Below are 72,089 nucleotides of genomic sequence, written 5' to 3'. Positions count from 1 at the left end.
GATGAGGATGTTACTCACTGAATTGGAGCGGTTTGGATGACATGGAGGCTAGATTCGAGGGTTTTATGCTATAAGAATATGCCGCCTAGACTTAAGGGTAAATCCTACAGGGTGGTGGTTAGACTGGTTATGTTGTACGGAGTTGAGTGTTGGCCTGTCAAGAAGTTCCATGTTCAGAAGATGATCGTAGCTGAAATGAGGATGTTGAGATAGATGTGTGGACATACCAGGAAAGACAAGATTAGGAATGAAGTTATTAGGGACAAGGTGGGAGTGGCATCCGTGGAAGACAAGTTGCAGGAATCGAGGCTGTAATGGTTTAGGCATGTGTGTAGGAGATACATAGATGACCCGAGGACATGACTAGCGATAGGAAGGTGTAAAGGTCGAGGATTAAGGTTGTGGGTTGATCAGTAATTGTGACTTTCTCCTAGGTTTACCAGTAGTACTAGTAATAATCTCATTGTTGTTTGAAAGATACTTTCTTCTAGTTTGTTAGTATATCTGGTACTTAGCTACCATGTCCATTATGCTTGAAATTTGCTACTAGAATTGTTGCTCCCTGATTGTTACTATTTGATGCTACTTTTTCTCCCCTTTTTCCTTATTGTCTTTTGTCTCCCACGTCTTTCAGTCTTCCCCCTCTTTCTTCTTCTTCTTCTTCTTCTTCTTCTTCTTCTTCTTCTTCTTCTTCTTCTTCTTCTTCTTCTTCTTCTTTTTCCTCTTCTTCTTCTTCTTCTTCCCTTTTCTTCATTTTCACCTTTTCTTGAGTCGAGGGTCTATTGAAAAATGCCTCTCTACCTCTTCAGGTAGGGGTAAGGTCTTCGTACTCACTACCCACCCCAAACCCCACCTATGGGATTATAGATGGTTTATTGTTGTTGGTGGTGGTGGTGGATCTTGCGAACTATCTGAAGCCGTTTGCATCAGAAAAAGATTGGAGAAAAATGTGCTCCATTTTGGGAGAGTGCTTGTTAAACAATGCCATGCACAACACGTCACAGTTACCGTACTTGTTTTCTTATAACTTCTTTTCTATTTACCTGCTGCAATGGAAATCCCAATTTTGACATTCTCTTTTAAAGGACAACTTTCTCGCTTCTGAAGGCTTGCAGAGATTGATCCTCGATAAGTAAGGGCTCGCTTCCGAGCGAGATAAACTGTTGGCTGAAAGAAACCAACTTCTTGTGTGCCTCCCGGTGTTGGAGGCAAAAGATGCTGAGATGGGCGAGCTTGAGGCCTGGTTGCAGCAAAGCGAACAAGATAAATGGCCCACAACCAAGAATCCACTCAATTACACGAACAACTTAAAGAGGATAAGGCTAAGTTGGAAGAGCTCCATGATGTTGTGTTTGTTGCTTCCTAGCGCGAGTCTACCTTCGAGGAGCAAATAAATTATTTGAAGGAAAACTTAAACTCCAAAACTGAGGAGGCCAATGTTGTTGAGGAGAAGAGGGCCAAGAAGGAGGAGAGGCTCAAGAGGGCCATGGATCAGAACCGGATTCACTCAACTACAAATGTTGAGCTCAATTCTCGCCTTAGTGCCATGAGATCCGAAAGGGACGGCCTTCAGGCTGAAATTGATAGACTCCAAGCAAAGCTCCAGGACCAAGAGGATTCCCTCATTTTTGAGAAAAGTTATGCTATATATCATATGAGGAGGAAAACCTTGGAAGAGGTGACTGTATTGCCCAGGACCGAGAGCTGGAGTTGTCTGCCCCTGAACGCCTTCCTACTTGGCCCGCTGCAACTGAGTCCTCGAGCACTGGTTCTGAGTATTCAGGGACTGAAAGGGAGATTGAAGAATATGAATATGTAGGCTCGGAACTGGTAGTGGATCCGCCTTCCTCTACCGGGAAAATGTAGATCCCTCTCTCCCTTCGGGCTCCGGCGGCAATGATGCATAGTTTCTTTTATCTTCTTTTCTTCTTCTTTTTTTGTACTTTGTAATTGTGCCAAATCTTTCATCGAATTTGGCACTTTGATAAATAAAGAATTTTTTCTTAAGTGTTGTGCAAACCATATTCCTTTTGCATTGAATTGATTAAAAATCCGGGCATATTTTCATCCGATATCTTTTGATTCATGGCACAAATTCTTCCGGAATCACCCCTTTGCGATGAGGGTTTCATAAGAGAGGACGTCTCATGTTCACGGTGCTCTTGAAAAGGACATCTCATGTTCATTCCGGCACAAGCATTTGAAGTTTTTGTTAACTTTCAAATGATAAAATCAACTCATCATTTGGACAAGAAATAAGATAAAAACAAAAGACTATATTTTATTCCTTCTATCTTTAAAATCACATAAGCATTCATTTGCTAAAGTAAAAATCTGCCAATACATATGGCTAACTTGTACAACTTATTTTTAGGAGGCTGTACATGCAGTCCCCGATCCTGATGAAACATTGATTCCGGTTCTCACAGTCCCGATTTTTGTAAAACTCCTGGTGTCGTATCATGTATTATCCCCCCCAAACTATTTGAATATGAAGCATGCGAATTCGAACAATAGAAGTCTTGGCTCACCGGTGGAAATGACTTATGAATGGTTAAGTGATCCTTCTTTAGTGATGGAAAACAAAGCTTGACATCAAACCAAAGATTTTTTAACCATCCATATAGCTGTTTGTCATCGATGTGAAAGTTTTGGTGCCTTAGTGTCCAAAAGTCTTTCCTTTTGCTAAAGATGCTCCCTTCACAATATGTTTTCCGTTGTTTCCTCATTAAAAACCTTGTGAGAAAAACCTGATTGGAATAAAAAATGGTCAAAGGGAAAAAGAGTGCAGCATATACTTTCAGTATTGGTAGCATCCGTCGGCAATAATACCTTTTGAGATGAGTCACGTTTTAATTGTTGGGCAACTCGACTCCATCTTGATTCTCCAAATCGTACGACCCTTTACCGGTAATAGATGAAACCTTATAAGGACCTTCCCATGTTGGATCCAGCTTCCCGACATTGACTTCCCGGGTACTCTGAGTCACCTTTCTCAAAACCAAGTCTCCTACTTTGAAGTAGCGGAGATTGGCCCCTGATTATAATATCTTTCCATCCTTTGCTTTTGGACCACCATCCTCACGTACCTCAAGTCCCTGTGTTCGTCTAGCAAGTCCAACCTCACCAGTAGTGCTTCATTGTTTGCTACTTCGTTTGATCGAGAAACCCATAAAGTTGGTTCCCCTACTTTCACCTATATTAGAGCTTATGTGCCATATACGAGAGAGAAAGGTGTTTCTCCCATGCTCGACTTCGTTGTTGTCTGTTATGCCCATAGTACACCCAGTGTCTCTTCAGGCCATTTGCCTTTAGCAACTTCCAAGTTTTTTTAAGGTTCTGGATAATCACCGTATTTGCTTATTTCGCTTGTCCGTTAACACTTGTATGGTACGGTGAAGATGTAATCCTCTTGTATTTCAAATCTTCCAAACATTTTTTGACTGTTGAGCCTATGAGCTGCAGATCGTTGTCACAAGCAATCTCCTTTGGTATTTCGAATCGGTAAATTATGTGGTCCCATATGGATTCAACCACTTCGCACTCACTGATCTTCTAGTAAGGACCTGCCTCAACCTTTTTAGTAAAGTAATCAGTCAAAAGCTTACCTTTCCAAGGCACGATGGCAGAGGACCAACTATGGTCATTCCCCATTTCATGAATGACCATGGGGACAATACCGAATGTAAGAGTTCTGCTGGTTGATGTACTAACTGTGCATGGCGTTAACATTTGTCACACTTCCGAATGAATGTCTTTGTGTCCTGCTTCATCCGGGGCCAATAGGAACCTGCCCTAACCAGCTTTAGAACTAGCGAATCCGCCCTGGAATGGTTGCCGCAAATTCCTCCGTAGACTTCTCTTATCATGTAGTCTGTCTCCGACGCTATTAGACATTGGGCCATTGGTCCTTGGTATGATCTTCTATATAATTGCACATCTAAGAGGCAGTAACGAGCTTCTTTGGTTTGTAGTGTCCTCCATGCCTTCATGTCAAAGATATTCGACGAACTCGTTCCTCCTGTCCCACACTAGGTTGGTTGAATTGACTTTCCGGTAGCCATCCACATCCAATACCGAATGTAGAAGTTAAACAACAGTACCGAAGTCAGATCCTTTCATCTTCATAGATAACCCAAATTGGCCAATGCATCTCCTTCCACATTTTCTTCCCTTGGAATGTGTATGATCAACCATTAGCTGAATCGTGCGAGCAATGCATGTACCTTGTTCACATACTGTTGCATGCGCTCTTCCTTCATGTAAAAAATCTTGTATACTTGGTTTACTGCTAGCTGGGAATCACACTTTATCTTGATGACCTCGGAGCCAAGTCCATATTCTAGTTCAAGTCCTGCAACCAAAGCCTCATACTCGGATTCATTGTTAGTTAATGGAACAGTCTTAATGGCCTGCCTCAAGGTTTCTCCCGTGAGCGAAACTAGAACTATCCCAAGATCGGACCCTTTTACGTTGGAATCTCCATCTGTAAATAAGGTCTAGACTCCTGATGTCATATCTGACACCAACAACCCTTCCTTAGCAGCCAAGGGCATTAACCCGGGACTGGAATCGGCCACAACGTCGGCCAAAACTTGTGACCTGATTGCAGTCCTGGGTTTGTACTCAATGTCGAACTTACTAAATTTGACTGTCCATTTAGCCAAATGGACTGACAACTCAGGGTTGTGAAGGACATTCCTTAAGGGAAAGGTTGTCACAACGGCTATCGGGTGGCATTGAAAATAATGCATAAGCTTTCGAGAGGCAACTACGAGAGCTAAGGCCAGCTTTTCGAGGTGCGGATAGCGAGTCTCCGCTCCCAATAATATTTTACTAGCATAATAAATAGGAAATTTCGTAACTTCTTCCTCTCAAACTAAAACGGCAGTTATCGCTACTTCCGAGACCGCTATATATATTAGCAACGACTCGCCTTCCCCCGATTTGGACAGTAACGGGGGGCTTGATAGGTACCATTTTAGGTCTTTCAAGGCTTGATGGCATTCCAGAGTCCGTTCAAAATTGTTCTTCTTTTTCAGAAGTAAAAAGAAGTGATGGTAATTTTCAGAGGATCTCGAGATGAATCCACTTAGAGCCGCCAATCTTCCGTTCAGCCTCTATACCTCCTTTACATTTGTCAAGTCTGGAATGTCTTTAATAGCTTTGATTTTGTCGGTATTTACCTTGATCCCTATTTGCGAGAATAGAAAACATAAGAATTTTTTGAAAACAACCCCGAACACATATTTTTCTAGGTTGAGGTTCATATTGTGCTTCCTCAAGATATCAAAAGTTTCTTTGAGGTATCGCAAATGATCTCCTGCATTCAAAGACTTGACTAGCATGTCATTAATTCACACCTATATTGTTTTGCCTATCTGATTTTCGAACATTTTATTAATGAGCCTCTGATTAGTGGCTTCGGCGTTCTTAAGCCCAAATAGCATCACATTATAGCAATATATGCCAAAGCTCCTTATGAAAGAAGTTTTTTCCTGATCCTACGAGTTCATCTTGATTTGATTGTACCCTAAGTAAGCATCAAGGAAACTCATTAACTCATGTTCGGCCATAGCATCAATCATTTGATTAATGTTTGGCAAGGGAAACGAGTCTTTAGGGAATGCCTTATTAAATTCCTTATAGTCTACGCACATTCTAAACTTGTTATTCTTTTTTGGTACGACAACTACATTGGCTAACCATTCTGGATATTTTACCTCTCGAATGGAACCAATATTGAGAAATCAGGTTTCTCTTTAACGAACCGATTCCCGATATCTACTATCGGGCATTTCTTTTGCCTTACCGATGCGAAGTTCAGATCCAGGCTTAGCTTGTGCACGACCACTTCTAAGGGGATACCTGTCATATCCGAGTGCATCCACGCAAAGCAATCTGCATTAATTTTAAGAAAATTTATAAATTCTAACCTAAGTTCGGGAGTGACTCCTATTCCTAAGTGAAACTTTCTTTCTAAAAACACATCTAATAGGGCCACTTGCTCGAGTTCTTCTGTAGTGGACTTGGTCGCATTCATCTCCTCTGGTACCTGAAAATATCTCGGTACCTGGTGGGATTCTGACGACTCCTCTCCATTATTGTGTATGCTCAGAAAGGGAGAAGGCATCAATTTCTGTAATTGATATTTGGTGGGCTCCCTGCCTTTGCTGCCGGAAATAGTTACCGCATTCATCTCCCTTGTAGCTAGTTGATCTCCTCGTATCTGCTTGATTCCTTCGGGGGTTGGTAATTTCAACAATTGATGATACATTGAGGGGTCAGCCTTCATCTCGTGTATCCACGGCCTTCCGAGGATTACATTGTAACCCATATCGCCATCTACCACTTCGAATAGAGTGGTTTTGATAAATCCTTCGGCGTTTGTGGGCAGAAAAATCTCTCCTCATGATGTCACACTTGTCAAGTTTAATCCACCTAAGAGTTTTGTCATCGGAATAATGCTTCCGGTCAGCTTTTCTTGCTCTAGCACTCTCCATTGGATGATGTTTGCTGAGCTTCCCAAGTCAACCAAAACGTATTAAATTTTGGAATCTAAAATATTGAGAGAGATTACCAAAGCATCGTTATGTGGCAGGAGGAGTCCATCAGCATCTTCCTCCGTAAAGGTGATATCATCTTCCATGACTTCCCGGAGTCTCTTGTTGTGAGTCAATAATATCTTTGTTTTCTTGGCCACTAAGAAATTTACACCATTAACTTCATTCCCTTCGAAAACCATGTTGATAGTCAACCGAAGGGAGCCCTCCGCTACATTCGAAGGATTGTCATTGTCCCGACTTTGGCCATAGTTGTCCTTGGATCGGTCGCTTAAGAATTCCTTGAGATTGCCATTCTTCAATAATGTCACCACCTCTTCACGTAGATGTCTATAGTCCCCAGTTCTATGGCCGTGAGTCCCATAATATTCACACTACAAATTGGGATCCCTCTGGATAGCATCAGACCGAATTGGCTTTGGGAACCATGCTTATTTGATATTCCTAATCGCCAATACCAACTCTACTAAGATGATGTTGAAGTTGTAATCTAATAACCTAGGATATGTAGGGTCCCGGGCCCATGTTATCTCCTTCTCTTGTAATGCTCTGTTGCTACGGCCTCTATCAATTCTTTTATCGAAAGTGAACCTATACGGCGACCAAAACCCTTTATTGTTCTGACCTTCGGTTCTTTCATACGGCAAAAAACAACCTCTGGAAGACCGTCGATCCGCATCAAAGTTCCTTTTAACTTTATCCTGGGTTTTGTCTCGATTCCATCCCTTGGTTGATGCCGGGAAACCAAACATATCGTTATCTATCCTTATTTTTGACTCATAACGATTATGGACATTCGCCCATGAAGTTTCTTGGAATTCGAGCAATCTTTCCTTCAACTTTCGGGAGGCGCTAGAGCTCCGTATATTCAAACCCTTTATGAACGCCTCCACTGCATACTCAATTGGTACAGCCGGTAGCAGCATATCCTCTTTCTGGAACCGGGTCACAAATTCTCGCAGCAATTTGGACTCGCCTTGTGTAATCCTTAATATGTTCGCCTTCCTGGCTTAGAACTTCCTTGCCCCGGCATGGGCCTTAATGAATGACATCTCAAAAGAGTCATCTGAATGCTCGGGTAAGAGTGAATACCATGTCAAGGCCCCCTTTGTGAGGGTTTCACCAAACTTTCTTCGGTAAAACCGATTCGATCTTATGTTGAGACAAATCGTTGCCTTTACCAACCGTGGTGTAGGTTGTTATGTGCTCCAGCGGATCCGAAGTCCCGTCATATTTTGTTATGTGATCATGTCCACAACATACCTCAATAGAGATATGAAACGGTCGTATGCAATAATAAATACCCAACTAGGAGTCGGGGTCGAATCCACTAGGAGTTAGGATGGGAGTTAGGGGTATATATTTAAAATGAGCAATTACATTATCTAGATTGCACTTCTACAACAAGGTTTTGGTTTTCTATTTCTATTGTTAATCTAATGATTGCAAGATAATGAAAATAGACTAGAGATAAATATTTTTATGGATTTTCCAAATGGGTAAAAGTCCTAGGGCTGTGACAATAATCTAGGTGTTTGCCTAATGGGATAAAGACGTTAATGCTTATTTTGTTGATTGCGGTGTGTTATAGCTCAACTCTACGTTACCCACTTAGTGTCTCTCGGTCAGAGAATGATTTTGCCCAATTTGGCTTTCTCAAGACTAAATGGGTATCACCCAAAACAGATGATAAGAGCTCAAGTTAGGTTATTACTATTAATTGGGTTAATCAATCTTTCAATTGACCCAATTCATTGTTGGCTATGTTATCCTAGACTAGGTCCCTATTTCTAAAGTAGAGACTAAGTCAAATAGGCATGAATTAATGTTTGCAACCATTAATTCTACAATTAAAGCATGAACTAAGCTAAATAATCAACACTCAATCATAAACAAGCACTAAATTATATACCTATAAGGTTTACACATTAGGGTTGGGTCACAACCCTAGTAAAATTCTAGCTACTCATAATTGGATTTGAAGAAAATAAGGAATAAAATCTAATTAAACTCATAATGGAAGATTAAAATGATTAAATCTAATGTAAATATACCAAAGTAATGAAAAATTTCCTATAGTAAAGAAAAATGGCTACAGCAACTTCAGATGTTCAAACTTGACCTAATTTTTTGAAACTCGTCTATTTATATAAGGCTGAAAATCTCGGACAAAAATACCCCTCGGGAGGTTATGCGGCCGCACAATTCCATGTGATGTCCGTAGATTTCTTCATCTGGCAGGAAGTGGAGTTTTGCGGCTGCATATTTCTGAACTACAGCCTCGAGGAAATCTTCTACGGCCGTATATTTCTGGACTATGGTCGCACAATTCTTGTGCGGTCTGCAATTCACAAAGGCTCTTGGGCTTGGTCGTTTTGCTTACTCTCTGATCTTTGACTCTTATCACAGTTCTGCGGCCACACAATTCATATGCAGTCCTCACATTGTGCAAAGTTTTGCTAAATGTTTCTTCTTGGTTTGCATTTGCAGATGGAATTCTGCGGTCCGCAATTTCTTCTGCGAACTGCACATTCGTGCTTCTACGCCCTTTATTGCCTTGTGCTTTGGAATACTCCTTTTTGAGTCGGATTTCATCTCGGGAGACCAAACTTCCTGCATTCCTGCAATTTTGCACAATTTCATTAGTTTCGGGAACACAATTCAATACTTTCGAACTAAAAAAAAGCTAACAGGTGCTAATAAGCAGTCAAATCCCCACTTATCAACTTCCCCAAACTTAAGTCTTTGCTTGTACTCAAGCAAATAAATTAGTTCCCACCTCCAAAAGTTAAGGGTCATTTCAGCGAGTCAAAAGTGAGCCATCCACACATTAGTTGAGACCAACAATTACCCACACTACTCATGTATTATCAACAAGGTGACAAGTTAAACATTCATGCACATATAGTTCTAATGTGACATTTGAGCTTCAGGAATTGACTTTACTCATCAAGGACTCTTGCTCTATCATGTAGGTCATGGTGGACTCCAAACTCTTCCTCCTCTACTTTCTATTTTCCTAGCTCACTTATGAAATTTAGCACTCAATCCAAAGATTTATGAAAGGTTCACTCATCTCTCTCAAGAGAATGTCACAAGTACGGTTTCAAGTACCATAGGTTTGCCCCTTATATAGATCGCCACTAATGTAAGCTCACTCGGTTTGAAATCAAGTGGGACTTCTTTAGGGATGTAATGAAGGCTTTTGGGTTAGAGTAGGATACCGTATGGGTAAGTGGTAACAACTTTCCTTAAGCACTCCATTTTTTATTTTTCGGCTCACACTTTGCCAATTCTTAGAGGCAATTTCTTTTCATAGGGGATTAAAGAGACTTAGCATCACTCTTTCTTGATCATTTCATTCTTTTCCTCCCCTTTTTCATTTCTCCGTGTTTGGGATCATTACCTCTCTTTGAATCCCTTCAACTCTTCCACTTATTCATATTCTGTACTTTTCTTTTTGTTCTTTTCTTTTCTTGCCTTTTCTTCTCATCATTTCTTTCTCTTTTTGTGCCTTGATACCTTTTTCAAGTTCATCATCTCTCCCCCAAACTTACATTTTGATCCATTTGTTTCACAAGAGTGTTAAGGAAAGCTCGGGTGCTAAGAGAGGGTCACGACAAAACTAGTAAAGGCTTGAATATGTATATCAAATTAGAAAGGCGAGAGGCTCAATAGGCTTAACTAGGGATAATGACATTGGTTGGCAATAGAAAACTCAAACGGGCCAAGGAGGGCCTACATTCATTTTTCAAACCAAGTAAAACTTAGGATTTAGCCTTGAAACACATTTGAGGCAAGTTCTAGACCTTTCGCACGGATACTTGGACTAGCAACAATTCATCTCACCCGTCACGTAATCGAATTGCTAAAGAGGACAGAGTCGAGGGCCCACAACGATCACATTCAAGTTCAAAGATCACTATGGTCCAATTAAACCACTCGATGATTGCCAAAGTCAACACAAGAGTCACAAAGTCACTAACTAGAGCTATTTCTATCAAAAACCTTGTTTCTAACCATAAGCACGTAATTAAGTGTGTTGGTACCAATTGAAGCATGGTTGACTCTTCGAGCATGACTTAATTAGGTATTTTATTCATTGCTACTACTATTATTACCTAAACACAAAAACAGACTCATTCCCTTAAGAAGGTTGTCACACCATCCATCGTTGGAAGGAGCCACCCAGTTTACACAACAACTACCTTTGGAAAGAACCATGGCATTAAGAAAACCAAAGGCTTATTATCTACTAAAACTTAAAAAAGAAGCTACTAAATCAAACAAAGAAGCTACTAAATCAAACTAAGAACTAATAAAGAAACAAAATTAAAAAAGCTAATAAACAAAAACTATTGAATATACATAATGAGAAAAAGAGAGAGAATATATACACAATAAGAAAAAAGAAAATCTCAAAATGTATAAAATATGATCAATCCCCCCCCCCCCGAATAAAGATAAGCATTGTCCCCAATGCTTAACAAAATAAGAGTAAAAGAGGGGAAAGAGTGAAGATAACTCTCTATGGCTCCTTGGACATCCCCGTGTCCCCAATAATGTCACCGCCCTCAGTCTCATCCAACTGAATCTCATCATCCTCAACTCTGGGTGTGGCTGGGTTGGTGAACATCTGACGCACTACCTCGGCAGTGTCGGCAGCGAGGTTTGGCTCCTCAGACTAGACAGTTGGTGCCACCGGTGCTGATCGTGTTGTAGGATGTGGGCCTGAATGGTGTGGGTCAATCAGCATGTCAAAGGGGAGATCTCCGGCTGCAACAAGCTTGGTCACCTATCTCCAAAGCTTGTTCACTGACTTCTTGCTAGCCTGGGACTTTCTCATCTACTTTACTTCTTTTCCCAGCTCTTCGATCACTGACCTGTGTTGTACTAAGGTAGCCATAATAGTGTTCTGGTTCTCTAGGAGCTTCTTCAATGTCTCTTCAACTATCGGGGGAAGATGAGGTGCTTGAGTAGTAGACTGTGCTGCAACAGTACTGGATAAGTCAGACAACTTTGTAGTATTGTCTGCATCCGGTTGTTGAGGCTCGCCAATGTCTGGGAGACTCATAACGCAGAAAGTGGGATAGTAGGCATGGGCACCCACTTCAAAGATGAAGGAGAAGCTGTGGAAGGAGCTACAGTAGGGGTTGTAGATGATGGTAGAGGCAAAGCTGTGGCACCGGAGGAAGGCTTGACCAAAGTGGATGGAACATCAACTACCTCACCAGCTACCATAACTGGCTCATAAGACTGGCCCGCGGTGGTAGGAGGCTCAACATTCTTTTTCGGATTGTTTGTATCTATCAGTGAATACCAGGTGAAAGGCTTCTTCGATTTCACCTTTGTGTCATAATCCCTCGGCTCTACCCTTGCATCCGTGAGATATTCTATAATAGTATTGGGATACAGGTAGGACAAGCATACCGAAATAATACTTGTGATCACGGCATCTGAGGCCAATGCATCTGGTCTGGCCGGAAAAGCATAAAATCTGGCTGAAGCGCCGGCGGGCTGGCCCCTGCCTGACTGAACAGTAGTTGACTGGCCTCCCCTTGCCTGGCCTCCACCTCTAGGATGGCCCCTACCAGCCTGCCCTCTGCATCTGGGCGGCCGGACAACCGGTGCTGAAATCGCGTGATGCTAACCTTGCTATACTACCTTGCCCCGAAGCCTGGGATAGAATCTCCTCATGTGACCGGGATCTCCACACTCAAAACAGCCCCTCGGTGCGGCGATCTGCTACCCTGATGTCAGACCCTGTTGGCCTGTCAACCCACTAGAAGAAGCATGAATGGCCGGTGGGCGATATGAACTTTTCGGCATGGCGCTAAAATAGGAGCTTGAAGAACCCTGGTGACGTGAGTACCCACTGGAAGAACCCTGAATGGCTGGTGGGCGGTAAGAACTCTCTGGTATGGCATTGAAATAGGTGAACACTGGAGCACCTCAAGGAGGTGGTGGTGATGTATATGGGGCCCTGCTAGGCTGACCCCTCCCAAACTGACCTCTGCCCCTAGCCGGGGCACCTCTAAACTCTCAAGAGAAATGGGCCCTCTTGTCCTGCTGTATCTGCTCTCTACCCCTCTGGCGGTATCCCTCAATCCTCCGAGGAATCTCCACTACCTACTGATAAGAAGTCCCCATCTCAACCTCTCGGGCCATATTGGCCCTAATACCGGAGTGCAGCCCCGCAACAAACATCTGTACTCTCTCTACGTTCGTAGAAAGTATCGTAAGTACATGGCGAGACAACTCAGAAAACCTCGCCTAATAGTCGGTCACTTACATCTGACCCTACTCAAGCTGCTCAAACAAATACCGCAACCCTTCCCTCTCGGGGGGTGGAATATACCTATCCAGGAAAAGCTGTGCGAACTGGCTCTAAGTCATGGGAGGAGAACCTGTTGGTTTTCCAAGAAGATAAGACTGCCACTATCTACGGGCCCTGCCCTCCAGCTGGAAAGTAGTATCCTCATATTGTGCAGTCTGTCCCTGCACCTATCAATGAAATCCTGGGCATCCTCATGACGCTCGCCCCCAAGACAGAAGGGTGTAACCTAGTCCATCTATCCAATAACTTCTGCAGATCGCCGTCCGCAGTCGGTCTAGGCTCAGTTGCAGCCGCCGTAACTGGCTGGGCTCCACCCATGGGTAGTGTAATCGGAGTCAGATATACCGCAGCTGCGTGCCTAGGAGCCTGAGCAGTAGGGGTCTGTGCTCTCCCTCTTGCCTGAGATGTGGCTGGATCCACTGGAAATAAACCAGCCTGAGTCATGATGTACATGAACCGCATCATACGGCCCATGACCTCCTGAAAGCCCGGTGCTGTCATGAAAACTACCATGGCTAGCTCTGCGGCAGGCATCTCGACATGTTCTTCAATAATGGGATTCTCCACTGGATTCGCTGGTGGTGCTACTGGGACAGCTCTGGGACCCCCTCGTCCCCTACCTCAGGCCAGTAGCCTCCTCCGGCATCTGCCTTGGCCTCTAGGAATGGGGAAAGCAGCTCCTCCCGGGTCTGGAACGTTCACTTTATGCGTCCTCGCCATCCGTGAGAGAATAGAAGAAGGAAATTTAGTATACCATCAATTGCACGATAGGATATGAATAATGAGTAGTTTCCTAACACCCCATAGCCTCTCGAAGATAAGTATAGACCTCTCTGCACCGATCCGCAAGACTCTACTAGGCCTGCCAATAACTTGTGAGACCTACATGAACCTAGTGCTCTGATACCATGTTGTCACGACCCAATTCCATGTCAGGCTGTGATGGCGTGTTGCTGGACAAGCCAACAGTGAATAACTTAGTGATTTCCCATTTTGGTTTATTTTTTATTAAGAAATTCCAACATTTAGCTTTGCTTACATTTAAAGCATTTGATAAATAAAGGATTTTTAAGGCAAACAAACAGAAACATCTAAAAGCAGTTATAACTATTGAATTACAACCCAAAAATCAAAGTCTACTAACACGTGCCAAGATCAGGTGTCACAAGTGTGTGGGTAACTAGTAGACTATACAAAAGATGAATATCCTACTGTTTGAAACAGAATAGACAAATATAAACAAAAGAGAAACTCTGGCATGCTGCTGTATGGCCCAGAAGGGGGCAGATCACCGTGAAGTCTCGGTCCAAGATCAAGTATGCGCGCCGAGCGATAACTAGATGCACCAGCCTCAGATCGTGTACAATTAAGTACAGAAGCGTAGTATGAGTGCATAAACAGTATGTACCCTGTAAGTATCCCGCCTAACCTCGAAGAAGTAGTGACGAGGGGTCGGCTTGACACTTACTAGGGCCAATAATAATGTAATTAAAGTGTTATGCTAAGTATAGATATCATGAATAATTCTGACAGTTCAAAAAAGGGAAGAGATAAGTACTTCTTTCATGAATTTAAATTTTCAATTTCGGTCATATCATTTAACCACTTACATTTCAAGGCATTTAAGCAGTATAAATCACGGAGAGTTCCAAATAGTTAACATGCGTAATTATGCCGAGGTCGTACAGCCCGATCCAACATAATATTAATTTGTGCACTGCCAGAGGGTCGAACGGCGCGAACCATAGATGCATTTATTTACTACCGAGGCACTCGGCCCGATCCACAAATAATAATTTATTTTCAAGAAAGCACAAGTTTCTCATTTACAGTCAAGTATCTCATACAAACCTTCAAGTAAGTGAATTTAAACTTATACAATTCTTTTATCAATTTCTATCATGACTAAGTGATTATATTAGCAAGTAAGGGCACAAACATTCCAAGTATAGCATGATACGAGTCCTAAACTACCCTGACAATAGCATAATAGTAGCTACGTACAGACTCTCGTCACCTCGTACGTACGTATCCCCCACCATTAGGTACCAACATTTATTTAACTCACCTATGGGTTTAATTCCCTCTTACAAGGTTAGAAAAGAGACTTACCTCGCCTCAAATCCTACTTCCCAATTCAAGAACACGCTCAAACCTCCAAATTAGACGCCAAACGTTTCGAAGCTAGTCAACATTTCATAAGCTAATCAATATATGCTCAAAGGTTCATAATTCCACCATTTAGGTGATTACCCAACCTAAATTGCAAGATTCCTAAAATTTACCCCTGGGCCCACATGCTCGGATATCAAAAATGTTTAAAGAAAGTTGTTACCCATAACCTTAGGAACATAAATATATGATTTTTACTAAATTCCATAACAAATTTCGTGGTTAAATCTCATTTTTATCAAAAACCTAGGTTTTCACCTATACACATAATTTTCACTAATTTACATGTTATAATCTACCCATAAACTATGTATTTAACACACATTGTATAGAAATTACTTACCTCAATTAGTGATGAAAATCCCCTCTCTAACCAGCTCCAAAATCGCCCCAAGAGTGTAAGAAATGAGCAAAAATGCTCAAACCCCGATTTAAAACAACTACTGTCTTCAGCGACTCCCGCACCTGCGTTGCCTTGGCCGCATTTGCGGTACCGTATTTGCGGTGCTTGGGCCACTTCTGCGGAGTTCCTCAAGCCAGTGAAGGTCGCTTCTGCGAAGGGGAGAGTCGCACCTGCGGAGTCCGCTTCTGTGGACAACGGCATCGCACCTGCGCACTCGCAGGTGAGCCACACTTCTCTCTCTTGCGGATCATGGGCAGCCTTTGCTTGCTCGCTTTTGCGGATCCTTGCTCGCACCTGAGGCTGGCCAAGTGCATGTGCGATTACGACAGCAACTGGGAGCTTCAGCTTTGGCTCCCAATTTTCAACCTGGTCGGAGCCTCGTCTGATTTACACTTGGGGCCCCCGGGGCTCCGTCCGAACCTACCAACAAGTTTTGAATCATAAAACGGACTCGCTCGAACTCTCGGAATGCCCGAAACAACATTAAAACTAAAAATCACACCCTAAAACCAATTGAATCAAACTTAAGAACTTCAAGTTCTTCAATTTACTTCCAATGCGCCAAAATGTACTTATACTACTCGGAATGATACCAAATTTAGTGTGCAAGTCTTAAATGATACCACAAACCTATTAGCGGTCTCAAAATTCCGTTTGGACCTTGATATCACCAAAACCCGCTCCAAACCAAATTTTAAAGGACTTCTAAAACCTTCAAGAACCAACTTTCACTATTGGGCGCCAAAACACTCCGGGGTCATCCAAAACCTGATCCGAACATACGCCCTAGTCCGAAAGCATCATACGCACCTATTAGAATCATCAATAGAATTGCAAAACTCATTGTATTTAAAGAGGGGCATAATGATAATGATATAAATAGAATTGTATTTAAGGTGAATGTCTATATTTCAGAGAGATTTTTGGGTTTGTTACTTGGTGGCTAAGTCACTTTTTCCCTATAAATATAGGAGTTCTATTCCATTGTAATTCATCCCAAATCAATAAGAATTCTCTATCCCTACCTTTCTCAGCAATACTCTTCTTCTTTTATTGTTTTATTACAAGTTATCAGCATGAGACTCTAACCAATTTAGTAGAGGCGGTTGTTTTAATTTGTAGGTATATTATTAATTAGTTATCTAATGTTCGAGAAATTTGTATGAGGCTCTTGCATGAATGTATTGATATTCCAATACTAGGCATCTGCTTTGGTCATTAGGCTTTGGTACACGTGCATGATGCTCAACATGTACATAATATTGAGTATAATGATTGTCAATTGATACATGAACTTCCTTCACGAATAAATTCTCAATTTAAGGTAAGTATTTTACCTTATTTTTCTCTTTTAAATTCTTGACATTCTATATTTTGATTTTAAATACAAGCAAAGATAATAAATTTTGATTATAACTCTAATGGAGTTTGTAAGAAATTATAACCACCCGAAGTGGTACAATTTCTGTCTTGCCATGATTAAATTCATGTATGATTGTGGGCAGTGAAAACACGTCCCATTGAATTTGTTTTATTCTCATTACCTTAAGAGAATGTGGTAGCAGTATGTGATAAGTCTGAAAGAAGACAAAATTATTACCGTGAAGGTATCAATGGATATGGACGTGGCAATAGATGAAATTATAATCGCCATCATTGTGGTAATGTGAACTATAAAGATTCTCAAAATAATCATTTACTCTGTAAAAGTAATATTTATCATCGATTTGATATGAGGTTTTTTAAAGCACATATAGATCATTATGGTTCATTCATGGTGTGAATGTAACAATATGTGATTTATGAATACATATTCATTCTAGAAAGAATATAAACGTACTAGTGGTAGTGAATATACCACACTCATCTCTAGAAGGAGGTTTGAGTGGAAATAAGAAAATAATGTCATTATTATGGCATGAATAATCATTGGTCACGTACTTATTGCATGCCAAAATATTTTGACAATGTAATTATTAAAGGACAACAGTAATGCAAGAAATAGATCTTGCATATAATTTTGACCATGACCATAATGGTATAACTTTCTCTTTGAGAGAAATATTTACCATATGGATATTGATGAATATATGATAATACTAAATTAATTGAGAGCTCTAGAAGAGCAAATTATTACTATTTTGGAGAAATAAAATTGATTATCAATAAGGCATTGTGTTGTAGTAAGTCTCAAAGAAACTTATTGAGTTTATAAAGTATTCGCGAAAGCGGTTGGTTATATTGCGACTATAAATAAAGGAAAGATTTAATATCTTTTATTACTACAACGTTGTAACGACCCGGTCGTTTGTTCTGAGAGTTATAGCCCTGTTTCCCCATTTCTACTTATTATTGTGTTTTCCAGCTGTGTTGAGTTATATCAAGTTGGTAGGTTTGGGTTCGGAGTAGTTTTTGGAGTGAAATGAGCACTTAGTCTCTTATTTAGAAAGCCAAGTTAGAAAAAGTCAACCAAAAGTTGACTTATGAGTAAACGAATTCGGATTTGGATTTTTATGATTTGGTTAGTTTCGTTGGGTGATTTTAGACTTAGAAGTGTGTCCGGAATGTGATTTGGAGGTCCGTGGTAGAATTAGGCTTGAATTGGCAAAATTAAAATTTTGGAGATTTTAGTCGGCAGTGGAAAAATTTGACGTCGGAGTCGGAATGGAATTCTGGAAGCTGGAGTAGGTTCGTAGTGTCATTTGTGATGTGTGTGAAAAATTTGAGGTCATTGGGACATGGTTTGGTTGGTTTTGGCATCGGTTGCCTAATTTAAGAATTTAAAAGTTCTTAGGCTTGAATCTAAGCGCAATTTGATAATTTGATGTTGTTTTGAGTGATTCGAAGGTTCGACTAAGTTGGTATGTTGATATATGATTTGTTGGTATTTTTGGTTGAGGTCTCGAGGGCCTCGGGGTGATTCCGGGTGGTTAACGGATTTGTCAAAGTTGAGAAATGCAGCTGGAAGCTGCTGGTGTAAGGCTACTGGTGTGGCCGCACCTGCGGATGGTGAGCCGCAGGTGCGATGATCGCAGGTGCGGATGGCATGTCGCAGATGCGAGAAATAGAGGCCTGGCATTGAGCACAGGTGTGGAAGAGAGGATCGCACCTGCGAGCCCGCAGGTGCAAAGGGGCAGCCGTAGGTGTGAAGCTTGGCGTCTAAGTGACTTTCGCAGATGCGCACCTGGCCACGCGCAGGTGCGCAAGCGCATGTGCGACGAGTTTGCCGCAGATGCGGAGACTGGGCGGATAAGTGAGTTGCACAGGTGCGGCTCCTTGGACCGCAGGTGCGGTCGCGCGGGTGCGGGAAAATGGCCGCAGGTGCGAGAAGCCTAGGTAGAGGGTACATATTGCACACTTCGCGAATTTTGGTGCATTCTTCACCATTTCTATTCGGTTTTGGAGCTTTTGGGAGAGATTTGAAGAGGGAATCAAAGGTATTTTGTTGACGTAAGTTACTTGAGCCATAATACTTGTATATATGGTGATTCTCCATTGTTTAATCAGTGTAATTAGTGAAAATGAGGGGTTAGGGCTTGGAATTTTTAAGAGTTTAATTTAAGGAATTGAGGGACCAAACAATGTCGGATTTTGATGAATTTGGTATGGTTAGAATCGTAAGTAAATGAGCTTTCTAGTTTTGTAAATTTTGTCAGATTTCAAGACGTGGGCCCGGGTGCCGGGTTTGATCCAATTTCGGGTTTCGGTCTAATTTGATAGTTTTTCTTGTGGAATTCATTCCATTAGTGTATATTGATGGTATTGTACTGATTGTGAATAGATTCAGAGAATTTGGAGACCGAGTCCAGAGATGAGGGCATCCCGGAGTAGGATTTTACGCTGTTAAGGTAAGTAACTGTTTTAACTCTGGCTTTGAGGGTATAAACCTGGAGATTTGACATCACGTGATGATTTGGAAGTGATACCCACGCTAGGTGACGAGCGTGTAGGTGTGCACTGTGAGGGATTGAGACTTGGTCCGTCCCGTGAGGCTGTGAGGCCTAATGGCTATTATATATAGTTATGTGTTTATTTGTTGCTGAACTTGTTTGCCTTCATGTTAGAGATCATTCTTAGGCTTTATTCATGCTCACATTATTTGTAATCAGTCATATAAATTATTGTACATGTTTACCTCAGTCTCTATTAATTGCTAATATGCTGTGATACTTGATGTGGGCTGTGTTCCCTTATTCGTTGATGATGGTGAGGCTAGTGAGGTACATGATTGAGTGAGGCCGAGGGCCTGGTTGTGAGAATATTAATACCATAGCGCGTGAGTTGTCTGCGTAGCACGTGAGTTGACCGTGCGGGTCCAGGTATTGATACCATAACATGTGAGTTATCCGCGTAGCACGTGAGTTGGCCGTGCGGATCCAGGTCAACTCACGTGCTACGCGGACAACTCACGTGCTATGGTATTAATATCCTCACAACCAGGCCCTCGGCCTCACTCAATCATGTACCTCACTAGCCTCACCATCACCAACAAATAAGGGAACACAACCCACATCAAGTATCACCGCATATTATCAATTAATAGAGACTGAGGTAAACATGTACAATAATTTCTATGACTAAGTACAAATAATGGGAGCATGAATAAAGCCTAAGCATGATCTCTAACATGAAGGCAAACAAGTTCAACAAAAAAGAATAAACACATAACCACAAATAATAGCCATTAGGCCTCACACCCTCACGGGACGGACCAAGTCTCAATTCCTCGTAGTGCACACCCAAACGCTCGTCACCTAGCATGGGTTTCACTTCCAAACAATCACGTGATGTCAAACCTCCAGGTTTAAACCCTCAAAGCCAGAGTTAAAACTATTACTTACCTTAACAGCGTAAAAATCCTACTCCGGGATGCCCTCGTCTCTGGATTCGGTCTCCAAAAGCTCTGAATCTATCCATAATCAGAATAATACTATCAACACAGGCTAAAGAATCGAAATCCAACGAAAAAACTACATAATAAGGCCAAAATTCCGAAATCGGCCAAAACTCGGCCCCCAAGCCCATGTCTCGAAAGCAGTCAAAAATGGCAAAATAATAATCCTCGTCCTCTCCTGAGTCTAACCATATAAAATTCATCAAGTTCCGACATCAACTCGACCCTCAAATCTTCAATTAAAGTCTTGAAGATTTCTACCATTTTCAACCCAATTTATACCCATTTGAACTCCACAATCTTTCCATAAACCTTATTGATATGTATAAATGATACTATTACACCCAAGAATCATACTCTTAATCACCCATCTATACCAAAACTCGAAATTGAAGACTAGGAGTTAGAACCTTACCTCTTGGGTGAAGATCTTGTGATATTTCCTTGTTGGATTTCAAAGCTTGAACAAGATCTTGATGAACAAAGCACTTGAGCTTCTTCATCTCTCTAGAACACTCTCCCTTCTCTCTAAAAATGTCAGATTTTTGCTCCAAAATGAGTCCCAAAGCCTATTTATCAAAATGGGGTCGGGTTATGAAAATAGAAAAATTAACCCTCCGAAAACAGGTCTGCGGTCGCATAATGGACCGCAGAATAGGTATGCGGGCCGCAAAACTGATCGCAAAATTAGCGCCCAAAGCTGGGCTCTTCTGGTCCATTCTGCGACCTATTTTGCGGTCGCAGAAGCAATTTTGCGATCGCATAACTGTTTTGCAATCGCATAATGGTTCGGAGAATTGTATTTTTCCAGCCTTTGGTAATTTGGTCATAACTTCTTGTAGGAATGTCCAAATGACAAACGGTTTGAAGCGTTAGAAACTAGACTCAAATATCCTTCATTTGATAGGTAATACACTATATAACACTTCCTATCATGAGAGTTATGATCATTGGAAGTTGAGTCTTGCGTGAATTCACTTGAACTTTAGTTTATTGTGAAATTTCCAACTTCCAAACTTCTCGTTAACCATCCGAAATCATCCCGAGCCCCTCGGGACCTCAACCAATATTTCTCACAAGTCATATATCAACATACAAACTTAGTCGAACCTTCGAATCACTCAAAACAACATCCAAACACCAAATTACCTCGGATTCAAGCATAAGAACTTCTAAATTTCCAAATTTGGCACCCGATGCCGAAACCAACCAAACCACGTCCGATTGACCTCAATTTTTTCACACACATCAAAAATGACACCAAGAACCTACTCCAACTTCTGGAATTCCATTCCGACCCCGATATCAAATTTTTTCACTGCTGACCGAAATCGCCAAATTTCCAATTTCGCCAATTCAAGCCTAATTTTACCGCAGACCTCCGAATCATAATCCGGACACACTCCTAAGTCTAAAATCACTTAATGAAGCTAACCGAATCATAAAAATCCATGTCCGAACTCGTTTACTCATAAGTCAACTTCTGGTTGACTTTTCTAACTAAGAGACTAAGTGTCTCATTTCACTCCAAAACTACTCTAAACACAAACCTACCAACTCGATACAACTCAACACAGTTGAACAACACATAAATAAGAAGAAATGGGGAAAACAGGGCTACAACTCTCGGAACGGCTGGTCGGGTCGTTACAAACATAAATGTAAATTGTGTACTGCCGAGGGTCGAACGGCACGAACCATAAATACATATATTACCCCGCTCGCGGATCATAAATGCCACGCGGTCAAATATAAATTATCAATAAATCATAACTCTTTCTTGATTCTTTTCAAAATAAAGACAATTCAATTTGAAGCTTTTAAATCCTTAAAATCCTCGACTCAGTTTCATTTGATAACCCCGCTCGCGGATCATACTTGCGACGTGGTCAAATATAAATTATCAATAAATCGTAACTCTTCTTTCTTGATTCTTTTCAAAATAAAGACATTTCAACTTGAAGCTTTTAAATCCTTAAAATCCTTGACTTAGTTTCATTTGATACAATTAACAAATATAATCAAATAATGGTATCCGCAAAGCATAGTGTAAACCTAAAATTACCCGGACATAAACAGGGATAGTAGCTACATACGGACTCTCGTCACTTTGTGCGTACGTAGCCCCCACAAATAATAACACATATTAATTAAGTTCACCTATGGGCTAAATTCCCTCTTACAAGGTTAGAAAGGAGACTTACCTCGCTCTGAAGTTCCATAATCGGCTCCAAAGCCCTATAACACCTCAAACCGATGCCCGTCACTCAAAACTAGTCAATTAAGATGCAACCCAATCAAAATGTACTGTAATACTCATAATTAATCAATTTATAACAATTTCCAACTCCGCTCGAAAAGCTGATAAAATCACCCTCTGGCCCACGTGCCCGGATTCTGAATATTTTCGAAGATAAACCTTACCCATATCACCACAAAATCAAATATATATATATTATTCCAAGTTCCACGTCCAATTTCGTTGTCAAAATCCAAAAAAATTCATTTCTAGGTTTCCTACCAAAATCCCAAATTTCTACAAGTTTCAAGCTTAAATCCTTATAAAAATCATGTATTTAACTTGCAATGGATGGGAATAACTTACCTTGGCATAGATGATGAAAATCCCCCTTCCAAGAGCTCCAAAAATCGCCCATCCAAAAGCAAAATGGAGAAAAATGGCCAAATCTCGTCTTAAAATGACACTACCTAGCCCGACTTCTCGCTTTTGCGGTCCAACAGCCGCTCCTGCAGCTCTGCACCTTCTGAAATTCCATCGCAGGCGCGATTCAAGCTTGAAATTTCAACTCTTTCCATTAAACACCTTCCCCTTCGCACCTTCTTCTCCAACATGCCCTATACTCAAAATTTACCCATCCATACCTGAAATTTAATGTCACGACCCAAAATCCATTAAAGGTCGTGATGGCGCCGGACACCGCTGTCAGGCAAGCCAAATATAAATACTAACTTGGTTCTCATTTTAATAATTTTGAAATCATATTCCCTTCAATTAAATGGTGAAAGATGAAATTTATAAAGTAAATAATAATATTTTTAACAATTCCAATACATAACAACCCATAATCATCCCAATACCCGGTGTCACAAGTGCATGAGCATTTACTAGGAATATAAAATAAAATATAACAGCTGTCCGGAATACAAATTGGACAGAAAAAATGTAAGTACTCTGTAGGAGACTCTGCCGGTTGCGGAGCGTAGTATAGAATGCAGCTCACCTAAGTCCCCGCCATAACCGCGCCTCTGCGCCCACAAGGCCACTAGACATATATGCACCTGAACAAAAACGTGCAGCAAGTGTAGCATGAGTACATAAATCAACGCGTACTCAGTAAGTATCCCGACACTTACTAAGGGCCAACAATATGATAATATGAAATTCTAATTAAGCATGATATAAATGACAATAAAACTCAGAACAAGAAATAACTGAACAATTCATCACCATATTTAAGAATCCAAATCACTTCCTTCAATTAAAACAAATAATCTTTGAAATAATAAATTTATACCAATTATAAAAGGGAATTCCACCGAGGACGTTCGGCCCGATCCAACATAAATGTAAATTATGCACTGCGAGGGTCGAACGGCACGAACCATAAATGTATATATTACCCCGCTCGCGGATCATAAATGTCACGCGGTCAAATATAAATTGTCAATAAATCATAATTCTTTCTTGATTCTTTTCAAAATGAAGACAATTCAACTTGAAGCTTTTAAATCCTTAAAATTCTCGACTCAGTTTCATTTGATAACCCCACTCGCGGATCATACTTGCGACGCGGTCAAATATAAATTATCAATAAATCATAACTCTTTCTTGATTCTTTTCAAAATAAAGACAATTCAACTTGAAGCTTTTAAATCCTTAAAATCCTCGACTTAGTTTCATTTGATACAATTAACAAATATAATCAAATAACGGTGTCTACATAGCATGGTGTAAACTTAAAACTACCCGGACATAAATAGGGATAGTAGCTACGTACGGACTCTCGTCACTTCGTGCGTATATAGCCCCCACAAATAACAACACATATTAATTAAGTTCACCTATGGGGTAAATGCCTTACAAGTTTAGAAAGGAGACTTACCTCGCTCCGAAGTTCCATAATCAGCTCCAAAGCCCTATAACACCTCAAACCGATGCCCGTGACTCCGAATTAGTCAATTAAGATACAACCCAATCAAAATGTACTCTAATACTCATAATTAATCAATTTATAACAATTTCCAACTCCTCTCGAAAAGCTGATAAAATCACCCTCGGGCCCACATGCCCGGATTCCGAATATTTTCGAAGATAAACCTTACCCATATCACCACAAACTCAAATATATATATATTATTCCAAGTTCCACGTCCAATTTCATGGTCAAAATCCAAAATTATCCATTTCTAGGTTTCTTACCAAAATCCCAAATTTCTACAAGTTTGAAGCTTAAATCCTTATACAAACCATGTATTTAACTTGCAATGAATGGGAATAACTTACCTTGGCATAGATGATGAAAATCCCCCTTCCAAGAGCTCCAACAATCGCACATCCAAAAGAAATATGGAGGAAAATGGCCAAATCTCGTCTTAAAATGACACTACCCAGCCCGACTTCTCGCTTATGTGTTCCAACAGCCGCTCCTGCGGCTCCGCACCTGCTGAAATTCCATCACAGGTGCGGTTCAAGCTTGGCCCAACAGCCCCCCGCATCTGCACCCCTTATGTTCTTCTGCGCCTTCGCTTCTGCGACTCTACGTGCGCAGGTGCGGTCCCGCTTCTACGGAACTAGACCGCATTTGCGATCCTAGCCTACCTCAGCCAGAACCTCTTCTACGACCCTCTTGGCCGCTTCTACGGCTCCCCACCTCCGGCCAAAACCTCGCAGATGCAGTTACACCAGAAGACAGATGCTTCAGTTTACCTTCCAAGTCCAAACTCGATCCGTTAACCATCCGGAATCCACTCGAGGCCCTCGGTACCTCAACCAAATATGCCAACACATCCCAAAACACACTACGGACTTAGTCGAGGCCTCAAATCACGCCAAACAACATCAAAACTTCGAATCACCCTCCAATCAAACTTAATGAACTTTGAAATTCCAAATTTCTCCAATCGATGCCGAAACCTATCAAATCACTTCCGATTCACCTCAAATTTTGCACACAAGTCATAATCGACATTACGGACCTACTCCAACTTCCGGAATCGGAATCCTACCCCGTTATCAAAAAGTCCACTTCCGGTCAAACTTCTCAAAAACCTTCAAATTTCTAACTTTCGCCAAATGAACTTAAATGACATACGGACCTCCGAATCCACTTCTGGACGTGCTCCCAACACCAAAATTTCCATACGGACATCGATAATATTGAAATTCACTTCAACACAAATTTATGAAATTCTTTCAAAATGCCAACTTCCACAATAGGCACTGAAACATTCCCGGGTCATCCAAAACCCGATCCGAACACACGTCCAAGTCCAAGATCATCATACAAACCTGTTGGAACCTTTAAATCCCGATTCTGAGGTCGTCTACTGCAAAAATCACACTTTAGTCAATTTCTCCAACTTAAGGCTCCCGAAATTGGAATTTCTTTTCTTCCAAATTAACTCCGAACTTCCCAAAATTAAATTTTGACCACGCGTACAAGTCATAATACCTGAAGTGAAGCTGCTCAGGGTCTCAAACCGCTGAATAACATGGTAGAGCTCAAAACGACCAGTCGGGTTGTTACATTCTCTCCCACTTAAACATGCGTTCATCCGCGAACGTGCTAAGAACTGCACTTGAGTTGTCTCAAATCGTTGTTAACACCTCGCGCACCTACCCATCCTACCACAACCCGGTTGAGCGCATTTGCTCGAGCAAACCTGAAAATCCTCCTTTTTACTAGTCAAATAATCCTTAAAGCCAAATTCCAACATCTGAAATTCTCTACCAGGTCTGTTCCAACATACGAACACCGTATCTATCACTACATGATGTACCAGCACATGATTATATGCCTTTACTGAATTCCTACCATGCACCGCTTAATTTACATAACCCTAATAACATCCCCCGATAACAACAGTCGAAAACCCACTAATTTGATGCTCACAACACACCTCATGACTCATATAAATCATGTTCCAACTCTTGAAATATTTCCACAACATAGAAGATATGTAGAACGCATAACCACCTGCCGAATCACAATTTATGGAGTCTCTCCTCCTGATAAGAACCACAACCTCATTCTGGACTGAATAGCAATATTTACTCTTTAATATGCTTCTTATAAATCTGATCTCACTGATCATAGGTCCAATAATCTCATCTCACCCAGTACAAGCTGCTCAGGCAATAAGCCACCTCAGACACTGCCAAAAGTCTCATAGGATACCACAATGTGCCAACAATCCACAAACTCAAATGTGGTACATAAGGAAAAATGAACTCTGGAAAGAGTTACTCAACTAGCTAATTAAACAACCGAAAGGATGTTATGAACCTTCCTTAGGAAATGAGAAGCAAAACACGCAATAATAAATATGGGAAACTGTACTCAATAACACACTATTACGGCATGCAACCCGATCCACACATTATACCGTTGCGGCGTACAACCCGATCCAACCAACATATCCATGGCAGCGTGCCACCTGATCCAACCATAATAATCTAAAGAAGACACACATCGAGCCGTAACGCTCACACACCCAAAATGCCCGAATATCAACCATAAGCACGCCAAGTGCATAATACAAATCCTGGGGAGACGGGTAGCGTCACGCACTACAAAACTCAAGCACCACTAAGGTGCGATATGTGACTTGTATCTCGAGAGCCATCCTGCTCACATAATACCACAAACCATGCGGGATCTCAATACGAGTGCGAATAATCAAACCACCTCACAACCCACTTGGTATAATATAGATTACACAGGATAGCTGATGACAGGAATAACATCCAAGGCCTGGAGACCCTTCCGAAAACAACGCCATACTGAGATGAGCATATTCGGCCTGATATAGAGCCCACATTCACATTTAGATCCATCCACGGACCTCAAACCGATTCTGATCATACCATGCTTGGCTAAATAGCCTCTCAAGGACCTACAATAGCCCTTTTAATCCATGGCACACAAGAACAACTGTTGGATCCCGAACAAACTTTCACAACTCACAATCAAATAAACCAAGCGCCCTTCAGGCATAATTTCGCACATTAGCGATAGCACCACAATCTCCATACTTGGTTTTAAATCGTTAATCAATCAAGTGACTACATGTCACACTTATACAATTTTCCGTGGGATACACTCCCACGACCCTCCGCACCAGGTAAGAAGTCTGTACATCCGTACCACCGGTCACACTAATGCTGTAAAGCAAATCAAGAAGCTGCAAGTCAGTACACAAAGCCTCTTACACAGGACACCGATCTCAGACGACGCTAAGGACAATACCAGCTTATTCTAAACAGCTGAATTCTTCCCTGCTTATCTGAGCTCGTGACATTCTTGTCGATATCAACTGTAACCTTGATCCTCAACTTCCAATTCTCATGCCTCTTACTGCACCTAACATACCAATACGCAATAGTACCAGAATTACATCATAACTCCCGAACCACCAATTGGGTACACAATTCATCATATAGAAACTTTTCACTTAACTCATTTCAGGAGAACCATTGCCACACGTGATTGAATTCCCATAACCACAGAAAATGCAAACCTCGAGTGGTGGTCTAAACCACCATAATTCTTCCAGGATCCATCTACACATAACAGGCCATAATACTCTAATGCCTCCAAATAAAATCAATTACAGCGGCCGTTAAACCTTGCACGTACCGCCACAAATCACATGTATAACTCAACACGCTGAAGGAACTGATCATTGCTACCATCATGCCAATTCAACCATAGCAAACCGAATCCGACTTCTTCTAATTTACTCTGGACTTGCCTTAGGAATAATAATAGCCCCATTCAAAATATCATGAACCCAAATCCGGAGTCATCCTAAAGGACCTTATTTCATGAGACCATGTTGCCTCCAAAACCCACGAACCATGTGATACCCTCCTTATGCACATATTCGCATCTTCAACTGGTACACTTATTCTAAAAACCCCTCTAGGAACCCGAAGTTATCTTCTCCCATTCCTCAAATGCTACACCGTAGACCGATAATAACATAGAACATTCCAAGTCCCCTTTTCCATAATTCGCTACCAAAACTCGGTACTTAACCATACCACGGACTCTAAATCCTTAGGCACCACACCTTAAATTGTTGAGGGTCACCCACTCTGACTTGTCCCCGAATATAATCAAATTCTAAGGCCCTGCTAGCACATGAACACCCTCTCAAAGAAGCAACCGGCAGAATTCCTCTCCTTATACATCACATCCACACGAAGCATAAACTATGGGTCTTCCCAAAACCTGAACATGAACCGATAAGATCAAAGACAGCACACATTCCTCAAATCCTTTGCTCAAATTACCATTGATGTTCTCTGTTCTTAGTCATAATAACCCACCAATAAGCCAATAACCAGAAATCTCACAAGAAGACAACCATGCAATCCAATCGTTGGAGGTGGGGGCTCTCCCACTTAGCTTGAAGCTACCATTGCATGACCCTGGAACCTACCCATATTCCTTATTCTTTACTGACATGACCTTGTGCAATCGACCCGCCAAATTCCTTGAATTCTTCCTGTTAACTATTTCATGAACGCCTTGAATCACTAGCCACATTTACATATTCGATCTCTTACCGGATAGCCAGTAAAGTTCTTCGTAGAAGTTTCATCAACACAACACAACAGTTAACCTGCTCACCAGAAATAACCCACCTGAGGAAATTCTATGCCGACATCTTCCAACAATGCTGCACCGAGTATAATTACCACGAAACCAATAAACCATCCTGAGCTCGTGCTCATTCGACAGCTGCACAATCCCGTTAACTCCCCATTGGCATCAACTAAAGGTGCGACAATACATCCCAATCCAAAGTCATGCTGTATCCTTCTTCATATCATGCAACTCTTTTTCTTCGTATCCAACCCTTCTCCATATAGCAGCAAATATTCCAAATTAAGTTCGTCGAATTTGTCGTTGTCCACCAAGAGTTCCAAATCACTCTAAACTTTTCCCAAGGCGTATAGTCATCCTACCACAAAACCCATATGCTACCCTGCCACTCTCCCACTTTGGTCAAACCCTCTCCTTTAAGCAACTACCCGACTTCTGTTTCTCACACTTGGCCTTCTATAAGTTTAACCACCGCAAGATACCTCCCACATGTTCTTCCTCATCCTCCGCTGCCCAGTTGTTGTCTTAAATCAAAATCCATCTCTATAGCACCTGAACAAACAGATCGCTACCAACTTTAAAATTTTCTAAAGATCATCTTCCTTGAGCCCTCAACACCTGGACCACCTATTAAGTCCTTAACCACCGCACAATGAGATCGCTGACAACCGCTTTCCTGGCGTTGTTTCACACCACCCTGCCCAAAGGAAAATTGATAAAGACCATAACACCAGCGAACTTAACACATTCAATCCAGAGAGACGACACCAAATCACAGATGAAAATTCCACCATGCTCAAAATACCAAGTCTCGTTACTCCGTCAACCCAAACCTGAACATTCATAGTCTGATTGCCTTTCCTTCACCGGAAATAAAATACTGGATCTCTGAATCATGCACTGAGTAAACCTCCTTTCAAAGTCATTCACTGCTTCGACGCATAGATAAGCATCTTATCATTACACAAACACGGTGCGATAGCAATGCACGAATCATCATAACAATCAATGCCAAAATTCAAAACCTTAGTTAATTCTGATACCGAGCTGCAATGATTGAACGGCCTTCCGCAAGGCGACGACAATAGCCTAATCAAATACGCAAGGAGAAACATCCTGCACCACATATGCAGTACCATTAAAATTCCTTGATTCCCAATTTATAACAAGCGCTTCACGTCGTATAAGACTGAATATGAAGGGAATGAAGGCATAAGCCTCAATGAATCGGATCGCACGATGAGAAATCAACAAGGGGAGTGCTCCTAACAGTCCTGTAGCCTCTCGAAGATAAGTACAGACGTCTCTGTACCGATCCGCAAGACTCTACTAGACTCGCTCATGACTCGTGAGACCTAAATGAACCTAGTGCTCTAATACCATGTTGTCATGACCCAAAATCCATTAAAGGTCGTGATGGCGCCGGACACCGCTGTCAGGCAAGCCAAAAATAAATACTAACTTGGTTCTCATTTTAATATTTTTGAAATCATGTTCCCTTTAATTAAATGGTGAAAGATGAAATTTACAAAGTAAATAATAATATTTTTAACAATACCAATACATAACAACCCATAATCATCCCAAAACCCGATTTCACAAGTGCATGAGCATTTACTAGGAATATAAAATAAAATACAACAGCTGTCCGGAATACAAATTTGGACAGTAAAAATGTAAGTACTCTGAAGGAGACTCTGCCGGCTATGGATCGTAGTATAGAATGCAGCCCACCTAAGTCCCCGCCATAATCGCACCTCTGCGTCCACAAGGCCACTAGACATATATGCACTTGCACAAAAATGTGCAGTAAGTGTAGCATGAGTACGTAAATCAACGCGTACCCAGTAAGTAGCCCGCCTAACCCCAAAGAAGTAGTGACGAGGGGTCGACATCGACACTTACTAAGGGCCAACAATATGATAATATGAAATTCTAATTAAGCATGATATAAATAAGAATAAAACTCAGAAAAAGAAATAACTGAACAATTCATCACCATATTTAAGAATCCAAATCACTTCCTTCATTTAAAATAAATAATCTTTCAAATAATGAATTTATACCAATTATAAAAAGGAAATCCACCGAGGACATTCGACCTGATCCAACATAAATGTAAATTATGCACTGTCGAGGGTCGAACAGTACGAACCATAGATGCATCTATTACCCCGCTCGCGGATCATACATGCGACGCGGTCAAATATAAATTATCAATAAATCATAACTCTTTCTTGATTCTTTTCAAAAGAAAGACAATTCAACTTGAAGCTGTTAAATCTTTAAAATCCTCGACTCAGTTTCATTTGATAACCCCGCTCGCGGATCATACCTGCGACACGGTCAAATATAAATTATCAATAAATCATAACTCTTTCTTGATTCTTTTCAAAATAAAGACAATTCAACTTAAAGCTTTTAATACTTTAAAATCCTCAACTTACTTTCATTTGATACAATTAACAAATATAATCAAATAACGGTGTACATAAAGCATGGTGTAAACCTAAAACTACCTGGACATAAACATGAATAGTAGCTACGTATGGACTCTCATCACTTCGTGCATACGTAGCCCCCACAAATAACAACACATATTAATTAAGTTCACCTATGGGGTAAATTCCCTCTTGCAAGGTTAGAAAGGAGACTTACCTCGCTCCGAAGATCCATAATCGGCTCCAAAGCCCTCTAACACCTCAAATTAATGCCCGTCGCTCCAAACTAGTCAATTAAGATGCAACCCAATCAAAATGTACTCTAATACTCATAATTAATCAATTTATAACAATTTTCAACTCCGCTCAAAAAGTCGATAAAATCACCCTCGGGCCCACGTGCCCGGATTCCAAAAACGTTTGAAGATAAACCTTAACCATATCACCACAAACTCAAATATAAAATTTATTCCAAGTCCCACGTCCAATTTCGTGGTTAAAATCCAAAAATATCCATTTCTAAGTTTCCTACCAAAATCCCAAATTTCTACAAATTTTCAAGCTTAAATCCTTATACAAACTATGTATTTAACTTGCAATGGATGGGAATAATTTACCTTGGCATAGATGATGAAAAATCCCCCTTCTATGAGCTCCAAAAATTGCCCATCCAAAAGAAAAATGGAGGAAAATGGCCAAATCTCATCTTAAAATGACACTACCCAGCCCGACATCTCACTTTTGCGGTCCAACAGCCGCTCCTGCAGCTCTGCACCTGCGGAAATTCCATCGCAGGTGTGGTTCAAGCTCCGCCCAACAGCCCCCCGCATCTGCGCCCCTTACACACTTATGCATTTTTGCTTCTGCGACACCACGTGCGCAGGTGCGGTCCTACTTCTGCGGAACTCAACCGCATCTGTGGTCCTAGCCTACCTCATCCAGAACCGCTTATGCGACCCTCTTGGCCACTTCTGCAGCTGTAACGACCCGGCCGGTCGTTTCGGGAGTTATAGCCCCATTTTCCCATTTCTATTTCCTTTATACTCTTAAGCTATATTATGATATACTAGGTTAGTTGATACGGATCCGGAATGGTTTCGGAGTGGAATGAGACACTTAGTCTCTTATTTAGAGCCTTAAGATGGAAAATTCAACCGGATGTTGACCTATGTGTAAACGATCTCGGGTTTGAATTCTGATGGTTCTGTTAGCCCCGTTAGGTTATTTTGGACTTGAATTGGCGAAATAGAAATTTGGTGATTTTGGTCGGTAGTGGAAAATTTGATATCGGGGTTGGAATGGAATTTCGAAAGTTGGAGTAGGTTCGTAGTATCATTTGTGACGTGTGTGCAAAATTTGAGGTCATTCAGACGTGGTTTGGTTGGTTTCTGCATTGGTTACCGTATTTGGAAATTTAGAAGTTCTTAGGCTTGAATCCGAGGGTAATTTGGTGTTTGGATGTTGTTTTGAGTGATTCGAAGGTTCGACTAAGTATGTATGTTGATATATAACATTTTTGTATTTTAGGTTGAGGTCTCGAGGGCCTCGGGGTGATTCCTGGTGGTTAACGGATTTGTCAAAGTTGGAAGATGCAGCTGAAGCTGCTGCTTCTGCTATTTCTGCACCTGCGGAAGGAAGAATCGCAGGAGCGGGACCGCTGGTGCGCATGGGGGTTCGCAGGTGCGGGCAATGCTGGGCTATGCAGGATGCGCAGGTGCGAGAAGGCTATCGCATCTGCGAGCCCGCAGGTGCGAGACCTGGGGCGCAGATGCAGAAGAAGGAAGAAGGTTGTCTTCGCAGATGCAGCGCGCTACGTGCTGGTGCGCAAGCGCAGGTGCGACAGCTTGGCCGCAGATGCGGAACCTGGGCATTTAAGTGACTTGCGCAGGTGCAATTGATGGGACCGCTGAGGCGGTCACGCTGGTGCGAGTAAAAGGCCACAGGTGCGAGAAGCCTGGGCAGAAGGTACATATTGCACACTTCGCGAATTTTGGTGCATTCTTAACCATTTCTATTCGGTTTTGGAGCTTTTGGGAGAGATTTGAAGAGGGAATCAAGGGGTTTTTCATTGAGGTAAGTTACTTGAGTCCTAATACCCGTATATATGGTGATTTCCCGTTGTTTAATCATGTAATTAGTGAAAATGAGGGGTTAGGGCTTGGGATTTTTGGAGAAGTAATTTAAGGATTTGAAGGACCAAACGATGTCGGATGTTGATGAATTTGGTATGGTTAGACTCGTGAGTGAATGGGCTTTCTAGCTTTGTAAATTTTGTCAGATTTCGAGACGTGGGACCGGGGGGCGGGTTTGAGCCAATTTCGGGTTTTGCTCTAATTTTGTAGCTTTTCTTGTGGAATTCATTCCATTAGCGCGTATTGATGGTATTGTACTAATTGTGAATAGATTCAGAGCATTTGAAGGCCCAGTCCAGAGGCAAGAGCATTGCGGGGTAGAGATTTGACCTGTTTGAGGTAAGTAACGATTGTAAATCTAGTCCTGAGGGTATGAAACCCTGGATTTTTGTATCATTCTACTATTTTGAGGTAGCACACATGCTAGGTGACGGGCGTGTAGGCGTGCACTATTGGGGATTGTGACTTGGTCCGTCCCATAGCAACTGTAAAGTTGCATATTTTGTGGAAATTATATGATACTTATATGTTTTAAAAAGAGTTTCTGTAAATTGGACTGAATGCCATATTTGGGTCTTGTGCCAGTGTTGTTTGGACCCTTAGGGCCTTTTCTTACTATCCTCTCACTGTTTTCGATTGAAAATCTATACTCAGTTATGGTTATACTTGTTTACTGCATAACTCAGTTTTATGACTCTATTTTGATGCATATAAATATTGTTTTGGGTCGAATGCCCTGTTTGTTTTATTGAAATGCCCGAGTGGCTTGAGAGGTTTATGACTGAGTGAGATCGAGGGCCTGATTTGTGAGAATATTTATGGGATCGGGCTGCACGCCGCAGCATGTTTGATATAGGCCAAGAGCTTGAGTGATTTATGCCATGATTTGGCTTGATATAGTGCTTGGGCTGAAGGAGCCCCTCCGGAGTCTGTACACACCCCCAGTGAGTACAGGTACCTACTGAGTGTGAGTGCCGAGTGCTGAGTGACTATGAGGCATGAGTGATTGTGAGGTATGCCCGAGTGGCACGAGTGACTATGAGGTTTGCCCGAGGGACTGTTTATGATTTCATCATTTTTTTTTTCTCACCTTTACATTGAGCCTTTGTGTGAAAAACTGTTGAAAAATATCTTTAAATGATTTTTACTAGAACCGGGTTTAGACGAGATGATTTGATTCAAACACTGATTTTTAAAGCATGTTGTACTTTACTGAATCTTTGTGATATGAACTTGATATGCTTTATTGCCCGTCACTACTGCTCAGTCTTTATTTATTGCTATTACTTACTGAGTTGGCGTACTCACGTTACTCCTTGCACCTTGTGTGCAGATCCAGGTGTAGCTGGACACGGTAGCAGTTGTTGATTATTCTGGTTGCAGATTTTCTCGGAGATAGCAAGGTAGCTGCTTGGCTACCGCAGACCCTGCTCTTCTTCCTCTTATCTTCCTTTAGTTGTATTTAGCTATTTTCCATACTATGTTAGTCTTGATATTGTCAGATAAATGGTAGTAGATGCTTACGACTAGTGATAGCCCGATGTCGGGCTTTTCTTTTCCGCACATTTGTTTTGATTTGAACTCCTTTACGAAGGTTTTTATGCTAAATAGCGTTGAAATTATCCTTGAAATGAAAATATTAGTTGGTTTTGGAATGCGTCGGCTTGCCTAGTACCACGATAGGCGCCATCACGACAGGTTAGGTATTTGGGTCGTGATAGATTGGCATCAGAGCCTAGGTTACATAGGTCTCATGAGTCATGAGCGAGTTTAGTAAAGTCTTGCGGATCAGTACGGAGACGTCTGTACTTATCTTCGAGAGGCTGCAGAACCTTTAGGAAGATTCCACATTCTTGAATTCTTGTCGTGCGAATCTGTTGATTCTAGTAACTAAACATTTATTGTTTCATTCTCTCACACATGGTAGGGACTCGTACTACCGATAAGGAGGGCCAGCCACCAGTACCACTAGCCAGGGCCGCAAGAGGCTGAGGCCGTGGTAGAGGCCGTGGTAGGGGAAGAGGTGCAGCACGTACAGCAGCTGGGGCAGTACCTGCAGATCCACCAGTTGTCCCAGGTCAGGACCAGGTTCCAGTTGTTGATGCACCAGCTCAGGCACCACCTGTGCCTATTGTGATTCCACGCCTTCAGGAGGCCCTAGCTCAAATTCTGACAGCGTGTACTGGACTTGCTCAGGCGGTCTCTATCTCGACGGCCGCAGCCACTTCTCAGGCCAGGGGAGGCACTGAGACTCTCGTCGCTCGCACACCCGAGCAGGTTGTTCAGGGACTTCAGACAACGGAGGCACCACCAGCCCAGCCGGTTGCAGTTGCACAGGATTATGTGGTTCCTGCTTTTCCTGAGGATGAACAGCGTAGGTTGGAGAGGTTTGGGAGACTCCAGCCGCCATCTTTTAGTGGCACAGAGAGAGAGGATGCTCAGGATGTTTTGGACAGGTGTTAGAGGATACTCCGTAATGCTGGTATTTTGGAGACTTGTGGGGTCTCATTCACTACTTTTCAGTTTTTTGCAGCTGCACTCAGATGGTGGGAGACCTACGAGAGGCGTAGGCCTATTGGCGTAGCACCCCTTACTTGGCAGCAGTTCTCCGTGGTCTTTTTGGAGAAGTTCGTGCCTCGATCCCGCAGAGAGGAGCTGTGCAGACAGTTTGAGCGGCTTCGCCGGGGTGATATATCTGTGACGCAGTATGAGATGCGATTCTCGGAGTTGGCCCGTCATGCTATCTGCTTGGTTCCCACGGACAGGGAGAGGATCATGAGGTTTATTGATGGTCTCACTTATCAACTACAGTTGCTCATGACCAGAGAGAGGGTTTCGGGTGCTACTTTTGATGAGGTTGTCAACATTTCTCGGCAGATTGAGATGGTTCGCGGTCAAGAGAGGGTTGAGAGGGAGGCCAAGAGGCCTCGTGGTCAGGGTGGATTTAACGGTGCTCCTTTTGGGGGTCAGTTCTAGCACGGTGGAGGTCGTTATTTCAGACAGGCTCAGTCAGCTCGGCCATTTCATCGTGGTGCATCATCTGGCCATAATTCTCACAGTTGTCGTCAGGGCCACTCATCACTTAGTGCCCTTCCAGCTCAGAGTTCGTCCCGTGCTCCGCCTGTTCAGGGCTCTTCCATGCCAAGTTCTTCTACCAGTTATCCCAGTGCAAGGGGTTCCCTTCAGTTCCCGCCACCAGCACCAAGGAGTTGTTTTGAGTGTGGGGAGTTTAGGCATATGTGGAGGCATTATCCTCATCGTCATGGAGGTCTATCTCAGCATAGGAGTTAGCCTCTGACTTCAGCACCAGTTACCTCACCACCCGCCCAGTCATCTTGGGGTGGAGGTCAGTCAGCTAGGGGTCGCCCTAGGGGTGAGGCAGATCAGGGGGTGGCCAGGCCCGTTTCTATGCCCTCCCTGCCAGACCAGGCACTATTGCTTCAGATGCTGTGATTACAGGTATTTTCTTAGTTTGTCACCGAGATGCCTCAGTATTATTTGACCCTGGTTCCATGTATTCATATGTTTCCTCGTATTTCGCTCATTTTTTGGATATGCCTCATGAGTCTCTAGTTTCTTCTATTCATGTATCTACTCCTGTGGGCGATACTATTATTGTAGACCGCGTATATCGGTCATGTGTGGTGACTATTGGGGGTCTGGAGACCCAAGTGGACCTTTTGCTGCTCAGTATGGTTGACTGTGATGTGATATTGGGTATGGATTGGTTATCTCCATGTCATGTTGTTCTAGATTATCACGCTAAGACGGTGCAGTTGGCTATGCTGGGAATTCCGAGAGTTGAGTGGAGCGGTTCTGTAGATTATGTACCAAGTAGGGTGATTTCATATTTGAAGGCTCAGTGCATGGTTAAGAAGGGTTGCCTATCTTATTTGGCTTTTGTGAGGGATGTTAGTACAGAGACTCCTGCCATTGATTCTATTCCGGTGGTACGTGATTTTTTGGATGTGTTTCCTGCAAACCTGTCGGGCATGCCGCCTGACAGGGATATTGACTTCGGTATCAATTTGGTAGCGGACACTCAGCCCATTTCTATTCTACCATATCGTATGGCATCAGCGGAGTTGAAGGAATTAAAAGAACAGCTTCAGGAACTCCTTGATAAGGGGTTTATTTGGCCTAGTGTGTCACCTTGGGGTGCACTGGTTCTATTTGTGAAGAAAAAGGACATTCCATGAGAATGTGTATTGATTATAGGCAGTTGAACAAGGTCACAGTCAAGAACAAGTATCCTTTGCCTCATATTGATGATTTATTTGACCAGCTTCAGGGAGCGAGGGTGTTCTCCAAGAGTGATTTGAGGTCCGGTTATCACCAACTAAAGATTCCGGATTCAGATATTCTTAAGACAACTTTCAGGACCCGATATGGCCATTATGAGTTCTTGGTGATGTCTTTTGGGCTGACCAATGCCCCAACAGCGTTCATGCATTTGATGAACAGTGTATTCCAGCCCTATTTGGACTCATTCATTGTTGTATTCATTGATGACATCCTGGTGTACTCTCGTAGCTAGGAGGAGCACGCTCAGCATTTGAGAATTGTATTACAGAGATTGAGGGAGGAGAAGCTTTATGCAAAGTTCTCCAAGTGTAAGTTTTGGCTCAGTTCAGTAGCATTCTTGGGAGATGTGGTGTCCAGTGAGGGTATTCAGGTGGATCTGAAGAAGATAGAGGCGGTGCAGAGTTGGCCTAGACTGTCCTCAGCCACGGAGGTTAGGAGCTTCCTTGGTTTGGCAGGTTCTTACCATCGCTCTGTGGAGGTATTTTCATCTATTGCATCGCCTTTGACCAAACTGACCCAAAAGGGTGCTCCATTCAGGCGGTCGGATGAATGTGATGAGAGCTTTCAGAAGCTCAAGACTGCTTTGACCACAGCTCCAGTGTTAGTTCTGCCATCAGCTTTAGGTTCTTACACCGTGTATTGTGATGCCTCGAGGATAGTCATTGGTTGTGTTTTGATGTAGGAGGGTAGGGAGATTGCCTATATCTCGCACCAGTTGAAGACCCATGAGAAGAACTATCATGTCCATGACCTTGCATTGGCAGCCATTGTTCACGCCTTGAAAATTTGGCGTCATTATTCATATGGGGTTCATTGTGAGATCTATACTGATCACCGAAGTCTGCAGCATCTTTTCAAGTAGATGGATCTTAATTTGCGTCAGCAGAGATGGTTGGAGCTTCTTAAGGACTATGATATCACTATTTTGTACCACCTGGGGAAGGCCAATGTGGTGGCCGATGCTTTGAGTCGCCAGGAAAAGAGTTTGGGGAGCTTAGCTTATCTTCCAGCAGTAGAGAGACCTTTGGCATTGGATGTTCAGGCCTTAGCGGGCCAGCTTGTGAGATTGAATATTTCGGAGCCTAGTCGGGTATTGGCTTGTGTGGTCTCTAGGTCTTCTCTTTATGACTATATCAGGGAGCGTTAGTATGATGACCCCCACTTGATCGTTCTTCAGAACAGGGTTCGGAAAGGTGATGCTAGGGATGTGACTATTGGTGATGACAGCATGTTGAGGATGCAGGGCCGGATATGTGTGCCTAATGTAGATGTTCTTCGAGAGTTAATTCTTGAGTGCCGCGAAGATGTACCAGGATTTGAGACAGCACTATTGGTGGAGGTAGATGAAGAAGGATATATTTGGGTTTGTATCTCGGTGTCTCAACTGTCAGCAGGTTAAGTATGAGCATCAGAGACCGGGTGGCTTGCTTCAGATATTAGACATTTCGGAGTGGAAGTGGGAGCGGATCACCATGGACTTTGTAGTTGGGCTCCCACGGATTTCGAGGAAGTTCGATGCTATTTGGGTTATTGTGGATCGGCTGACCAAGTCCGCGCACTTCATTCTAGTTGGTACTACTTACTCTTCAAAGCGGTTAGCTGAGATTTACATCCGAGAGATTGTTTGCCTACATGGTGTCCCAGTTTCCATCATTTCAGATAGGGGTACTCAGTTTACATTGCAGTTTTGGAGGGCAGTGCAATGAGAGTTGGGTACTTAGATTGAGTTGAGCACAGCGTTTCACCCTCAGACGGACGGGCAGTCCAAGCGCACTATTCAGATATTGGAGGACATGTTGCGCGCTTGTGTTATTGACTTTGGGGGTTCATGGGACCAGTTTCTGCCACTTGCGGAGTTTGCATATAACAACAATTATCAGTTGAGTATTCAGATGGCTCCGTACGAGGCTTTATATAGGAGGAGGTGTAGATCTCTGGTTGGATGGTTTGAGCCGAGTGAGGCTAGGCTCTTGGGTACAGACTTTGTCCAGGATGCATTAGATAAGGTGAAATTGATTCAGGAGCGGCTTCGCACGGCACAGTCTAGGCAGAAGAGCTATGCGGACAGGAAGGTTTGTGATGTATCTTTCATGGTTGGGGAGAAGGTTTTGCTGAAGGTATCACCCATGAAGGGTGTTATGAGGTTTTGGAAGAGGGGCAAGTTGAACACCCAGTTCATTGGGCATTTTGAGGTGCTTCAGAGGATTGGGGATGTGGCTTATAAGCTTGCCTTGCCACCCAGCTTGTCGAGTGTACACCCAGTGTTTCATGTTTCCATGCTCCGGAAGTATATTGGAGATCCGTCCCATGTTTTGGACTTCAGCACGGTTCAGTTGGAGGGTGAATTGACATATGATGTGGAGCCGGTGGCTATTTTGGATCTGCAGGTTCGAAGGTTGAGGTCAAAGGATATAGCTTCAGTGAAGGTGCAGTGGAGAGGTCAGCCTGTGGAGGAGGCCACCTAGGAGACCGGTAGGGAGATGCAGAGCAGATATCCATGCCTCTTCGAGACTCCAGGTATGTTTCTAGACCTGTTCGAGGACGAACGATTGTTTAAGAGGGGGAAGATGTAACGACCCGGCCGGTCGTTTCGGGAGTTATAGACCCGTTTTCCCTATTTCTATTTCCTTTATGCTCTTAAGCTATATTATGATATACCGGGTTAGTTGGTTCGGGTCCGGAGTGGTTTCGGAGTGGAATGAGATAGTTAGTCTCTTATTTAGAACCTTAAGTTCGAAAAGTCAATCGGATGTTGACCTATGTGTAAACGATCTCGGATTTGAATTCTGATGGTTCCATTAGCTCTGTTAGGTGATTTTGGACTTAGGAGTGCGTCCGGAATGTGATTTGGAGGTCCGTGGTAGAATTAGGCTTGAATTGGCGAAATTGGAAATTTGGCAATTTCGGTAGGCAGTGGAAAATTTGATATTGGGGTCAGAATGGAATTTCGGAAGTTGGAGTAGGTTCGTAGTGTCAATTGTGATGTGTGTGCAAAATTTGAGGTCTTTCGGATGTGGTTTGGTTGGTTTCAACATCGGTTGCCAAATTTGGAAATTTAGAAAGTCTTAGGCTTGAATCTGAGGCTTTTGGATGTTGTTTTGAGTGATTCAAAGGTTCGACTAAGTTTGTATGTTGATATATAACTTGTTGGTATTTTTGGTTGAGGTCCCGAGGGCCTCGGGGTGATTCCGGGTGGTTAACGGATTAGTCGAATTTGGAAGATGTAGCTGAAGCTGCTGCTTCTGTAATTTCCGCACTTGCGGAATGAAAAATCACAGGTGCAGGGCCGTTGGTGCTCATCGGGGTTCGTAGGTGCGGGCAATGCTGGGCTAGGCAGGATGCACAGGTGCAAGAAGTATATCGCATCTGCGAGCCCGCAGATGCGAGACCTGGGGCGTAGATGTAGAAGGAAGGAAGAAGATTGGCTTCGCAGATGCGGCACGCCATGCGCAGGTGCACAAGCGCAGGTACGACAGGTTGGCCGCAAATGTGGAACCTGGGCATTTAAGTGACTTGCGCAGGTGCAGTTGATGGGACCGCAGGTGCGGTCGCGCGGGTGCGAGTAAAAGGTCGCATGTGCGAGAAACCTGGGCAGAAGGTACATATTGCACACTTCGCGAATTTTGGTGCATTCTTCACCATTTCTAATCGATTTTGGAGCTTTTGGGAGAGATTTGAAGAGGGAATCAAGGGGGGTTTGTCACGACCCAACTGGAGGGTCAGGACTAGCACCCGGGCTATACTTGCCGAGCACCAACGTACATTTTATCTATCCTTCCTTATTATCTTTAAGGGCCGACAAGACCAATATAAATGGTAGACATGGATCATGAACATCCAACAATAAAAGATAATGTCATGAACATACGTAACATGGGACGACAAGACTGTCAAGAAACTATATATAAAGTACGAGCTACCATGGTGCCATGAAAGACTATACAACAAAAATCAGCCGACAAGGCATTCCAAACCATACATGAGTCGACACCTGTCTATGAGCCTCTAAAGGAACATAAGTTCTACAACATTGCCGGAACAGGGCCCCGACATACCTATAATGTCCATAACAAAAATGCATACCAAGACCACGGTAAGTCCGGAGAAGGGATCTCGCCAATAACCGCTGAATTGGACAGCCTACTATGGTGGGGGAGCTGCGTCTACCCGTCTATCAGGACCTGCAGCACGACATGCAGCGTCCACAAATAAAAGGGACGTCAGTACGAATAAAGTACTGAGTATGTAAGGCAGGAAAGCATAAGTAAGAACAGTAATGTAAACAGGGATAGGGAATATACAACCTGTGACATCTGGGTACCTCTGAGGGCTACTGACATGAAACACATGATACATACATATATATACATAAACTTTTAAAACATACGCCTTTGTGGGCATCACCATCATCATATTGTACCCGGCCGTAATAGGCTCGGTAAAACGTACCCGGCCATCATAGGGCTCGGTAGAATCATACCCGGCCACGTGGAGCTCGGTAAAACCCAACTGATCAGTGGTTGCACAATAGGTGCCATACCCGGCCGACTATAGCGCGGCTCGGTAGAGTAAAATAGATACATATATATGATGCATGCTGGACTCATTGGAATCACATTTTGAACCTTTCGGAGTGACGTAAGGTCGGTATCCTTCGTACACGTTATTAGGATTAACTCTTCATCAAGAATCTTATAAGAATCAGGAACTACCAACAACATTGATAATATAAGAATAAGAGAAGTAACATCAATATCAATCGTTTCATAAGAAGGGTAGCAATGTAAGTACTGCTAGCTTCTAAGAGTAGAGTATCTTTGGGAGCTCGTTCAATACATTATGTACAATCGGAGTCGTGCAAAAGAATGAAGGGGATAGCCTCACATACCTTGTATATACTGCCCAACCTCAAGCTATGCAAATGTCACGACTCCTTAGTCTACAATAAGAGAAATGACACTATCATTATCGTTTAAGCGTCGTAACTATTATGTATCGACCGCAACCTATTTTACGATGAAACGGACAGCACCTCCCCTATTTGTATTACTTCACACAAGTCAATACAATCACCAAAAAGCCCAAACAACATCATTAATAGTCATATTGAGCCTCCCAAAACAGTCCACCAACCAACAACATTACTACCAAGCCTTTCGATATATATTTCACAAGTTCTAGCTTCAACGACTTAGCTGCAACTTGGATAATCTTAAATATATATATATATATAGAGTAAGAGGTTCCTTACCTTTAAACATAAATAACAACTCCAATTTGACCTTAATTTTCCACGAAATATCTCTCCAATTCTGCCACAAGAACAAGGAAGCGAAACTAGCAATCAATTCGGGTTTTTCGGCACTAGAATTACTTTAGAAGACTTGAAATCACCTAGGGGTGATATTAAAAACTTGAAGGAGTATTTACAGAACATAAAACACTTAAAACAACCTCCCACACGAGCTGGAACAACACAAAAATCAGCAACAACAAGAAGAACAAGAAACTTACTAGCACCACGGGATTCCCGACACTTGATTTGTATTGTTTGCCCTTTGTTTGGGTCTTGGATCATGAGAGAACCTTGAGAGAGTGTTTTTAGGGTTCTAAGGTCTGAATATGCTGAAAAATAATGACTTAAAACGGGGTTGAGGTATCTTATATATATCCATATGTCTTAAACCGCCTATGTGGGCCCCATAGAGAGCTGCTTGGCGCACTCTCACGAAAATGCGAATATCTCTCTATTCCGAGATCGTATCGATAAACGGTTTAATGCGTTGGAAACTAGACTCATAGATCTTCAATTTTATAGGTAGATCACCCCATAATTCCAAGTATATTGGGAGAAAAATGTAGTAACATTTGACCTAAAGTTTAAGTAAAATTATAAACGTAAGTTGCGATAACTTTTATCGACTTTGTTTCATAACTCGCTTGACTTCAAGACTTATGATACGGATATTATATGATTCAAATACATTAAAAAATGACCTCTTGGGACAATTAATCACCTCTAGTGTTACCCGAAAATACGGGTTACAACATCCTTGATTCGTTTAACTTCTAATACTTGTCAACCACTCTTATACACCCTTGTATCGTTTATGACCAATAGGATTAACTTCTTATCATCTCAAAGATAATCTCTTCTTGGATTTACGTTGACTAACTTACGGCGTGATCTAAGGTACGCGAATTTGGGTTGTAACACCCTCTCCCCCTTAGGAACATTCGTCCTCGAATGTAAGGGTTTATGGGGTGTCTAACTCATCGTGGATTCCGACGGAAATTTCCGGCTGAGCTTCCCCTATAAAATGGACACTAGCCAAACTTGCAAGCAGTTAAACCCAACCTATGGCCTTACAAGACTATACAAAGCATTATGGATATGTACATTATCTGTATATCACTATTTTGTATTAAAAAAAAGTATTCACAAGCTATTGCTTACCTCATAGAGCCGTTCCACCTTATAATGTGTCCTTCTTTCCCCCGGCATCCTCGTTATCTTCACTCTGGAATAGGTAAGGGTATTTAGACTTCATCTCCTCTTCTTCTTCCCATGTCATTTCTTCTATATTCTTGTTCCTCCATAATACTTTGACGGAAGCTACATCCTTTATTCTCAGCTTGCGGACTTGTCGATCTAATATAGCCACTGGCACTTCATCATATGATAGATCCTCTATAACTTGTACATCTTTGATAGGGACGACCCGAGAAGGGTCTCCAATACATTTCCTCAACATAGATACATGGAATACCGGGTGTACAAATTCCAATTCGGATGGCAATTCTAACTCATAAGCAACCTGTCCAATTCATCGAAGAATTTTGTACGGCCCAATATACCGCGGACTCAACTTACCCTTCTTCCCAAAACGCATAACACCCTTCATCGGCGTGATCTTCAGGAAAACCCAATCACCAACCTCAAATTCCAGATCACGATGTCGGACATCGGAATAAGACTTTTGCCTGCTTTGTTCCGTCCTCAGTCGCTCTTGTATCACTTTCACCTTTTCAATGGCTTGGTGAATCAAATCTGGCCCATATAATTCTGTCTCACCGACTTCGAACCATCCAACTGGTGATCTACATCTCCTCCCGTACAGTGCCTCATACGGGGCCATTTTAATACTGGAATGGTAGCTATTATTGTGGGCAAATTCTATAAGTGCCAGATGGTCATCCCAATTCCCCTTGAAATCTAGAACACATGCTCGTAGTATATCTTCAAGCGTCTGGATGGTACGTTCAGCCTGTCCGTCAGTCTGCGGATGGAATGCAGTGCTGAGATTTACTTGTGCGCCTAAACCCTTCTGATAAGACCTCCAAAAGTTAGCCGTAAATTGAGCTCCTCGGTCTGATATAATAGATATCGGCACACCATGAAGCCTAACAATCTCCTTGATATACAACTTCGCATAATCTTTAGCCGTGTAAGTTGTCTTAACTGGCAGAAAATGGGCAGCTTTTGTAAGTCGATGAACTATCACCCAGATGGAGTCAAACTTATGATAAGAGCGAGGTAATCCAATAATGAAGTCCTTATTAATCACCTCCCATTTCCAGGTTAGAATCTCTATATTCTGAATCAATCCACTGGGTTTCTGATGCTCGATCTTTACTTGTTGACAATTAGGACACTGGGCTACAAATTCTGCAATAGACTTCTTCATGTTATCCCACCAATACTACTCCTTAACGTCATGATACATCTTTGTCGAGCCAGGATGGATAGAATATCGGGACTGATGAATCTCAATCATAATCTTCTCTCGCAACCCTGCCACACTAGGCACACATAATCGGCCCTGGTATCTCAGTGTCCCATCTCCTCCGATCTTGAAAGCTGTAATCTTACACTGCTGAATTCCCTCTCTCAATCTTACTAAGGTAGGATCTTCATATTGCCGTGCTTTTACCTCGGCTACCAAAGATGATTCTGCTGTATTCTGTACAGTAACACCTCCGTCATCAGAGTCCAACAATCTGATTCTCATATTGGCCAGCTGGTGAAGCTCTTTGGTCAACCCTTGTCTACCTGCCTCAATATGTATTAAGCTTCCCATTGACTTACGGCTGAGAGCGTCTGCCACAACATTGGCTTTACCGGGATGGTACAATATCTCGACGTCGTAGTTTTTCAGTAATTCAAGCCACCTACGCTGCCTCAAATTCAACTCCTTCTGCTTGAAGATGTATTGTAAACTCTTGTGATCTATGTAGATGTCAACATGGACGTCGTATAAGTAGTGTCACCATATCTTCAAAGCATATATTACTGCAGCCAATTCCAAATCATGAGTCGGGTAATTCTTTTCATGTTTCTTTAATTGTCTTGATGCATAAGCAATCACCTTCCCACGTTGCATCAATACGCACCCCAAACCTATACCTGAGGCATCACAATATACCACATAACCTTCTGTTCCTTCTGGGAGAGTGAGCACTGGCGCGGATGTCAATCGATTCTTTAGCTCCTGAAAACTATGTTCACAAGCATCAGACCACTGGAACTTGGTAGTTTTCTGTGTTAACTTAGTCAATGGTGCTGATATAGAGGAAAACCCTTCTACAAACCGCCTATAATATCCTGCTAGCCCCAGGAAGCTGCGGACTTCTGACGGTGTTGTAGGTCTCGGCCAATTCTTCACTGCATCGATCTTCTGAGTGTCGACACTAATACCCTCATCAGATATCACATGGCCAAGGAATGCTACTGAGTTCAGCAAGAATTCACATTTAGAGAGCTTAGCATATAACTTATGATCCTGAAGGGTCTGGGCATAAGCCTGAATACGGGAAATATCCATGCCCTCTACCAAGGAGGCTGTTGTGCACTCATTTATCAGATGTGGTCCCAACCCGTTCACGAACAGGTGCACCCTATCACTCATCTCGGCCACCATATGGGGAGTATACCTTGCTAAAGAATCAAACTGTATACTATACTCTCGTACACTCATATTACCCTGTCGAAGGTTCAAGAACTTATCAGCTCTAGCTCGTCGTATCTTAGCTGGCAAGTAGTGACGAAGAAAGGCCTCATAAAATTCCTTCCACACGGCTGGAGGAGCGTTCGGACCCCTAGATCTCTCCCAACTATCATACCAAAAAACCGCTAAATCCCGTAACCGATAAGAAGCCAACTCTACTGCCTCCGTATCACTAGCATGCATAACCCGCAATGTACAATGAACCTGATCAATAAATGTTTACGGGTCCTCCTTGGGGTCTGATCCGGTAAACACTGGAGGGTCTAGATTAATAAAATCATGTACTCTCTCACTAACCGGTTTATCAGCAGCACCGGTATTCTACCTCTGAGCCTGAGTAGCTACCAAGCTAGTCAACAACTGCACCGCACTGTGCATATCGTGGTCTGTAGTGCCAGATGGAGGAACTGGATGTACTGGATGCCTCCTAATATCCTCTGGAGGAGACAGAGAGGTATGAGACGGCATCTCACTCTGAGGCTCACTTTGGCCTGCTATGGCTGGAGGCACCTGAATGTTACCCTCTCCCACAGCTGTATCAAGCCGTTTACTAATCGCTTGCTTCCTAGTCGAAGGCATCGCTAAAAGAAAACAAGGTGAATATTAGATATGAACACTTACGACTCAACTCTACGCACGATCTAGATTCAGGAAGAAGGTAACAACCCTAGATGTCACGTAGCCTCCTGATTATAAATGTGGCGCGCTACACATCCATAATCAAAACTCTACTAGACACGGCTCATAGACATCCCCTAGGACAGACTTGCTCTGATACCAAGTTTGTCACGACCCAACTGGAGGGTCATGACTAGCACCCGGGCCATACTTGCCGAGCACCAACGTACATTTTATCTAACCTTCCTTATTATCTTTAAGGGCCGACAAGACCAATATAAATGGTAGACATGGATCATGAACATCCAACAATGAAAGATAATGTCATGAACATACGTAACATGGGACGACAAGACTGTCAAGAAACTATATATAAGGTACGAGCTACCATGGTGCCATGAAAGACTATACAACAAAAATCAGCCGACAAGGCATTCCAAACCATACATGAGTCGACACCTGTCTATGAGCCTCTAAAGGAACATAAGTTCTACAACATTGCCGGAACAGGGCCCCGACATACCTATAATGTCTATAACAAAAATGCATACCAAGACCACGGCAAGTCCGAAGAAGGGATCTCGCCAATAACCGCTGAACTGGACAGCCTACTGTGGTGGGGGAACTGCGTCTACCCGTCTATCAGGACCTGCAGCATGACATGCAGTGTCCACAAATAAAAGGGACGTCAGTACGAATAAAGTACTGAGTATTTTAAGGCAGGAAAGCATAAGTAAGAACAGTAATGTAAATAGGGATAGGGAATATACAACCTGTGACATCTGGGTACCTCTGAGGGCTACTGACATGAAACACATGATACATACATATATATACATAAACTTTTAAAATATACGCCTTTGTGGCATCACCATCATCATATCGTACCCGGCCGTAATAGGCTCGGTAAAACGTACCCGGCCATCATAGGGCTCGGTAGAATCATACCCGGCCACGTGGAGCTCGGTAAAACCCAACTGATCAGTGGTTGCACAATAGGTGCCATACCCGGCCGACTATAGCGCGGCTCGGTAGAGTAAAATAGATACATATATATGATGCATGCTGGACTCATTGGAATCACATTTTGAACCTTTCGGAGTGACGTAAGGTCGGTATCCTTCGTACACGTTATTAGGATTAACTCTTCATCAAGAATCTTATAAGAATCAGGAACTACCAACAACATTGATAATATAAGAATAAGAGAAGTAACATCAATATCAATCGTTTCATAAGAAGGGTAGCAATGTAAGTACTGCTAGCTTCTAAGAGTAGAGTATCTTTGGGAGCTCGTTCAATACATTATGTACAATCGGAGTCGTGCAAAAGAATGAAGGGGATAGCCTCACATACCTTGTATATACTGCCCAACCTCAAGCTATGCAAATGTCACGACTCCTTAGTCTACAATAAGAGAAATGACACTATCATTATCGTTTAAGCGTCGTAACTATTATGTATCGACCGCAACCTATTTTACGATGAAACGGACAGCACCTCCCCTATTTGTATTACTTCACACAAGTCAATACAATCACCAAAAAGCCCAAACAACATCATTAATAGTCATATTGAGCCTCCCAAAACAGTCCACCAACCAACAACATTACTACCAAGCCTTTCGATATATATTTCACAAGTTCTAGCTTCAACGACTTAGCTGCAACTTGGATAATCTTAAATATATATATATAGAGTAAGAGGTTCCTTACCTTTAAACATAAATAACAACTCCAATTTGACCTTAATTTTCCACGAAATATCTCTCCAATTCTGCCACAAGAACAAGGAAGCGAAACTAGCAATCAATTCGGGTTTTTCGGCACTAGAATTACTTTAGAAGACTGAAATCACCTAGGGGTGATATTAAAAACTTGAAGGAGTATTTACAGAACATAAAACACTTAAAACAACCTCCCACACGAGCTGAAACAACACAAAAATCAGCAACAACAAGAAGAACAAGAAACTTACTAGCACCACGGGATTCCCGACACTTGATTTGTGTTGTTTGCCCTTTGTTTGGGTCTTGGATCATGAGAGAACCTTGAAAGAGTGTTTTTAGGGTTCTAAGGTCTGAATATGCTGAAAAATAATGACTTAAAACGGGGTTGAGGTATCTTATATATATCCATATGTCTTAAACCGCCTATGTGGGCCCCATAGAGAGCTGCTTGGCGCACTCTCACAAAAACGTGAATACCTCTCTATTTCGAGATCGTATCGATGAACGGTTTAATGCGTTGGAAACTAGACTCATAGATATTTAATTTGATAGGTAGATCACCCCATAATTCCAAGTATATTGGGAGAAAAATGTAGTAACATTTGACCTAAAGTTTAAGTAAAATTATAAACGTAAGTTGCGACAACTTTTATCGACTTTGTTTCATAACTCGCTTGACTTCAAGACTTATGATACGGATATTATATGATTCAAATACATTAAAAAATGACCTCTTGGGAAAATTAATCACCTCTAGTGTTACCCGAAAATACGGGTTACAACATCCTTGATTCGTTTAACTTCTAATACTTGTCAACCACTCTTATACACCCTTGTATCGTTTAAGACCAATAGGATTAACTTCTTATCATCTCAAAGATAATCTCTTCTTGGATTTACGTCGACTAACTTACAGCGTGATCTAAGGTACGCGAATTTGGGTTGTAACAGGGTTTCATTGAGGTAAGTTACTTGAGCCTTAATACTCGTATATATGGTGATTTCCCGTTGTTTAATCATGTAATTAGTGAAAATGAGGGGTTAGGGCTTGTGATTTTTGGAAAAGTAATTTAAGGATTTGAAGGACCAAACGATGTCTGATTTTGATGAATTTGATATGGTTAGACTCGTGAGTGAGTGGGCTTTCAAGTTTTATAAATTTTGTTGGATTTTGAGACGTGGGCCCAGGGGACGGGTTTGAGCCAATTTCGGGTTTTGCTCTAATTTTGTAGATTTTCTTGTGGAATTCATTCCATTAGCGCGTATTGATGGTATTGTACTAATTGTGAATAAATTCAGAGTATTTGGAGGCCGAGTCCATATGCAAGAACATTGTAGGGTAGAGATTTGACCGGTTTGAGGTAAGTAACAATTGTAAATCTAGTCATGAAGGTATGAAACCCCGGATTTTTGTATCATTCTACTATTTTGAGGTGATGCACATACTAGGTGACAGGCGTGTGGGCGTGCACTGTTGGGGATTGTGACTTGGTCCATCTCATAGCAACTGTAAAGTTATATATTTTGTGGAAATTATATGATACTTATATGTTTTAGAAAGAGTTTCTGTAAATTGGGTTGAATGCCATGTTTGGGCCTTGTGCCAGTGTTGTTTGGACCCTTAGGGGACTTTTCTTACTATCCTCTCACTGTTTTCGATTGAAAATCTATACTCAGTCATGGTTATACTTGTTTACTGCATAACTCAGTTTTATGACTCTATTTTGATGCATATAAATGTTGTTTTGGGCCGAATGCCCTATTTTGTTTCCTGAAATGCCCGAGTGGCTTGAGAGGTTTATGACTGATTGAGGCCGAGGGCCTGATTTGTTAGGATATTTATGGGATCAGGCTGCACGCCGCAGCATGTTTGATATAGGCCGAGGGCCTGAGTGATTTATACCGTTATTTGGCTTGATATAGAGCTTGGGCAGAAGGAGCCCCTCCGGAGTCTGTACACACCCCCAGTGAGCGCAGGTACCTACTGAGTGTGCCAAGTGCTGAATAACTATGAGGCATGAATGATTGTGAGGTATGCTCGAGTGGCAAGAGTTATGGTGAAGTATGCCCAAGTGGCAAGAGTGATTGTAAGGTATGCCCGAGTGGCACGAGTGACTGTGAGGTTTGCCCGAGAGGCTGTTTATGATTTCATCATTTTTGCTCACCTTTGCATTGAGCCTTTGTTTGAAAAACTATTTAAAAATATCTTTAAATAATTTTAATGGAATCGGGTTTAAACGAGATGATTTGATTCAAACACTGATTTTTAAAGCATGATGTACTTTACTGAATCTTTTGTGATATGAACTTGATATGCTTTGTTGCTCGTCACTACTGCTCAGTCTTTATTTATTATTGTTACTTACTGAGTTGGCATACTCATGTTACTCTCTGCACCTTGTGTGCAGATCTAGGTGTAGTTGGACACGATAACAGTTGTTGATTATTCTGGCTGCAGATTTTCTCGGGGATAGCAAGGTAGCTGTTTGGCGACCGCAACCCCTGCTCTTCTCCCTCTTATCTTCCTTTAGTTGTATTTAGATATTTTCTAGACTATGTTAGTCTTGATATTGTCAGACAAATGGTAGTAGATGCTCATGAATAGTGACACCCCGATGCCGGGCTTTTCTTTTCCGCACTTTTGTTTTGATTTGAACTCCTTTACGAAGGTTCTTACGCTAAATAGCCTTGAAATTATCCTTGAAATGTAGATATCGGTTGGTTTTGGAATGAGTCGGCTTGCCTAGTACCACGATACGCGCCATCACAGGTTAGGTATTTGGATCATGACAACGGCTCCGCACCTGCGGCCAAAACCACGCAGGTGCGGTTACACCAGAGACAGATGCTTCAGGTTACCTTCCAAGTCCAAACTTGATCCGTTAACCATCCGGAATCCACCCGAGTCCCTCGGGACCTCAACCAAATATACCAACACATTCCAAAACACACTACGAACTTAGTCGAGACCTCAAATTATGCCAAACATCGAAACTATGAATCACCCTCCAATCCAAACTTAAGGAGCTTTAAATTCCAAACCTCTCCAATCGATGCCAAAACCTATCAAATCACGTCTGATTGACCTCAAATTTTTCACACAAGTCATAATTGACATAAAGGACCTACTCCAACTTCCAGAATCGGAATCCGGCCTTATATGGAAAAGTCCTCTTTCGGTCAAACTTCTCAAAAACCTTCAAATTTCTAACTTTCGCCAAATGACCCTAAAATGACCTACGGACCTCCGAATCCACTTCCGGATGCGCTCCCAATACCAAAATTGCCATACGGAGCTATTCCCAGTCTCAGAATCCCAAACGGACATCGATAAAATTGAAATACACTTCAACCCAAATTCATGAATTCTTTCAAAATGCCAACTTCCACAATAGGTGCTGAAATGTTCTTGGGTCATCCAAAATCCGATCCAGACACACGTCCAAGTCCAAGATCAACATACAAACCTGTTGGAACCTTTAAATCTTGATTCTGAGGTCGTCTACTCCAAAAATCACACTTTAGTCAATTTCTCCAACTTAAGGCTCCCGAAATTGGAATTTATTTTTTTTCAAATCAACTCCGAACTTCTCAAAATTAAATTCCGACCACGCATACATGTCATAATACTTGAAGTGAAGCTGCTCAGAGTCTCAAACCGCTGAATGACGCGCTAGAGCTCAAAACGACCGGTCGGATCATTACATTTAAATCTTAAATCTTTCCATAAAACTAATACAAATATGAAACAAAAGAGAATAGCCAAAGCAGAGAATCCACTATGGAATCATTGACGGACCTCGCCGGAAAAAAGTCATCTCTTTCACCGAAAAATTGACCTCCAAGCAAAGCTGAAAGAAACGATTCTACTGGAATGTTCAATCTTATCTCTCCATCATTTTCTTGGTAATGAATTTGGGTTTATTTTACTTTTGTTTCTCTAATTTATCATTTTTGGTGTAAAATCATCGGCCGATTCAAATAATTGGTTGTTGTTTATGTGTTTCTGTTAGAATGAAGGTATTGTTGGATGAAAGAGGGCGTTTATCTAGTAGAGATTTGGTGGTTTTTCGCAGCTATTATTGCTGCAATTTTTGTTGCTTCTTTCGGCTAGCTCGAGATTAGTTTTGGCTCGACAGAACTAGGCGGAGCTCTGGAGGTTACGTGCAGTAAGTTTTGTGATGAAAGGCGACAGTTTTTAGTAATTTAAGGTGGCTTAGTTGAAGCTTTAGTGGATTTTCATGGAATCTATGGTGGTTTCATGGTGGGTTGCACTTGAAAGAAGAAGAGAGACTAAGCTAAGGTATTTCATGTTTTTTATTTTTTAAAAAATTAGGCTGCAAAAATGTATCACGCGCTCAAAATTTGGTTAGCAATCACACATATGCCACATCAGCGACATGTATTTACTTGATCTGCATAATAGACACTTGAAGTGTCTAAATGATAAATCGGTCAATTGAGGTGTTTGTTTGATCGTTGTGGGCAACTTAAACGGGCCGTTTATGAATTTCGCCTTTAATTATTAAAAATCTTTGTTCTTTTTATTTTAAAAGGACATAAGTTTTCTTTTCTGAGCACATTATTATTTTCCATCTGTTATGCTCATGGTATCATCATATATTTAATATGGACAAATAAAATACTCCAATAATATCTTCATATGCACTGCTAATTAGTTTTAATTAGTTTCATCTAGCCTTTCGTCGTTTCCACGTCTTTAATTCGTCTTACATTTTTTATTTTCCAAATTTTAGTTAGTAGAAAGTTCAGTTGACCAATGCAATATATTTTAACAAAAATAATACTATGCTACAATTTTCATTTGAAATGATTGTCATTTTGGTATTAAAAAAAACTGTTTGTAATAAATTAATTAAATCAAGTTATCTAGTATGTATTTACAAAATATTGCACGTGACCATTACAATAAAGACCCTACAAAATCACATTTGGGAAATAGAGCGAGCATGAGAAGAAATTCGAATGGGGCCCACTTATTAGAAAAGTTATATATGCACCACTCACGTTAGCCAAATGGTAACTTAAGGGCTGTCAAACTGTTTTTCACGTATTAGGCGGTAAGTGCAATTACAATTTTATCTTCGGGTGAGACAGACATGTTGACCATGAGCTACCTAGTTATTCCCATTTATAGTATAGTATACTAGATGTGGTATGGCACATGCTTAGCATGGGCCCAACATATAATTAAAAAAATAGTTTCTTTAGTTTATTATTGCATTTGTTCGGTAAAAATATTTATGGTTACTTAATAGATATTATATTTTAAGATAAATCTTTTACTTGCACGTTTATTCGGCGTTAACCATTTGATTTCATATTTAATTTGAGTTGGAATTATATATGAATATTCAATTATCACTTCCAAATATTAAGTTATTGTACGCAAGTCTTGTTAAACTTGAATTCTGTATTTAATGTAACCTTTTCATTACTCGGTGAATGAAGATGCAAGGTTCATTCTTATCCATTATTATCTCTGGAGTATTTGAGTTGTTGCATTATTTTTTCGAACAACTTTATCTTTCACCTGCATTGTCACAAAATACTAAAGTTGTATTTTGTTAATCAGTGAATTTTCTTGTACTGTCCCATTTGCTGCAAACTTGTTCATTAATGCATGTATTTAGTTTATCTAATATATCTTTTTTTGTGGTCCAGAGTATGTCTCTATGACAACTCTTCTTTCCTTGTTAGGTTTTGAAACAAAACAATCGAAAAAACTACTCAATTAAATTTTATAAATTCACAGTATTATTGCATGAAGTAGCTTAGTCTAAATGTTATCCTTTATCATGTGTTTTCTATTATAATTCGTATTTTAAGCTTCATCTTCAAGTATTCCAAAACCACAAAATATAAGTCTAACATATAGTATAATCTAGGCCAAATACATATGCAGCCCCTCAAACTTGTTCCAATTTTTCATTTAGACACTTCAACTAAGAGTCTAACATATTGAACACTTAAACTTTATAGTAACTGTGTCTATTAAACACAAGTTGATGACATGGCATCCAGCGTGTTCCACACGTCCTTTAAGAGCGTGAACAAGTTTCACTTATCTCTCATCTTTGACCATTACTTTTGAGAATCTCACCTTCTCTGTCACGACCCAAAACCAACCGTCGTGATGGAACCTATCGTGGAACTAGGAAAGCCACTACTCAACTATCTTAACACAGTAAAAGCTTTGAAATTATAGACGGAAATAATTAATATTTAAGAAAAAAAAACCTTTTGACACAGAAATAAATCCGCAACACAATACAATCTATCCCAAAACCGGGGTGTCGCCGAGTACATGAGCATCTATGATAGAATACAGTCTACTACAATATCTAGAAAATAATAATTGAAATACAGATAAAGATAATGAACGAAAATCAAGGCCTTAAACGCTATGCAGCCACCTCGATAGTCTCCGAGATCTGACACCTGAATCAACAGCCTCCATGACCAGAAGCACTTGGATCTGCACACGAGGTGCAGGGTGTAGCGTGAGTACAACCAACTCAATAAGTAACAAATCCAACCTTTGGACTGAAAGGTAGTGACGAACTCAACCAGCACAATTCAATATAGAAATAACAGTGTAAAAAACGTAGGCATGCTTTCAAGTTCAATAGATAGCTCATAACAAAAACATAGATCAAATCTAAATGATATGGAGATTTTAACTCTTCTACTTCTACATGTCAATGCGCATGCTGTATGTGATGCACCATGCTGACAGCCTCACGTGCTCACACTCTCAAATGCTTAATCACCTGGTACTGTATATGGCCCAAATAGCCCAGGGAAGATCCATCCCGGAATATATACATCACTGACCATCAGTCACCCAGTACCGAATAGGGCCAATCCAGCCCGTGGAGAAGATCTATCTCCAGGTATATAATGCTTCGGACAAGATCCATGTCCAGGGAAGATCCATCCCTCAATAATATCAATCGCGCTCACTGGGGGTGTGTACAGACTCCGGAGAGGCTCCTTTAGCTCAAGCGCTATCATAAATAAGTATAACCGTTGTGGCGTGCAACCCGATCCTATAACTGTTACTCATAATCAGGTTCTCGGCCTTACTCAATCATCATCTCTCCAGTCTCACTCACGCGCTCACAATGTCATGAAACTAGCCTGAAAATAATGATATGATATATCAATAAATAACAACAGAGTCTACGATATGATATGAAATGTATGAATATGACTGAGTACAAAATATCAATGAAGTCAGTAAGATAACAGCAAGAAACGACCACAATGGGTCCCAACAGTAGCGGCATAAAGCCTAAACATGATATCTAGCATGATCTACAGCTCAATTACTTTATCACATGATGAAAACACGGATATTAACAAGATAGAACCACTATACAGTGCCATGGAATTGACCATGTCACAATTTTCACGGTGCAAGCCTGCACGCCCGTCACTTGGCACGTGTGTCACCTCAATACCAATCACATATCACATAATTATGGGTTTCGAACCCTCAGAACAAAGTTTGAAAGTGTTACTTACATCAATCCGGACAAAACTCTACTCCAACACGCCTTTTCCTCTCAAATCAGACTCCAAACGTCCTGAATCTAGCCACAAGCAGTACAATACAATCAATATAGGCTAAAGGTATCAATTCCACAAGAAATATATGAATTTATAAGCCAAAATCCGAAATCGGCTCAAACCCGGCCCCCAGACCCACGTCTCGAAATCCGACAAAATTCACAAAACCCAAAAGCCTATTCACTCACGAGTCTAACCATACCAAATTTACTCAAATCCGATAACAAAATCCCATTTAAAACCTCAAAATTCTATCCCAAGAACTCTTCCTTAGTTTCCCCAATTTTCCACCCTAAATCACAAATTAGATGATGGAATTAAAGGCATAATCATGGAATTTGGCCAAAATTAGATAGGAATCACTTACCCCAAACACCCATGCAAGAAGCTCTCCAAAAATCGCCTTCTACCGAGCTCCCAAATCACTTTTATGTAATGAACTCGAAACCCTCGTTTTGAGTCATTTAAATCTGCCCAGTGATGCCTTCATCGCGAACGCGGCCTTCCACTCGCGTTCGCGTAGAACAAATAAATCTGCCGCCCAAAACCTCCTTCACAAACGCGTTCAACCAACCGCGAACGCGATGCTTCGCTGACCCTTCACTTCGCGAACACGATCACCCCTCCGCGAATGCGTAGACCTATTTCATGGGGTCCCCAGCTGCCTCTTCACTTCTCCGCGAACGCGTTACCCTTCTCGCATTTGCGATGCCTCCACTGACCACACCTTCACGAACGCGAGACCCTCTTCACGAACACAAAGAACAATTTCCCAGCAACCTCCAGGTACACTTCGTGAATGCGAGGCATTCCTCACGAATGCATAAGAGAAAACCAGAAACCGGCAAAACCAGCAGTCTTCAGCCAAAATGCTAAGTCCAAAAATGATCCGTTAACCACCTGAAACTCACCTGAGGCCCCCGGGACCTCAACCAAGAATACCATCAAGTCCCAAAATATCATACAAACTTAGTCAAACCATCAAATAACCTCAAACAACATCAAAAACACGAATTGCATATAGATTCAAGCCTAATGAACTTTGAAATTTCCAAATTCTACAAACGACGTCAAAGCCTATCACATTTTGCACGCAAGTCACAAATGACCCCACAAACCTACTCCAACTTTCGAAAATCCAATCCGACCCCGGAATGAAAAAGTCCACTCCCGGTGAAACTTTCTAAAATTCCAACTTTTGCCATTTCAAGCCTAATTCTACTACGGACCTCCAAATCACAATCTGGACGCTTCCTAAGTCCAAAATCACCTAACTGAGCTAACGGAACCATCAAAAGTCAAATCCGAGGTCGTTTACACTAAAGTAGACGTTCGATCAACTTTTCCAACTTAAGATTTCAATTAGAAGACTAAGTATCTCAATTCACACCCGAACCAACTAACCTGGTAAGTCATATAACAGTTGTAGAATACAAAAGGAGCAGTAAATAGGGGAACGAGGCTACAACTCTAAAAACGACCGGTTGGGTCGTTACATCCTCCCCCTTTTAAACAAACGTTCGTCCTCGAACGGGTCTAGAAACATACCTGGAGTCACAAATGAGTGTGGATATCTGCTCCGCATCTCCCGCTCGGTCTCCCAAGTAGCCTCCTCCACTGGCTGACCTCTTCACTACACCTTCACTGAAGCTATATCCTTTGACTATAACTTTCAAACCTGCCAATCCAAAATGGTCACTAGCTACACATCATAAGTCAAATCACCATCCAGCTGAACTGTGCTGAAATCCAAAACATGAGACGGATCACCAGCATACTTCTGGAGCATAGAAACATGAAATACTGGATGCACATTCGACAAGCTAGGTGGCAAGGCAAGCTTGTCAGCCACCTCCCAAATCCTCTGAAGTACCTCAAAAGGCCCAATGAACTGAGGGCTCAACTTGCCCTTCTTCCCGAACCTCATAACACCCTTAATGGGTGAAACCTTCAGCATAACCTTCTCCCCAACCATGTAAGACACATCACGGACATTCATATCAGCATAACTCTTCTATCTAGACTGTGTCGTGTGAAGCCGCTCCTGAATCAAGCTAACCCTGTCCAAAGCGTCCTGAATCAAGTCAGTACCCAATAGCCTAGCCTCACCCGACTCAAACCAACCCACCGGATATCTACACTACCTCCCATATAAAGCCTCATATGGAGCCATCTGAATGCTCGACTGATAGCTTTTATTGTAAGCAAACTCCGTGAGTGGCAAAAACTGGTCCCATGAACCCCCAAAATCAATGACACAAGTGCGTAACATGTCCTCCAATATCTGAATAGTGCGCTCGGACTATCCATCCATGTGAGGGTGAAATGTTATGCTCAACTCAACCTGAGTGCCCAACTCTCACTGCACGGCTCTCTAAAACTGCGATGTAAACTACGTGCCTCTATCTGAAATAATGAAAACTGGCACACCATGAAGGAGAACACTCTCTCGGATGTAAATCTCAGCCAACCGAACTGAAGAATAAGTAGTACCCACTATAATGAAGTGCGCGGACTTGGTCAGTGAAGAGTGGTAATTTTACCATTTATTTTAGTCTCTTTTCTTTAGATTTTGTGTTCGTTAATTATAATATGAGGTTTTTTATGGAGTGTATTGCTAGATTACAGGGAAATGAAGTCTTAAAGAGAATTGAAATCAAATGAAGTGAAATTAAGCAAAAGAGAGTTGAAACAATGCAAAATCCTTCAGTTATTTCACATCTGCAGAAGACAGGTCGCATATGCAATCTTGCATCTGCGAGACAAGACCCGCATCTGCGGAAGAAGACCTGGGCTAGCAGAAATCACATCTGCGATTGGTATACCGCATCAGCGGTCGCGCTTCTGCACTTTATGTCCGCATCTGCGGATGCGCTTCTGCACGGAAGTCCTCTTCTGCGAAAGTAAACATTGTCCAAAATTCTGCTTCTATGAGAGTGTATCCGCATCTGCAGAGCCGCACCTACGTTTATGCTTCCGTAGGTGTGGTCAACGGGCTTCAGCTATGGACAGCCTTGGCATTTCAAATTTTCTCAATTCCAAACCCACAAATACACGACTTAGCTTATTGGAAATACATCTTTGGCATATCTTTAGAGATTTTTGGCATATCTTTGGCTTATTTTTCAGTCTCTTTACTAGAGAAGACAAGTTTGGAAGCTAGGGTTCTTGCACACACACTTGGGTCTTGATGATTTGAAAAGCTTTTGGTTGAGAATTTCTTACCCATTTATGTTCATTTCTTCATTTCCTTACTTTGTATCGTATATCTAAGTGTGTAGTATTTTTTCCAACACTTGAATCTTGCTTATGGAAATACTCATGTTTAAAGTGTGGATTAAATATCTTGTTGTGCTTAAGTATTGAACAATTTTTATTTATTATGAAGTGAGTTATTATTTCTTTAATTATTCTTGTTCTTTAATGTTTTTAAATGGATTAGCTAACCCTAGGACTCGCCCATTTACTTCGAATTAATTTTGGAAAAGATAATTTGGGGTTGGGAAAGATTAATTAACAAGAACTTGAGGCTTTAACCCTCTCTTTATAGATTTTACCTAGGGATAGGATTGAACTACTTGTAGCCATATTCGGGTGTGCTTAATATCTTAGTTTGTTTAGGGATAATTCAATTAGGAAGTCTTGTTAGTCTTCGGAAGAAGCTAATATAGAATTATTACCCGAGGCTAATTAACATAAACTCACTCATATTTGTAAAATCGTAAAATACATTGGATCGTTACTTGAGTGTAATTCCCTATGCATCCTAGCTTGTAGTCATTGATCATTTTATTTGCTTTCTAGATTAGTTTACATTTTTGCATTTATCTATAATATTTTCACAATCATATTTTAAGTGTTTGGCTTAGCATAATAAGTGATAATTCTCTTAGGATTCGACCCCGACTCATAGTTGGGTAAAATATATTGCATGCGACCGTATCCATTTACTTTTTATAGTGGATTTGGACGTCATCAGTCAGCCGATCCACAATCACCCAAATAGAATCAAACTTCCTCGAAGTCCGTGGGAGCCTAACTACGAAATCCATGGTGATCCGCTCCCACTTTCACTCTGCAATCTCTATTCTCTGAAGCAATCCACTCGGTCTCTGATGCTCATATTTTACCTGCTGACAGTTGAGACACCGAGCTTCAAACCCAACTATATCCTTCTTCATTTTCCACCACCAATAATGTTGCCTCAGGTCCTGGTACATCTTCGTTGCACCCGGATGGATGGAATACCATGAGCTGTGGGCCTCCTCAAGAATCAACTCTCGTAGCCCATCTATATTGGGCACACATATCCGGCCCTGCATCCTCAACACCCCATCATCTCCAATAGTCACATCTCTGGCATCACCGTGCTGGACCTTGTCCTTGAGGACAAGTAAATGAAGATCATCATACTGGCGCTCTCTGATGCGATCAAATAGGGAAGACCAAGATACCACATAGGCTAGAACCCCATTTGGCTCCGAAACATCTAATCTCACGAGTTGGTTGGCCAAGTCCTGAACATCAACTGCAAGAGGTCTCTCACCAACAGGAATGAATGCAAGACTACCCATACTCACTGCCTTTCTACTCAAGGCATCGGCCACCATATTGTCCTTCCCCGGATGATACAGAATAGTAATATCATAGTCCTTTAGCAACTCCAACCATCTCCGCTGCCTAAAATTTAGATCCTTTTGTTTGAATAAGTGTTAGAGGCTACGATGATCAGTAAATGCACCTCACGAGACACACCATAGAGATAGTTCCTCTAAATCTTCAACGTATGAACAATGGCAGCCAACTCCAAATCATGAACAGGGTAGTTCTTCTCATGGGGCTTCAACTGGCGCGAAACATAAGAAATCACTCTACCATCCTGCATCAAAACACACCCAATACCGATCTGAGAAGCATCACAATACATTGTATAAGAACCAGAAGCTGATGGTAGAACTAGAACTGGAGATGTGGTCAAGGCAGTCTTGAGCTTCTGAAAGCTTTCCTCACACTTATCCGACCACCTGAAAGGAGCACCCTTTTGGGTCAATTTGGTCAAGGGTGATGCAATAGACGAGAAACAATGCACGAAGCGACAGTAATAACCAGCCAACCCTAGAAAGCTCTGAATCTCCGTAGCTGAGGACGGTCTGGGCTAACTCTAAACCGCCTCTATCTTCTTTGGATCTACCTGAATACCCTCACTGGACACCACGTGCCCCGGGAATGCCACTGAACTGAGCCAAAAATCACACTTGAAGAACTTGGCATAAAGCGTCTTCTCCCTCAACCGCTGAAACACAACCCTCAAATGTTGGGCATGCTCCTCCTGGCTACGAGAGTACACCAGGATATCATCATACACAATAACAAACGAGTCGAGATAAGGCCAAAACACATTGTTCATCAGATGCATGAATGTTGTTGGGGCGTTGGTCAACCGAAAAGGCGTCACGAGGAACTCATAATGACCATAACGGGTCCTAAAAGTTGTATTTAGAATATCTGAGTCCCGAATCTTCAACTGGTGATACCCAAACCTCAAATCAATCTTGGAGAACACCCTCGCTCCCTGAAGTTGGTCAAATAGATCATCAATACGCGGCAAAGGATACTTGTTCTTGATTGTGACCTTGTTCAACTGCCTATAATCAATGCACATTCTCAAGGTACCATCCTTTTTCTTTACAAACAGAACAGTTGCACCCCAAGGTGACACACTAGGCCTAATAAATCCCTTATCAAGAAGTTCCTGAAGTTGCTCCTTCAACTCCTTCAACTCAGTGGCGCCATACAGTACGGAGGAAGAGAAATGGGTTGAGTGCCTGGCACCAATTCAATACCAAAATCAATGTCCCTGTCGGGCGGCATGCCCCGCAGGTCTGCATGAAACATATCTGGGAAATCTCGCACCACCGAAACATAATCAATAGTAGGGGTCTATGCACTAACATCCCTCACAAAGGCCAAATAATATACACAACCCTTTCCAACTATCCAGTGGGCCTTCAAGTATGAAATCACTCTACTGGGAACATAGTCTATATAACCTTGCCACTCAATCCGTGGCAAACCCAGCATCGCCAACGTAATGATTTTGGCATGACAATCCAAAATAACATGACATTGAGACAACCAACCCATACCCAAGATCACATCAAAATCGACCATACTAAGCAGCAAGAGATCAACTCTAGTCTCTAATCGCCCAATAGTCACTATACACGACTGATATACATGGTCCACAATAATAGTATCGCCCACCGACGTAGATACATGAACAGATGAAACTAGATACTCACGGGGCATATCCAGATAATGAGCAAAATACGATGATACATACGAATAAGTGAAACCAAGGTCAAATAATACAGAGTCATCCCTGTGGCAAACTGAGACAATATCTGTGATCAGTGCATCTGAAGCAACGATATCTGGTCTGGCAGGAAGAGCATAGAATCGGGCCTGACCGCCACCTGATCGGCCTCCACCTCTAGGGCGACCCCTAGCTGGCTGAGCTCCACCTCGAGCTGGCTGGGCGGGTGGTAAAGTAACGGGTGCTGAAGTCGTAGGCTGACTCCTCTGCTGAGCTGGACCTCCCAAAAGGCGGGGACAATGCCTCTTGATGTGCCCCATATCTCCACACTCAAAACAACCCCTCCCAGCGAATGGCGGTGGGGACTGAAGGGAACCCCTAATGCAAGAATACCCACTAGAAGAACCTGGTGCCGATGAGCCCTGAACTAAAGGTGCTTAGGATGAACTCTAAGCTGGAAGGGCACTAAGAGGTGACAGGCCCTGATGAGAACTGTATGAACCATGGCTGGATGATGCACCATGGTGAACTAGACGAGCCGTCTGAGTATGCCTATAAGGACGACCCATGTCACGGTGGAACTGACCCCCAGAAGGAATACCACTGAAACCACCCGGTCCACGAAGCCTCTTGGCCTCCCTCTATACCCGCTCCTGACTACGGACTATCTCAATCTGCCAAGCAATGTCACAAACCTCATCAAAAGTAGCACCAGATACCCTCTCTCTAGTCATAAGCAACCGTAACTGAAATGTGAGGCTATCAATGAACCTCTTGATCCTCTCCCTATCAGTGGGAACTAACCAAACAGTATGACGTGCCAAATCAAAAAACCTCATCTCGTACTGGGCCATAGACATTCCCTCCTGACGAAAATGCTCAAACTGTCTGCGTAGCTCCTCCCTGTGAGACTGCGGCACAAACTTCTCCAAGAAGAGAACAGAGAACTCTTGCCATGTAAGTGGTGTTGCACCAACCGGCCTGCACCTCTCATAAGCCTCCCACCATCTGAAGGTAGCCCTAGTAAACTGAAAGGTAGTGAACAAGACCCCACTAGTCTCCAGAATACCTGCTATACGGAGAATCCTCTGACACCTGTCCAAGATGCTTCGGGCATCTTCCGACTCTTCCCCACTGAAAGATGCAGGCCGGAGTCTCCCAAACCTCTTTAGTCTCTTCTGCTCATCCTCATTCATAGCAGGAACCTCCTAAGCAGCTGTAACCGGCTGGGCTGGTGGTTCCCCCGATGTCTGGAGTCCCTACATCACCTGCTCTGGTGTACGGGCGGCAGGAGTCTAAGTATCTCCCCCGGCCTGAGAAGTGGTTGTTGTGGCCAGAACAGAGACCGCCTAAGCAAGACTGGTGCATACGGTCAGAATCTGAGCTAAGGCCTCCTGAAGCCCTGGAATCACAATGGGCACAGCTGGTGCCTGAGCTGGCCCCACTGGAGCATCCACAACTGGGACTTGCTCCTGAACTAGGGCAAGTAGTGGATCTGTAGGTGCTGCCCTAGCTGTTGTACGAGTTGCACCTCTGCCCCTACCGCAGCCTCTACCGGGACCTCGGCCCTATCGCAACCCTGACTGGTGGTACTGGTAGATGCTCAGCTAACCCAATAGTACGTGTCCTCACCATCTGTGAGAGAATAGAATAACAGAAGTTTAGTCACTAGAATCAATAGATTCGCACGACAAGAATTCAAGAATGTGATATTTCCTAAGGGTTCGGCAGCCTCTCGAAGATAAGTACAAATGTCTCTTTATCAATCCGCAAGACTCTACTAAACCTGTTCATGACTCGTGAGACCTATGTAACCTAGGCTCTGATACTAACTTGTCACGACCCAATGGCGCCTATCGTGGAACTAGGCAAGCCACTACTCAATTATCTTAACACATTAAAAGCTTTGAAATTATAGACGGAAGCAATTAATATTTAAGAAAAAAAACCTTTTGAAATAGAAATAAATCTATAACACAATACAATCTATCCCAAAATGGGGGTGTCACCGAGTACATGAGCATCTATGCCAGAATACAGTCTACTACAATGTCTAGGGAATAAGAACTGAAATAAAGATAAAGAAAATGAAAGAGAGTCAAGGCCTTCGAACGACATGCAGCTACCTCGATAGTCTGCGAGATCTGACTCCTCAATCAATAGCCGTCGTGACCAGAAGCACCTGGATCTGCACACGAGGTGCAGGGTGTAGCATGAGTACAACGAACTCAATGAGTAATAAATCCAACCTTTGGACTGAAAGGTAGTGACGAACTCAACCGGCACAATTCAATATAGAAATAACAGTGCAGAAAACGTAGGCATACTTTCAAGTTCAATAGATAAATAGATCAAATCTGAATGATATGGAGATTATAATTCTTCTACTTCTACTTGTCAATGCACATGCTGTATGTGATGCACCATGTTGTCAGCCCCATGTGCTCATACTCTAAAATGCTCAATCACCCGGTACTGTATATGGCCCAAACGGCCGAGGGAAGATCCATCCTAGAATATATACATCACTGACCATCAGTCACCCAGCACCGAATAGGGCCAATCCAGCCCGTGGAGAAGATCCATCTCCAGGTATATAATGCTTCAGACAAGATCTATGTCCAGGGAAGATCTATCCCTCAATAATATCAACCGCGCTCACTGAGGTGTATACAGATTCCGGAGGGGCTCCTTCAGCCCAAGCGCTATCCTAAATCAGTATAACCGTTGCGGCCTCACTTAGTCATCTTCTCTTCTGTAATAATCAGGCTCTCGACTCACTTAGTCATCATCTCTTCAGTCTCACTCACGGGCTCACAATTTCATGAAACTAGCTCAAAAACAATGATATGATGTATCAATAAACAATAACAGAGACTGAGATATGATATGAAATTCATGAATATGACTGAGTACAAAATATCAATGAAGTCAGTAAGACAACAGCAAAAAACGACCACTATGGGTCCCAACATTACCGGTATAAAGCCTAAACATGATATCTAGCATGATCGACAACTCAATTATTTTATCACATGACGCAAACACGGATATCAACAAGATAGAACCACTAAACGGTACCGTGAAATTGACCATGTCACAATTTTTACGGTGCATGCTCGCACGCCCATCACTTGGCATGTGTGTCACCTCAATACCAATCACGTATCACATAATTCAGGGTTTCAAACCCTCAAAACCAAGTTTGAAAGTGTTACTTAACTCAATCCAGGCAACACTCTACTCCAACACGCCTCAGCCTCTCAAATCGGTCTCCAAACGTCCCGAATCTATCCACAAGCAGTACAATACAATCAATATAGGCTAAAGGAATCAATTCCACAAGAAAAATACAAATTTAAAAGCCAAAATCCGCGGCCCCCGAGCCCACGTCTCGAAATTCAACAAAAGTCACAAAACCAGAAAGCCCATTCACTCACGAGTCTAACCATGCCAAATTTTCTCAAATCCGATAAAAAAATCCATTGAAAACCCGAAAATTCTATCTGAAGAACTCTTCCTCATTTTCCCCATTTTTTCATCCCAAATCACAAATTAGATGATGGAATTAAAGGCATAATCATGGAATTTGGCCAAAATTAGATAGGAATCACTTACCCCAAACACCCACGCAAGAATCTCTCCAAAATTCTCCTTCTACCGAGCTCCCAAATCACTTTTATGTAATGAACTCAAAACCCTCGTTTTGAGTCTTTTAAATCTGCCAAGTGATGCCTTCATCGCGAACGCCGCCTTTCACTCGCGTTCGCGTAGCACAAATAAATTTGCTGCCCAAAACCTCCTTCGCAAACGTGATTCAACCAACCGCGAACGCGATGCTTCGCTTACCCCTCACTTTGCGAACGCGTAGACCTATTTCACGCGGTCCCCAGCTGCCTCCTCACTTCTTCGCAAACACGTTACCCTTCTCGCATTTGTGATGCCTCCACTGACCACACCTTCACGAACGCGGGCCACTCTTCGTGAACACGAAAAACAATTTCCCATCAGCCTCCAGGTACACTTCGCGAACGCATATAAGGAAACCAAAAACCAGCAACCAGCAGCCTTCAGCCAAAATGCTAAGTACAAAAATGATCCGTTAACCATCCGAAACTCACCCGAGGCCCCCGGAATCAACTCACAAATCCCATCCGCATTAGGCACAAAAATACGACCCTACATACTCAAAACCCCATCATCTCCAACGGTAACATGCTTGGCACCACTATGCCGCACTATGTCCCTAAGGAAAACCAAATGAGGGTCATCATACTATCGCTCTCTGATGCACTCATACAAGGAAGACCGAGCGACTGTATAAGCTAGAACATTATTGGGCTATGAAATGTCTAACCTCACGAATTGATTGGCCAAAGCTTGAACATCTGATACAAGTGGTCTCTCACCAATTGGAATGTACGCAAGGCTACCCATACTCACCGCCTTTATACTCAAGGCATCGGCCACCATATTGGCCTTCCCGGGGTGATACGAAATGGTGATATTATAGTCTTTCAATAGCTCCAACTACCTTCTCTGCCTCAAGTTGAGATCCTTTTGCTTGAACAAATACTATAGACTCCGATGATCCTTCAATACCTTGCACGACACACCATAAAGCTAGTGCCTCCAAATCTTCAGTGCATGAACAATGGTAGCCAACTCTAAGTTATAAACAGTGTAATTCTTCTCATGAGACTTCAGTTGCCGCGACGCATATGCGATCACCCTACCATCCTGCATCAATACTGCGCTGAGCCCAAAACGAGGTGCATCACAACACACCGTGTAAGATCCTAAACCCGTGGGCAACACCAACACCGGCGTCATAGTCAAAGCAGTCTTGAGCTTCTGAAAGCTTAACTCACACTTGTCTGACCATCTGAACGGGGCACCCTTCTACGTTAATCTGGTCAATGACGTTGTTAAAGAAGAAAACCCCTCCACGAACCGGCAGTAATAACCCGCCAAACCCAGGAAACTCCGAATCTTTATAGCTGAAGTGGATTTAGGCCAGTTCTGAACTGCCTCAACCTTCTTAGGATCTACCTTTATGCCCTGTGCTGATACTACGTGCCCCAAAAAGGTGACTGAGTCTAACCAAAACTCACACTTTGAAAACATGGCATATAACTGGCTATCCCTTAGAGTCTGAAGTACAATCCTAAGATGTTGCTTTTGTTTCTATCGACTGCGGGAGTAGATCAAGATATCATCAATAAATACAATCACAAAGGAATCTAGGTAGGGCTTGAACACCCGATTCATCAGAACCATAAATTCTACTGGGGCATTTGTTATCCCACATGACATGAATAGAAACTCATAATGCCCATACCTAGTCCGAAAAGTTATCTTAGGGACATCAGATACCACTGATGGTAGCCAGATTTCAAATCAATCTCGAAAACACCTTGGCACCATGAAGCTGATCAAATAAGTCATCAATCATCGGCAATGGATACTTGTTCTTGATGATGACTATTTTTAACTGCTGGTAATCTATGCACATCCTCATCGATCCTTAATTCGTTTTCATAAACAACAAGGGCGCACCCCAGGGCGAGATACTAGGTCTAATGAAGCCCTTATCAAGCAAATCTTGAAAGTGCTCCTTCAATTTTTTCAACTTTGGTGGGGCCATTCGGTATGGAAGAATAGAAATGGGCTGAGTGCCCGGGGCTAAATCAATACAAAAGTCAATATCTCTATTGGGTGGCATCCCCAGCAGGTCTGCAGGAAATACCTCTGGAAACTCACGAACAACTGGCACTGAATCCATGGAAGGAACCTCCATACTAGAACTACGCACATAGGCCAAATAAGCTAGATATCCCTTCTCGACCATACGTCGAGCCTTCACATAAGAGATAACTCTGCTGGTAGAATGGTGTAATGACCCAAACGGTCGTTTTGGGCATTTACGCCTCTTTCAACTATTTGAAGTCTTGAATAGATTCATATGGTGTATTATGACGTGTATGAATCGTTAGTTTTATTTTAAGCTTTAAGTTAAAAGAGTTGACCAAAACTGACTTTTAAGTATTCAACCTTGGTTATGAGTTTTAATGAATCGGTTAGGTCCAAATGGTGATTTTGGACATGGGCGTATGCCCGAAATTTAATTTGGATATTTCTAGAATGTTTCGACGTCGTTTCTTCAAGCATAAATGGTACTACATTAAGCAAATGAGCAAATAATTCAGTTTCGATTGAAGAATTAGATCTGTATTGAATTATGGATCCATAGCAAAAAGAATCGTCAAATTCGGACATCGTATGAGAGAGTTATGCCCATTTCTGTGTCGGGAAAGATTGATGTTTTTCTGGGGCAGAGGCAAGTCGCAAGTGTCAAATGCGACTTGCCTGGACAGATTCTAAAAATGTGGGTTTCGGCCATTTTAACATATTTGGAGCTATGGATCTCGGATTGAAGCGATTTTTGAGATAATTTTCACTATATGGATTGGGGTAAGTAATTGTAACTCGGTTTTGGTTAAATTACACGAATCTATTGTTGTTTTATATCAACAAATTTGTGTTTTGGGTTGAAAATAGTAGAAACTTTCATAGACGTTAATTGAGGATTTGAAGGCCGAGTTGTTTTATTTTTGTATGGTTGGACTCGAGGTTGAATGAGATTTCGAATTTTGTAATTTTTGTCGGATTTCTAGACATCGGCCCCACCGTTGAAGTTTGGTTGACTTTTCGAGTGGAGTTGGAAATTTTTATAAATTATTAAATTGTAAGTATTGGAGTATATTTTGATTAATTTGCACATTTTTTGACTAGTTTCGGATCGTTTGACTTGGAATTGAGGATATAGGAAGGCATTCGGAGGTTGATACGCGCAGAATGGAATTTTCGGAGTATTCCAGACCGTGTAGAAGATCCATCTCCAGGTATAAAATGCTTCAGACAAGATCCATGTCCAGGGAAGATCCATCCCTCAATAATATCAACCGCGCTCACTGGGGTGTGTGCAGATGATAAGTAGGGATTTTGACTGCTTATTTGCTCTTTTTTACTTACGTTTTAACTCAAAAATGCTTAAAGGTATTCCCCAAAACTAATGAAATGTGCTTTTGCACAGGAACATTGGGAAACAAGCCAAATGAGTCAAAACCAACGCATAAAGGAGTCAAAAGTGGACAAGGACCAAAACAAGGCAAAAGGCCCGCAGTGCGGACCGCACAATACTGTGTGCGACCGCAAAACAAAGGAAGAGCCATGTCAGTTTTCCTTCAGAGTATGCGGACCGCACAAATATTGTGCAGCCGCATAAGAGGAGATTTAGAGAGTTGGTTTTGGGAAAGTTGAAGGAGTGTGAACCGCACTATAATTGTGTGGCCGCATAATGACAAGTACGGCGCACTCAATATTATGCAGCCCGCAGAAGTCAAAGATCAGAGAGATGGGATTTCAAGTTCAAGAAGAAATGCGGACCGCACCATTTTTTGTGCGGCCTCATAATCAAAAGCGCGGCCGCACTCATTTTTATGTTGTCCGCAGAAGTCTCACACAACCAGAGCTTCAGATCAAAGAGTGCGGACCGCACTATAATTGTGCGGCCGCAGAAGCAAGAGTGCAGCCGCACTCACAAATGTGCGGTCCGCAGTAGTTGAAGGAGTGCGGCCGCAATCCAGAATTATGAGGCCGCAGAACAAGAACCTGTCAAGCCAACCAAAGCTTGTGCGGTCCGCAGGGGCATTTTTGTCAGATATTTTCAGCTTAGTATAAATATAACTTTTGTCATTTTTAGGGTAAGTTTTGTTTTGGGAGAGCACCTGAGCCGTTTTCCATCATTGCTTTGAGTAATATTGTACTAGATTAGCTTCTAAATATTAGATTTCCTTTCCCTAATCAATTATTATGCATTCTATCTTAATTTTTTCTTGTATTTCTTCATTTTTCATGAGTAGCTAAATTTCTAGCTAGGGTTGTGGCCCAACTCTAGTGTGGGTACTTAATGGGTGTTTGATTTAGGACTTGTTTGTGATTGGGTTAGTGATATTTAGCCTAGTTCTTGATTGAACTCAAGAATTAATAGTTGCAAACATTGATTTATGCATAATTGACTTAGTCTCTACTTGAAAAAGAGAGACTAAATCTAGGAAAACTTGGCTAACAAGAAATTAGGGTGAACTCAAGAAATTGATAGCCCCAATTAAAGGGTTGAATCTAGAGATAGTAAGACCCGACTTGAGCAGTTATCACTTGTTTTGTGCAATACCCATTTGGACTTGAGAAAGCCAAATTAGGCAAAATCACTCAAACAGGCGAGAGGTATAGAATGGGTAATTGCGTGTGATTGCTATATTACAACCCCAACCAATCAGGCTTGTCCTAGAGTTTTCAACCCATTAGATAACCACCTAGGTGGAAGTCACGACCCTAGATCTTTTATCATTTGGAAAACAACCAAAACCAAAAATAGTGTCTTCTAGTTTTATAATTGCAATCAATAGTCTAAAGTAGAAGTAGAAACAACAAACAAGAATGTGGAAGTGTAATCTAAGGCATATTGTACAATTACACTAAATATATACCTAATCCCAATTCTAACTCCTCGAGGATTCGACCCCGACTTGTGTTGGGTTTTATTATTGCTTCGACTACCTCACTACCTATATTTGTGATGTGAGTTTGGGCGACATCAATTTTTGGCTACGGCCGTCCTCACTTTTGTGCGGTCCGCAGAACGTCTTCGAAGGAAC

The sequence above is a fragment of the Nicotiana tabacum genome, chromosome 23, assembly GCF_000715075.1.
Source record: "Nicotiana tabacum cultivar K326 chromosome 23, ASM71507v2, whole genome shotgun sequence".
Classification (NCBI taxonomy): domain Eukaryota; kingdom Viridiplantae; phylum Streptophyta; class Magnoliopsida; order Solanales; family Solanaceae; genus Nicotiana; species Nicotiana tabacum.
Note: the sequence above shows the minus strand (reverse complement) of the source record.